Source organism: Pezoporus wallicus, unplaced genomic scaffold (assembly GCF_028554395.1).
Source record: "Pezoporus wallicus isolate ANWC-B61680 ecotype Strahan unplaced genomic scaffold, APGP_CSIRO_Pwel_v1 contig_8013, whole genome shotgun sequence".
NCBI lineage: Eukaryota > Metazoa > Chordata > Aves > Psittaciformes > Psittacidae > Pezoporus > Pezoporus wallicus.
In genome coordinates, this window is record NW_026636761.1 from 398,654 (window position 1) to 466,302 (window position 67,649).

The 67,649-nt window shown below is 54.5% G+C and overlaps 5 protein-coding genes and 1 long non-coding RNA gene across 9 annotated transcripts in view; 3 read left to right on the forward strand and 3 right to left on the reverse strand.

The window, feature by feature from the left end:
- Positions 1-579: 579 nt before the first annotated feature.
- Positions 580-2,806, forward strand: NTMT1 (N-terminal Xaa-Pro-Lys N-methyltransferase 1). Of its 2 annotated transcripts, none has more exons than XM_057401503.1 (4): positions 580-703; positions 1,457-1,652; positions 1,887-2,139; positions 2,515-2,806. In XM_057401503.1, exons 2-4 carry the CDS (start codon positions 1,491-1,493, stop codon positions 2,769-2,771), a joined length of 672 nt encoding a protein of 223 aa, XP_057257486.1. In that variant the 5' UTR covers positions 580-703; positions 1,457-1,490; the 3' UTR covers positions 2,772-2,806. The 2 variants fall into 2 exon arrangements, with proteins under 2 accessions (XP_057257486.1, XP_057257487.1); XM_057401504.1 differs by having other exon boundaries at positions 613-703; positions 1,451-1,652.
- A 2,000-nt stretch (positions 2,807-4,806) lies between these two features.
- ASB6 (ankyrin repeat and SOCS box containing 6) lies at positions 4,807-7,981 on the reverse strand. 2 transcript variants are annotated; one of them, XM_057401496.1, is made up of 7 exons: positions 7,758-7,977; positions 7,173-7,354; positions 6,745-6,851; positions 6,272-6,380; positions 5,714-5,800; positions 5,078-5,539; positions 4,807-4,921 (listed from the first exon to the last, which is right to left on the reverse strand). In XM_057401496.1, the coding sequence occupies exons 1-7, from the start codon at positions 7,868-7,870 to the stop codon at positions 4,863-4,865; spliced, it is 1,119 nt and encodes a 372-aa protein (XP_057257479.1). In that variant the 5' UTR covers positions 7,871-7,977; the 3' UTR covers positions 4,807-4,862. The 2 variants fall into 2 exon arrangements, with proteins under 2 accessions (XP_057257479.1, XP_057257480.1); XM_057401497.1 differs by having other exon boundaries at positions 4,813-5,539; positions 7,758-7,981.
- Positions 7,982-14,707: 6,726 nt separating this feature from the next.
- On the forward strand, positions 14,708-37,173 carry PRRX2 (paired related homeobox 2). The gene is made up of 4 exons (XM_057401506.1): positions 14,708-15,007; positions 35,426-35,610; positions 35,722-35,900; positions 36,462-37,173. Exons 1-4 carry the CDS (start codon positions 14,764-14,766, stop codon positions 36,595-36,597), a joined length of 744 nt encoding a protein of 247 aa, XP_057257489.1. The 5' UTR covers positions 14,708-14,763; the 3' UTR covers positions 36,598-37,173.
- Positions 17,375-19,465, reverse strand: LOC130595104 (uncharacterized). Of its 2 annotated transcripts, none has more exons than XR_008971227.1 (3): positions 19,417-19,465; positions 17,887-17,948; positions 17,375-17,760 (listed from the first exon to the last, which is right to left on the reverse strand). It is a non-coding gene; the product is annotated as an uncharacterized LOC130595104 (long non-coding RNA). The 2 variants fall into 2 exon arrangements; XR_008971226.1 differs by lacking the exon at positions 19,417-19,465 and adding an exon at positions 18,160-18,236.
- Positions 37,174-43,988: 6,815 nt separating the features above from the next.
- On the reverse strand, positions 43,989-50,350 carry PTGES (prostaglandin E synthase). Its single transcript, XM_057401454.1, has 4 exons — positions 50,280-50,350; positions 49,732-49,910; positions 48,067-48,149; positions 43,989-45,495 (listed from the first exon to the last, which is right to left on the reverse strand). The coding sequence occupies exons 2-4, from the start codon at positions 49,837-49,839 to the stop codon at positions 45,246-45,248; spliced, it is 441 nt and encodes a 146-aa protein (XP_057257437.1). The 5' UTR covers positions 49,840-49,910; positions 50,280-50,350; the 3' UTR covers positions 43,989-45,245.
- A 15,523-nt stretch (positions 50,351-65,873) lies between these two features.
- Positions 65,874-67,649, forward strand: part of TOR1B (torsin family 1 member B) — an 8,246-nt gene continuing 6,470 nt past the window's right edge. The window contains exon 1 of the mRNA XM_057401508.1: positions 65,874-66,262. Coding sequence (XP_057257491.1) covers positions 66,076-66,262 — 187 coding nt within the window. The 5' untranslated portion in view covers positions 65,874-66,075. The remainder of the gene's footprint in view (positions 66,263-67,649) is intronic.

Sequence of the window (67,649 nt, forward strand, 5' to 3'; positions counted from 1 at the left end):
TCACCCGTGTCCTCTGGGGTACCGAAGGGAGGCGATGGGGTGGGATGGTGCCCGCGGGGAGGCGGGGTCCCAGGGGTGATGCTCTCAGCTGCATCCCGGCCTGCGGAGGTGCAGCACAGGGAGGACCAGTGCTGAGCCTGCCGGGCATCACCTCCGCACGCTGGCCCGGCTGGACGGGGCAGGGACACTCAGGGTCCCCGCCTGGGAGCGGTGCCCCGCGATGGGGACGGGGTAAGGTTGGGGACCGGGGGGGGAGCAGGTGCCCGGTGGTCTCTGCCCGTGTCCGTGGGTACCTGCGCGCTGCCCGGGGCACGGCCACGTTCCGGGCTCACAGCGGGGAGGAGGGAGCCAGGACCCGGCCTCTGGGCCTGGGAGAGTCAAACCCAGAGCCAAGGAAGGGGTGGCGGTGGGCGGGGGTGAATGCAGGTCCTAACCTGTGAGGTCAGACAGCAGCGAAGCCAAAACCTTCCAGCTCAGCCTCCTGTCACCTCTGAGCCGTGGGGCAGCAGCAGCTCCCGCCCCACAACTGCCCCAGGAAGATGCCTGGGGGGGCCAGGGGAGCTCTTACCCTAGGGCTGTGGTCAGCCTTGCTTATGTGCACCGGGACTAAAGGGGTGATTTGGGTCTTTTCTTCCCCCAGATCACTACAGGCCAGCTCCTGCCACCACTGAGCCAAACTGGATTTCAAGCTGTGATCCCTCAGGTGAGATGCTGCGTCCCCCTGCTCCGTCCCCCGGCTGCTGAAGACCACAAAAACTGCTTAAGCTGGCACAGGAAAGGTTTTGTGTCTGATGGGGTATCTGCCAGCAAATTCAAGCCAGGAACACTGGAAACTGGGTGTTCCAAGTCCTTGAATTTACCCTTTGGCCATCTTCAATCTAGATTGCCAGCACAGTTTATCAAATCCACAGTGGTTTGAGTTGTGAGATGCCTGGCAGGGGGCGATTTATTGCTTGTATTGCTGATTATACCTTGACTTCATTGTATTGCAAATACCTAACTTATGGTGAGATTTACAGTCCCCGGGTAGGTGCTCAGGAGAACTTTGAGCAACTCCAGGTGTAATTGGAGGTGACTGATGTGGGTGTGAGCTGTACTCTCTAAAACATTAAGACAGAGGGGAAAAAAGAGGTAGAATAGGTGAAAAGCGTGGGTCAGCCTTAAAAACAATAGTGATATAATTGTGTGTGTTGTTGAGGAAGGCTCCAGGATGCCTGGTCCAGCTGAGGCAGCCCTGCCCAGGGAGGGGATTCAGGCTTGGTGGTCCTCCAGAAAACATCAGGATTTAGATCTTTGTTCCTTCTCGTCCCAGCTGGAGGTTTTGGGGGTTTACAGCAGCCCTGGGGAAGGGGTGATCAGTACAAACTGGGGTACTTAGAGCTGACAGCCACCTCCCTGCTTGTGCCTGGGGCTCTGTTGGGCCTGACCGGTGGTTTCTCCCGTCTTGGAGGAGCAGTGAGTCCCACGCGGGCACGTGCCCCTCGGCCACCATGACCAGTGAGGTGGTGGAGAATGAGCTGGAGTTCTACTCCAAGGCCAAGAAGTACTGGAAGGCCGTGCCGGCCACGGTGGATGGCATGCTGGGGGGCTACGGCCACATCTCCAGCATCGACATCAACAGCTCCAGGAAGTTCCTGCAGCGGTTTCTGCGGGTAGGTGGCACCATCTGTCATGTTCCCATCATGTTCCCAAAGCCCCATCCTTCTCCCAGCACAGAGCTCGGCTCTTCCCACCCAATCGCTCCATGGGATCCTCCATTGCATGCGTGCTGGGAGAGCTTTGCTTGCAATGGGTCCCCCATACCCTAAGCCCCATCCCTTACGGTTGCCCCATGTTTCTGTGTGTACCTTGTGGTGGGATTCAGCCCCTCGTGGTGGTTGTTCCAGGATGGCCCCAACCGGACAGGGACAACCCGTGCTCTGGACTGCGGGGCAGGGATCGGCCGGATCACCAAGCGGTTGCTGCTGCCCCTCTTCAAGACAGTGGACATGGTGGATGTGACAGAGGACTTCCTCACCAAGGCCAAGAGCTACCTGGGAGAGGAGGGCAGGCGGGTGCGCAACTACTTCTGCTGCGGCCTCCAGGACTTCAGCCCCGAGCCAAACAGCTACGATGTCATCTGGATCCAGTGGGTCATTGGTGAGGGTCTCTTCACAACTTGCCCCCAGGGTGCCCCATGCACTGGGGAGAGCAGCTCAGGGTCTGCATGAAGGATGAGCGTCACAAGTAGGGGAGGCTGGGTTGGGGACCTCCCCTTCCATCCTTACCCCGTGGAGGACGCTGTACTGAGGGCTCTGTTCCTCCAAGCCCTCAAAGGGCAGAGGTGTGGGTTGGATGGAGTTGGATAAGTGGGGCAGAAGTTGGGCACCCCCAAGCTAAAGCGTTCACTTGCAATTGACTTCCGTATTTTGCTGCTTGGATAAGGAGGGATCCCAGCCACAACCTCCGGTCTTCCTCCCTCCTCCTCCTGCCCCACTCACCCTGTGCCCTCTAACCGCTGCTCTACCCCTCCAGGCCATCTCACCGACAGCCACCTCTCCGACTTCCTGAAGCGGTGCCGTGCCGGCCTGCGGCCCAACGGCATCGTGGTCATCAAGGACAACATGGCTCAGGAGGGAGTCATCATGGACGATGTGGACAGCAGCGTGTGCCGGGACCTGGATGTGGTCAGGAAGATCATCCGCCGAGCTGGGCTGCACCTCCTGGCCGAGGAGCGCCAGGAGAACTTCCCTGATGAGATCTACCACGTCTACACCTTCGCCATGAGATGAAGGCAGCGGGAGGAGGTCTCTCCAGGGCCAGCACAGTGCGGTTCCTGCCAGGGCCAGGAGGGGTGAGGACCGTGCCTTCACCGCAGGGCGGCGAATGGCTGCGAGGGTGCCGTGACTCCCTCTCTGTGGGGCTGGTGGCGAGGACGGGGCTTTGTCTTCCACGTTGCTGCTGTTTGTGAAGAGGTGTTTGCCAAATACACTTCCCTGCTGTTGCACTCCTGCACACGTGGGCTTTGTGGGACACAGCGCCTTGGCTTGATGCCGCCTTCAGGGGCTCTGGAGGGGAGCAGGAGGGCATCCCCTGCCAAGAGGTGTGCTCCTGGGCACCAGCACATTGCTGACACCGCAGCTGCACAGGACTCCTGCTGAGGAGCAGGAGCACAGAGCACCTCTGTGACATTCTGGGCTCTGTTCCTTGCCTGGGTGTTTGGCTGTTTGCTGCTGGTGAACTTGCTGCTACTGACAGCAACAAGCTGGGAACGGCAAGTGGGAGGAATCCCTGCCATTGCCCTGCAGTGGGCTGGGGAGGCAACACCAGGTTCTGGGGCTTGGCAGGGGCCTCTCCTTTAAACCCATGAACAGGTCTCCCCAAAACGGGAGGTGGAGGGAATCCTGGCTCCTCCCATTCTCCTCCAGTAATGGGTAACCCAGCTGCAGCCCTGGGAGAGCACTGGTGTGCTCCAGGCATGAACAGGGACCCCGCTCTGTGCTGCTGCTGCGGGCTCACAGTGATGCCCAGCACTTTCAGCCCCAATGCTGCAACACTGGAGCTGCTCCCCCAACACCTCCCAGTGTCACCCATCTCCTCCTTGGCCATCATTTTCCCCAAGTCTGGCCATCAGCTTGTGCCCACCAAACCCAGCACACCTCAGCCAACACTGGCACAAGACAGTGATCCCAGCAGAGGCCCCAGTTGCAACCTGTCCATCACACACAATCCCCCCTCTTCCACCCCATCTCCTGCAGGAGAAACAACCCCCTTGTTGCTATTACAGAAGGCCTCATTTAATTGCTCATTTCCCATTCCAGACACCAGGGGAGTACTTGATGACATTATTATTTTCTTTAAACATCAATTCATCAAGATGCAGAGCTCCAGTTCCACAGGGTGGGAGAAGGGAAAACACAAGAGAGCAATGGGAGGAGACAGCCCTGCCACAGCCAAACTGCTGGTGGATCCCAGATCCACCTGTTACAAACTGAACCTGCTCAGAATAGGGATTTTCCTCTTTTCATCCCCTTCTGCATTTCATTTGTCCTCCATGACAAAAACCAAAACAACAAACGGGGGCTCAGCTCCAGAGCCAGTCTTTGGCATGGCACGAGGAAGCCGATGCCTGGAAAGGGAAGGCAGACAAACGTGGCAAGGCTGGGACATGGGGCTCCCAGAGTGTGCAGGCTTCAGCAGCGGGTTGGCAAGAAGACCCCGAGTCTTGCTGCAAGTAGGCACTGGAGACCCGAGGTCCTCGGAGCAGTGAGTGAGGGAAAGAGCTGAGGAACAAGGAGGGAGGCCAAGGCACTCAGCAGTCAGCCACCCATTCCTCATCCTTGCACAAGGGAGCACACCACAAAGCAGGGAAACATCCAGTTGTCTGTGTGTTTTGGAGCCCAGCACCTCCAAGATGCCCTTGGTGGATGGTCCTCTGTGCTGGGAGGATGAGGTGCGGAAACTCGAGAGGGTGTAGAGCCACACCAAGAAGCCAGGTTTGCCTCCACCATGACTGCTCCCACCACCACGATCAGAGGGAGGAGACCAGGAGCACCTCTTCCCCCAGCACCCCAAAGCATCTCAATGTCACCCACCCTGGACCTGGCAGGGCTGGAAGGCCAGGGGCCAGGCTATTTCTGCCCAGCCACACTGCCCCAACCACCCCACTGCTCCTCCCCACCAGCCCTTCCTTTAAAACCCACACAAACCAGCCCTCTGCCCCAGGGTCCAGGGAGCCACAGGGCTCTGCCCACTTCCCCATGACATGCTCCAGGGCAACGGGGCCTCCACAGATGTGCATGTGGCATTATGCCCAAACCATGGACAGAGAAAACTGTCCCAGGGCAGAGATTTGGTGGCACACGGAGAGGTGCAAGTCAGGCTCAGAGGTCCTCCTGCCCGGCAGCAGTGTGGTCAATGAGGAGGTACCACTTCAGCCTGTCTGGAAGAGGTAGAGCCTTGATTTTAACATCTACTGGCCATGGTTTAAGGCGCTGCCGGATGAACACCCTGCAGAGATGCTTCAGTGCCTGCGGGGAGCGCTCCAGCTGCTTCAGAGAGCAGAAGAGAGTCCGGATCTTCTCCCCGTGGTACCTACAGGTGCTGGTGTTGACCTCAAAGTTGCTGGGCAGCTGGATGGCTTGTGAACTGGCCATCATGAGCTCCAGCAGAGTCTGGCCCTTCTGGATGAGGTCTGTAAAGAAGCTGTCGTCTTCGGAGACGCTGAGGTGCGAGCAGAGGCACTCGAAGATGATGTGGAAGCCGGACCAGCACGAGGGACCATGGAGGGAGCAGTTGTAGGCAGCACCCGACTCCAGCAAGAAACGCAGCAGCGGGAAGTGGCTCTTGAAGCTTTTGAAGCAGAGGTGGGTGAGGGACTCTGGGGCCGGGCACTCGCTGGGGTTGGCACCGTGGGCCAGCAGCAGCTGTGTGACACGGAAGCAGAAGCGGCTGATCACCTGCGCCTCCTCGCTGCTGCTGCACACCATCTCTCCCAGCAGGAAGATAACGTAGGTGAAGACGGTGTCACCATCTCTGGTGGTGGCCCTGACATCTGCACCTGGAGGAAGGGACAGAGGAGGTAACCGGTGCTGCAGACCACGAGGCAAGGACAGCACTAACTCTGGCACTGCTGGGCTTTGCTCTAGCTCAAGCAGGAACATAAAGGACAAAGAATCAGCCAGAAGTAGCCCTGGAGAGGTTGTGGGCGGAGAGAGAAAAAGGTTGTTCTCACCTCCTTCCAGCAGGAGACGGATGCTCTCAGTGTTGTGGATCTGGACACCATCGCTGCTGGCCAGGGCATGCAACAGCGCTGTCTTTCCTGCAATGGAGCAGGCAGTCAGACGAAAACGGGGTGACAGCCCAAAAGGCAGGAAGGAAAACAATCCACCCCACCAACCAGACAGCTGAACATGGGAGAGACAACGCTTCTCCTTCTGGCAGGCTTCCACTGATCCCATGATGGTGCACAGCTGTGGGGACAGGCCACACTTGCAGGACTGGTAGTGGCCCCAGAGGGCATGTACGCCACATGAGCTCCACAGGGCTATGGAGGCACAATCCCTTCCCTTCTGCCATGGCCTGCGCGGAGCTGGTCTCAGCCCCCTTCTGCACCTGACACAGGCAGCAGCAAGGAGGAAACACACAGCACCAGGGAGGGTCTGCAGCCTGCACCCAACTTCCAAACCATCCTTGCAGCAGAAAGACGGAAGGGCCCAGACCCCCTGTCCCACTCCAGCCCACCCATGAGGCTGCCTGCTGGGGCTGGGGGGGCTGCATGGGGCACACAAACCATTTTTGTCAGCTGTGTTGACATCGGCCCCCAGCTGAAGCAGCCGCTGCAGACACGGCAACCGCTCCGGCTCCTCGCTGGCCAGGTCGAGGGGGCTGCTCTCATGGATCTGCACAGAGCAAGAGGGAAATCAAATCACTACAAGTATTAAAGACCATTTGTGAGTGACTCCTGCTGGGGCTCCATCACGGCCAACATAAGAGCATATCTGAACCCACGCCCCACAACCAAAGGGAGCCTTTCCCTGGTGCACAGGTTTCTCTCCTCCCACCCATTGCTCTACGGCAGAAGCAGGTTTGCTCAGCCAAAGGCAACTTGAGCTTCTGTCACAGCATCAGCGTGCTACAGGCCAGGTTGCCAAGGGGAAGGGGCATGCAGTGAGGCCCAGCAGGTGGGCAGCAAGGAGGGCTGTCCCCACAAGCCAGCCCCTTGCACCTAAGTCTCAAGGAAACTCAGCGTGGCCATGCCCATACCCGGTCTCTCCGGTTGATGTCAGCCCCGTGGTGCACCAAGAGCTCCACCATATCAGGCTGGTTACGGAGCACGGCGATGTGCAGGGAGGTGTAGTAGGTGACTGGATCTGAGGACAAAACACAGGGTCAGAGAGAACAAAGGGCTCCCCAGAACAGCCCAGACATGGGCCAGAAGTGGAAGGGGACAACTGGGAAGGGCCCTGAGGACACAGCGATGCCCACAGAAACAGGGCTGTCACAGCTCCCTGGGGGTCCTGCTTTGCAATGGCTCCATCTCTGGCAAAAGCCCCCCATCCCTGTGGCTGGGTCTGCACAAAGGCTGCCACAAGGCCCACCCATGGCATCCCAGCAAGGAGCGGGGGTCTGGGCCGGCAGCACCCTCTCTGTCAACCCCAGCTATCAGCACTGCCCCTTCCCACCATTCTCACCTTCAAAGCTGAGGTCTGCTCCAAACTCCAGGAGGATTTCTGCAGCGGGAACGAGCCCCAGCTCGGTGACCTTCAGCAGGGCATAGCTCACACCTTCCTGATAGAACGGGGAGTGCGTCTCCCTCTCCAAGACTCGTCTCACAGCTGAGAGCTGGCTCCGGTCGCTGCCCAGACAGGCAGGGCTTGAGACACAAAAACAGCCACTTACTCAATCATGGATGTCTCATGGGGGTCAAAGTAGCACCAGGGAAGAAGAGGCCCTGAGAGGTTTCCCCTCTCGCCTCATAACCACCACTTCTGAGCTGTTGGCTGTGGGATTGTGCAACAGCATCAGGGTCACAGCTAAACCCGGTTAGGTTTTATTGCCAGGGGTCAGGCAGAAGGGGCCGCTCTTGGGAGTACATGTACTGCCCAGGTTAGCTCTGCTCCCCCCCCCATTCCAAACAACAGCAGCAAAAGGAGGGTCTGTGTGACGGGACTGGGGTTTGCTCCCAGCCAGGGCCATACCTGACCTCAGTCACATCACTGAGCTCCAGCTGCCACCCCCCCAAAACACCAAGGGGGTGTTTGACCCCATCCAGTTACCTCTCAAGAGCGCTCTGCCTCTCCGCATCCTGTATCACCAGCAGCCCCAAGAGCTCGTCCACCAGGGGCTGGTACTCGAAGATGATCCTGCGGAAGCCGTGCAGGAAAGGCATCGTCCTTTGCTCCACGCACAGACCACGCAGGGGCCTCCAGCATGGCAGTGGTGTCCCCCCCCTCTCACGCACGTCTCCGGCAGCGCTGCCTGGTTTCCAAAGGTCCCTTCCTTCCCTTTAAAACAAACCAGCACTTCCAGCAGTTCTGCAGTCACAAAACAACCCAGCCTCCCTCCCTCCCTCCTCCTGTGAGCACCAACCACCGCGGCCACCTCCTCCCACACAGCCAAATTATCTCCTGCACACAGAGCTGCAGACCGCAGTTATCCGGGCGCAGGAACACCCAGCACCGGGCACAGCCCAGGCTCGGGGCAAACCCCGGCTGCAGACACCGGCCCTGCCCCAAGTGCCAAGGGAAGGGTGACCAGAGCAGCGAGGAGCCCCCGAGCGCTGCAGCCAGCACCCTCCGCCTGCCCTCGGCGATGGTTAAAGCTGGATCAACCCGACCCACACAAACCCGGGGGGGGGGGGAACCCGAGGAGCCCCCAAACCCCACTGCACCCACGGGAGCGAGCGCGAAGGCCCTGAACCCCCCAGCGGCCGATAACGCCCCGAAGAGCCCCCGCGGGGACCTCACAAGAGAGGACCCGGAGCTCGCTCACTCACCTGCCCCGAGCCGCCGCCGGAAGCGGAAGCCTCCGGTTGTACCGGAAGGGGCGGGGCTGCGGCGCGACCGGCAGGGGGCAGCACAGGGCCGGGAGCGGGAGGTGCTGGTGCGAGCGGTGCCACCCCCCCCCCGCCCCGGTGCGCGCCCCCGTGAGCGCGCAGCTGGGTTCAGGTGCGCACGGGGCCGTTTGCGCGCTCAGCGGGTACCCCCCGCACCCGCACAAGCGCGCAGACACCGAGTGCACCGGCACGGCCCCGCCGGGCAGCCCAGATGTGCACAGCTGCTGCCGCACGCCCGCACGCGCAGGGGCACACACACACACTCATTGCTGCATCCCCCTTTCCAGCCCCTATGATGGCTCCGGCTCTGCAACCCCTGATGTGGTCGTGCAGCCCCATGCATCAACGCAGTTCCCTTCCCTACAGCACCCACAGCGCGGCTACTCGCCCCGACCCGCGGCGGGCTGGGGGGGTCTGGGGAGGTGGCATCCAGTGGGTGCTGCCCCCCGGGGCTGCCCGCAGCACAGCCAGCCCCTGCCCTGCTGGAACAGCTCCTGCAGGAAGCGTTACCCCGGGATTTAGCAGCAGCAGCAGCATGGTTTTGTACTGCTGCCCTGGTGGAACTGCGGGCGCGGGGAGCTCGGCAGAGCCGGCGCTGACTGAAGCTGCCTTGGGTTTCCTATTTACGTATTTATGTTATTCTGATGGAGCTCTTCCAGATTCCAGGAGGCAGCCGTGGCCCGGGGGCACAGGGGGCCAGGAGGCCGTCCCGCTTGGGCATTTTTCTGACATGCTGTCACAGTTCCCCCCTGTTTCCCACCCTTCCCTTCCCCACACAAAGTGGGGGACTCACCCCCTGTCTGCAGCCCCCTGGGGGTTCCAGCCCCTTTGCAGAGTGGGTGCTGGTTCCTGGTGACACAGGGACTTGGCGCTGTGTGGACTCCTCCAAACAGCTCCCCCCGTGGATAGGGTTGGGGGGGCATCATCCCCGTGCCGTCCTGAGTGAGGGTGGGAATGACTCCATCCAAGCACCCTGGCCGGGCTTGGAGGGGAAAAGCAGGAGGAAGAGTAATGGGGAGTGAGAATTTCTCCCTCCACTTTATGCCCTATGAGTTGGCTTCAAACCAGCCCAACCTGGGGAACCCCATGGCAGCTGAGGCTCTCAATGCGATCCTAATGCCACCTCAGTGCCACCGGTGGATGGGTAAACCCAGACCTGGACTCTCCATGGTGCCAGTAAAGCCCAAGCACTCCACACTCCAGTAAACCCTCTGCAGTCAGGATGGCAGCACCAGGCGCTGTCACTGTCCCTGGCTGCATGGCACCCGTGGGGACCATGCCACGGTTAAGCCCTCCACCAGACACTCCTCTAGGGGTAAATCCCCTCTGCACTCCCCACCATTAGCTGGTAAAGGAGGACTGGTAAGTGTGGGTCACCCCATTGCTACCTCTGTCCCCCACAGTGTCGGACCCCAGGCTGCCCTAAAGGGTTCTGCCAGCCCAACCATTTCCTCTAAGCCACATGGAGGCTCTACTCCCACCCCTATAACCCCCCGCTAGGCTTTGGGGTTGCAGTGGGGGCCAAACCCTGCTCCAAACCAGCTTGGGGAGATACCAAGCCCAGAGACCCAAGTGCTGACACCTTTCCCTGGCCATCAGCACACCAGAGCCCTTCCCTGGAGCATCCCTGCCGTGGTCCTGCCATGCCCATGCCATGAACCACAGCCTCCAGGGAGGTGACTTCCCCATCCCCACGTTTCTTGCGTGAAACAAATCCATTTTGCGAACAGGGATGTCTCTGGTGCGGTCTTTTGGGACGTTCGAGTACCCAGCTACAACAGCGTCAGGATCTGCCCTCTTCCTCCCCATCGCCTTGGCGGGGCGGGCTAGGAAGAATGCGAGTTGGCTATCCATCAGGGAGACAGAGCAAGAGCCAGCCGAAGAAAGAGGGGCATTTTAGGAGGAAAGCCAGGGAAATTTGATCATTAAGAAATCCTCCTGGCTGTCTGGGGGAATTTAATTAAATTGCTGGAAAGGGCTGCACGCACATCTGGATCCAATATGTGCAGCTTTGATTTTTTTCTTTCTTTCTTTCTTTCTTTTTTTTTTTTTTCTTAGTTCACTCTTTTCCCATCTCGCTGTTGAAGGAGGGGAGGGGGGGGGGAATAAAAGGGAAATAGCAGAGCCACGGAGCATTGGTTCATCTGGGACTGGGATTCCTGGCAGGGAAAGAAAGAGGGAGAGAAAGAAAGAGCAAAAGAAAGAGGCAGAAGCAAAGGGAATAAGAAAGCTGGGAGAAAAACCCTTCTCCAAGGGCCTGGCTGTGTGTTTTATAATGCCACCGACCGCAGAGACAAGGAGCTAGGAGGGAACGGGGGGAGCTGTGAGAGCTGGAGGGGAGCGGAGGAGAGGAGCTAGCCCAGGGCATGCTGCGCCTTTGGGGTCTGGCAGCGATGGAGGGGGAAAGAGGAATTGCTCAGTAGATAGAGAAATACCATTCCTGCTGGGAGCCACAGGCCCGGCTCGGGGCCCTTAGGGATGGGGCAGGATGGGGATCTCTGGCCCCCAGCCCTGCCAGGGCATGGCGCTGGGCACAGCTCCCATTGGAACAGATGGGGCAGGCAGCCCTGCTTTCCAGAGCCAGGTAGGGACTGATCCCCAGCCATTCGCTCCAAGAGCCAGTCACCAGGTCCTGGCCTGGTACCCCCAAGGCCCACTGTCTCCCATACTCCATACTATTTCCTCTACTCCAAACATCATTATGGTGGAGCAAAGAGCATCTCCGTTCCACCCCCTTCCACCCATGGAGGATATGAGTCAGACAGCCCAGTTTCTCCACAATATAATAACCAAAGGGCAACAGTTGGGGAATACGAAGAACGAGCGCATGGGTACTGAAGGGAGCAGCACCAGCCCAAGCAGTGCTCCAAGGATGCTGCCCCATCACACCCCAACTACCGCCGCATTTTGGGAGTGAGGAGGAGGTCTGGGGATGGCAGAGCGCATCCGGATCCATGGTGAGCACGGTGGAAGCTTGAGATGTTATCACAGCCTGAGAGAAATGTCAGGAAACCCCTAGGAGGGCACAGAGTGACATTCCCAAAATAGATCCCTTTTCTCCCTTAAAAGAGAGGAAGATGAAGGACTGACAAACAGAAACACATTCATCCCAAGGGCTGCAAACCTGGAAGGCTCTGGCCACATGAATCCCTGAGGAGCTTGGCACAGCCTTGCCAGCTCTGGTCCATCAGCCCATCAGCTCCAAAGCCGGACTCAGCAAAACCCAGGCACATGGCATCAAGCAAAACATCCCTGTTTGGCTTCACCTCCAAACCATCCCTGCTTTGCCCTTCCCAGCTCCAGGATCCAGTTTTAATCACCTTAAAGATACGGTTTTTACCCTAAAAAAAACACCCCAAAAAGAGCTTGCACAAGAGGGTGAGGAAACACCAGGAGGGGGGGGTTCAAACAACCGGGTCTCGCTTCGGATGCCTTGTGTGGCTGGGGGAGTTAAAAAGGAATGATGCTGAAAAGAAGAAGGGGGAGGGGGGGGGGGGGGGGGGGAAAGGGCAAATCCTGCAGCTAAAAAGGAAATTGCATTAATACAGATTGTTTTATTTAAAAAAAGCAAAGCCTGACCTCTACTTCAAAAAAGTCATTAGACATTCCCCTTCTGAAAGGCCGACAGGGGATATTACTGAAAGGCCAGTTAATTTCTCAATGACTTACTGTTCTTGCTCTGCTCATGGAAATGTGTAAAGAGTCGGAGGGTAATTTAAGGCACCCTGCAGAAAGGTGTGTAAATCTTTGCATGTCTAAAGAAACTTTACCAGACCGCGAGGATTGGGAAAAAAGGAACGTGCTTGCCCCTCTTTTCTTTTTCTTTTTTTTTTTAACTTTCCTTTGGAACTCGGATCCCCTTTGATCATAAAAAAGGTCATATTTCACCCAAAAAAATATCAGCAATCACAGGGCCCGAGGAAGTGCGAACCCAAGGGGGTTTCACCGACGATTATTCCCTCCATTTAATTATTTAATGCCATGAACCGAAGGAAAGCCGTCTCCCCTGGAAAAGCCAGACAGTTCAAGAATAAGGTCTGGCCCTGAACAAGGAGGAGGAAGAGGGTTATAAATGGGGCTGGGGCTGCTCCATCCACCCTCCTGCCCTCACCCCTTCATAGGCCAAGACCAGCCACCCCTTGCCCCCCCCCCCCCCCCCCAAATAATCACAGCAAGATGTTCCCAGCCTTGGGGTGAAGGGGAAATGCTGGGGAAGGAATGGGGGCTTCTCACTGCTCCAGGCCCCTGTTAATGCTGAGTGGCCAGTGGGTATCACCAATGGGTCACTGTCCTCCAAGGGGATGTCTCCATCCCCCAGGTTGGTCCATGAGGTGTTCCTGGACATGGCACCATCGCCATCCTGGGAAGGGTCTGTACCTGCAGCCATGGTGACGAAAAGTAGGATCAAGTGGGTACCTCGTGAAGGAAGGGTGGCATGAGGCTGTGCTGGGTCACCCAGGGTCTGGGGGTCCTGAGGGTAATGAAGGCATCTCCCACCCAAGAGCAGGGAGAACCAGGAGGGCTGATGGCCATATATCCAATCTATGCAATATAATATATGATACATGTCATCTATATCCTAATAAACCCATTGAGTGCATAACCACCGTGCACAGCATCACCCTGGCACCACCCACCACCGGGGACCCATCCAGCGGGGTGCTGGGCAGAAGTAAAACACCCGTCCATGGGGAGCAGCCCTAGGGACGCAGGAGCAGAACATGGTGTGACAACCAGCCCGTGATTTACACAGCCAAGGCGGCAGGACCAGACAGCGGAGCTGACTCCTAAAGTGCCACCAGGGCCAATAAATGGGGCCAATAGGGCCAATAAACGGACCCCAGAAAAGCAGGCGAGGGGAAGGGAGGTTGGGCTGGCTTGTTTGCACACTCGAGGAGCCCCCCGCGGAGTCGGAGAGAGCCAAAATCTGCCTTCAGCTACACCCTTTCCAAGCTGGAGAGCTCTGGGAAGCTGCTTCCCCGTCAGGAAGATCAGATTTGGCAGCACTGGCTGGCTTCAGAACCCGCACGCCTCCGACTTGAAGGGGAAGAGAGCGCAAGAAAAGCTTTCGACAAATGTTAAAATAACTCAGGCAGGGGTTTGCCTCCCTCGGCCGCGCTGGAGCGGGGATGATGTTTATGAGCTCAGAGCTGGGCTGCAGCGAGCGGCCCATCTCGCTCCGAGATGTGGGCTTGAACCCTGCGGGCGCGCAGCCCCGTCCAGATGTGCCTGCAGCGCCGGGCAGCAGAGCGCGGCTGGAGCCGGGGAGGGGGGAATCAGAACCGTTCACCTCTCATTTCTGCTCATGCCCCCAGCCCTCGCTGGACACCAGTAACAAGCCCCCCTCCCTCCCACCCTCTGCATGTATCTCTCTCTCTATATATATAAATATCATTTTTAAAGAGGAAAACTCCCTTTTCCCTCTCCCGGTGGCTGGTTTTCATTAGGGAGGTTTCTTTCTAACCCCAAGGGAAGCAGCCTATGAGTTTTTAACTGTGGTGCAGGACGTAATTATCTCATTAAGGCGAGAGAGCCAGGCTTTTCCCAGGAGAGGTGACCCTGCTCAGGGGTTGATGGCGACCGGTTAAGGGGGGGGGGGGTTGGAGGTGGAGGGGGACCGTGTCCCCCCGCTAACCTGTGGGTCACCTCTCCCTCCAGCCCCATTTGGGAATGGGTTTCCCCAGCTCCTCTCTCCCCCATCCCTCCTCAAGCAGCGCAGCCACTTACACTTGTTGATAGAAGCACTTAAAGCAGAACTTTGGGGGGGGGGGAAATGATGTGGATGGGGTAAGGGGGGGGGGAAGCGGGTCTCCCTCCCTGTGTCCCCCCCCTCCCCTTTCCTCGGCTTGGCTGCCGGCGGTGCTCGGCCCCTGGCAGGGGGCAGGTCGCCGTGCCGGGGCGGGGGGGGGGGGGCGAGGGGCCGCCCCGCTCTGCTCGGAGCAGGGGCGTTTGTTTGAACAGCTCCAGAGCAAAGAGCAGGGGAAGAAAGTTTGGGCTGGGAGCGTGGTTTTTTCCCCAGACGTCAGCACAAGGCGGAACAGGGGCTGGGGAGGGAGCCGGGCTCCCAGGGCAGCCGCGATTTATTTTTTTCCCCCCATTTTTAAAAGAAAAAAAATTTTTTTTCTTCCTTTTTTTTTTTTTTTGGGGGGGGGGGGGGGGGGGGGAGGGGAAGGGGGCCGGGAGCGGCCCGGCACCTCGGGGTGGGCTGCGGGCTGGGGGTGGGAGCCATGGACTCGGCGCCAGCCTTCGCCATGGACAAGCCGTTCGCCCCCAGCGCCGTGCGCGGCCCGGAGCCGCCCGAAAACGCTCAAAGCCGGAAAAACTTCAGCGTGAGCCATCTCCTCGACCTGGAGGAGGTAGCGGCCGGTATGAACGGGACCCCTCCGGCCGGTCCCCCGCCCGCCGGTGGCGGTAAGGCCGTGCCGGAGCCGTCGGGAGGCAGCAGCGGCAGCGAGGCAGCGCCCCAGGACGGTGAGTGCCGGCGCCCCGGGATGGGCCCCCCCACTCCCGGGTTGGGGCAGCTTTAGGGATGGGGTGTCCCCGCCGTCGGCCCGCGGATAAAAGGGGTCGGTTTCCCCCCGCGGCGGGGTTGGGGGCACCGGGTGGGGAAGAGGGGTGACCAGCGTCGGGGCGAGGTGTGGGGATGACGACACCGCGACGGCTGGGCCAGAGGGACCCCGCGCCGGGGGACGGGGACATCGCACTGGGAGACAGGGATCCCGAACCGCGGAGCGGGACCCTGCACCGGCCGCCTCCCCGCTAGCGCCGGAGATGCCGGGTACGGGCCGGTCCCGGGCGGCCGGTGCCTCCCGGGGCTGCGCGGCCTGCGGGGTCCCCCCTTTCTCCGGGGTTCCTCGCCTCGGTTTCCAGGCCTGGGGAGCGAAGGCTGCCCGGTTGGGCCACGGGAACCGGGACGCAGAGAGCCCGCTCCCGGTGGCCGCCGCAGAGCGGCTCCCATCTGGTAGCAAAGGCAGCAACGGGCCGACGGGGACGGAACTGTGATGGGAAAGGGGATGGGGATCGACCCGGGATCCGGCTTCGTGGCGCTCGGTCCTGGCAAGAGGCACGTTTTTAACGGGAGAGCCCTCCTGCCCGCATCCCTGCGCGCCGCTCCGCCGGCCCCGGCGCATCCCTCCCTGCTCCGGTGCCCGGGGCTGCTGCGAGGAGGATTCGCCTCGTCCCTGCGGCAAAGCAGGGAAAGGAGAAGGCGAGCGGAGGCAGAGCGTGGGGTGGAGGTGCCCACCCCGAGGGCACCGTTGGGTGACATCCCCCAAACCTGCCTCCCGGCTGGGTTTTGGTACCCCAAAGCTTGTTTTCTGCAGCCCCTTGAAGCACAGCTCGGTCAGGCTGCACAGTCTACCCGGGAATCAGTGCTGCCCAGACCTGCGGTGAGGGGCTCCCAGTTGGAACCCCACGTGCACAGGGTGCTCCCTCTGTCCCTTCCCGTGACACACAGATCTAAAGCGTCTTTCTTGCACCCACTGTACAACCTCTGCACAACCACTTTCCTGCACCGAGAAAACTCCTGAGCCCCAACCTGCCCCTGCTTGGGATGCTGAGGGCTGAGCGAGGCTGGGTGTTGCGTTCGGGATGGTAGCTGGTATTTTGGGCGTTATTTTCCATCCTCCCTCCTCTTCTCATGAATTCTGTTTGTACTTCTCATACTGCCTTTGGGACTGCGGGGAGGTTTTCACCCGCCGATGGGACCATACGGGGGACAGTCTGTTGTGTGGGATCAGTGCAGCTTTTGGAAACGCAGCCCAGCCCGACACAACCAGCTCAGCTCACAAGGGTGTTTTGCAAAGCGGCAGAGAAACTGCCACCCTGCAGAGCTCCTCCCGCACCCCAGAGAGGCTCAGTGGGTACCAGGGATGATAAATACCAGAGAGGAGAGGCAAGGGGGATGTCTGATCCCCCAAGCCCTTTTTTCATCCCAAAAGCTCATTCCACCTCGGGCAGAGGCCCTATGGGGTTTGTCTAGTTGATCCCAGCACTGCTGGACCATGGGGGATATTTCCCATTGGCACCTGTTTCGACGAGGTTGCAGGGATGAAGACACCATCAGCATGTGGGATGCTCCAACAACCTGTCCAGGAGTGGAAGCATTTCTCCCTCTGATCCCACCTGGAATGAGAAATACCCGAGGGCTGAGAGCAGCAGGCAAGAAGAGAACAAGGAAACAAGAAAACCCACGTGCATGCACACATTGACTTGTGAGACCCGTTACCCACTGCCACGGGCTTAATTGGGGTGCAGTTTCCTAAATTGAAATGGGAAGACTCCAAATACCAAGCAAATGCCCTGTCTGTGAGTATCAGCCTTTCGCTACACATCTGCGATGCTTTCGGCATCAGCGTGATGACAGCAGAGGAACTTTTACTGGAAATGTTATCTTTTATTGGCATCCTAAAGTAAAACAGCCTCTCAGCGTTTTCTCTCATCCTCCTCTACCATTGTGGGCTTTTCCTGCCAGATGCAAGTTCGGAGCCCCGCAGGTCGGTGGCAGGGGGTTTATTACCAATGCAAACGGACCCTGGTACCCGAGTGTGTCTCTGCAGGATGTGGCTCTGCTGTTATCAGGGTCATCGCACCGCTGGATTGGAGGAAGAGCAGCCCCGAAGCTGCCGGCACGCCCTGCATCAGGCAAGGCTCGCTGTGACCCAGGGGCACAGGGATGCTTTAGGCTGTGCCCAGCAGACTGCGACCTCCACAAACCCCTCTCTCTTTCCCCAGGCAGCTGCAGCAGGAGGAGGCTTCTGTTCCCAAAGCTGGCAGAGCCAGAGAAGCTTGGGGCAGGGGGTTATTCTTTGCATCCCTATCCCAGAGCCCTGCTTTCTATCTCCATCTCCCCATCTCTCTTCGCAAGGCTGGCACATCCCTTCCCACTGGCACTGAGGACCAGAGCCGTTCCCATCTCCTTCTCCATCCAAGGGAGCTGCTCAGTCCTTGCCTCGGCCCCATCCCCAGCCTGGCCCTGAGGGCACCCGGCACATCCCGATGTGAGGATACAAATACCCATGCAACACGTTGCTCTCGTGAGACCCAGAAATTAAGAGACAGAAATCACACCAGTGAGGCAAGAGCGTGGAAATGCCAACAGGGGGGCAAAGGCTCGTCCCCACGCTCATCTTCATCCTGCCCTGGAGCGGTGCAGCAGCCTCCCATTGAAAACCTTCGGCACAACTTCTGAGGTCTTGAAAGCTTGTTCACCTCCTTTCATTAGACTAACAAATAATGTGTAACGCGAAACATCTGTTAACAACAGCCCTTAATGTTCTCAAGATGATAAAGCAGGAGGGTAATTTTAGCCAGCAGGCCTTGACTGATGGCTTTTCAAACAATGAACTTACTTTTGGTGCCGCCTGGGGATGGGAGAGGGAGCCGGGCGCTGGCTCCGGCAACAGCTTCGGGGCTGTAAAGTCAGAAAGAGCCACTTTTGTCACAGCTGGGCTCAGAGGAAGGGCTGCAGACCTTCCAAAGGGATCCTCCGGCATGGGGCAGGCAGGCATTGCCCTTGCCCGTTCGGTGGGAGCAGGCAGTGGCATGGGGACATGTGGTGGCCCCTGGACATCCCATTTGCAGAGCTCTTCAAATTGAAAGGGCTCTTGGGGCCCTTTCCTCACCCCCAGGGCAGCCGGGACCCTCCGACCTGTGCTGAGGCTGAGCAGAGCAGTGATGAAGTGATAGGAGAGCTGCACCCAGCGGGCAGAGGGGATTAAGATGGTGTTACAGCAAATTGGTTTTAATGACATAAATGAGGGCAGTTGGAAAGGGAGAAGGGAGGGGCAGGGACCTGGTAACAGAGTGGAAAAGAGGAAGGGACTTGCTTTTGGCGTCAAGCAGCGTCTGATTGCCCCAAACAGTCCTGAGCTGCTCCCAGGGCTCAGGAACCTTCCCCAAGGCAGCGGCATCCCAGTCAATGCCCCCATGGTGGCCCAGGGGCTGTGCTGGTCCCAGGGCTCACAGGACACAATTCATCTGCGGCTCTCTGCCTTCCCGAATGCCACTCATCCCTCTGAGACAAGGGGCACAGCTCAGGGATGCCTTGGCCCCTTCGGCTGCATGGGCAGGAGGCAGCCCTGTAGCACCACAACTGCTGAAACAGGGCCGGGACGTGCCCATAGGGATCTGCCTTCCCTGGGACATCCGTGCACGTACATGGTTTGGCTGCAATTAAACCCGATGTCATTAATCCGTGGCCAACCCCCTGTGCTTGCCTCAGGGTAATACAGACCCTTGGAACCAGCAAGGCTGAGGCCCCCCTGCCCTGTAACTCCAGACCCATCAGACCCCTCTCTCCCACAGCCCCAAAAGTGCTGGAACCCCCCCAAGTCCTTTTGCTGGGAGGCTTTCCATGGTTTGTGGATGATAGCTCAGGGGGGGGACAGGGATGTTGGGACCCCAAATCACCTCCTGTGGTAGGGAAGTCTCTTTGAGAAGTGTCTGATGGACACGGCTGCAGCTGTCCAAGGAGAGGCTCTCGCACTTTTGTCCCCCAAAGAAGGGGACAGGAGGGGTCCCTGCTGCTCAGGGGGCCACCGTGACCTGCTTGCCCTGGCTGAGGGATGAGGTTGGGATGCAGAGTGGGACACGACCCGCTGGTGCTCAGCAAGGCTGGGGTGCAGGTCTTACAGCACCCATGGCCCCTTGCCACATCCCCAAAACAGGCGTCCCTGTCCCTGTCATCCTCCCAGGCTGTCAGGGCCCTTGTTGGGGACAGTCCCTGTGTGGCAGAGCTGGGAGGTGGCATCTGAAGCAAGGGGGAAGCAAACCATGTCAGTCCTTGTAAGGCCAGCATGGATGGCACCGGGATGAGAGCCACCTTGCACAGCCATGACACTCAGTGACGAGACATCACCTTCACCATCCCCAGCACCTACCTGGGGACATCTCCTTGCCTGGAGGGCTTTGAGGGCTGCAGAGCCCAAGACAAGGGGTTTATTTCCATAGAAGGACGATGCTCACGGGGCTGCTGGAGCAGGATGGTCTCCAGGAGAGAGAACAGCACCGCTGGACCTTGTGCCCAAGACCAGCACTTGCCCAGTGCCTGACACTGGCAGGTCCCCAGCGCAGCATCCATCAGCAGGGATTGAGTAAACGCCAATTAATCCGGGCGGGAGCGCTCCGCCCCGGCCCGCCTCCCACCCTCACATTTGTTTGCGCTTAGTGCGAGGCTGGCGACAGGCGAGGGATGGATGAGGAGCCTGACGTGTCCCGGCTCGCTCAGACGGTTTCCAGCCGCTCGCAGGGAGCCCAGTGTATCCCAGTCAGGAGAAAACGGGGATATGGGGACAGAACCGCCCCCCTCCACCTCTCTAGGCTGCTGCAGGGAGCAAGGGACAGCCCCAACCTGCAGCATGATCCCTGCAGCCAGGCTGTCTGCTTCCTTACTGGGGACACCCCCTCCTATGGCTCTTGCCCTGGGACACTGGTCCCATGTCCCATGGATGAGGGGAAACTGATTCCGCAGGTGTCACCCATCCAAAAACCATGACAGGGAGGACGTTTGGGAGTGATGCTTTTCCCATAGCGCAGGCAGGACAAGAGGATGGGTCAGGTCACAGCCCTGCCAAAAGCAGATGGAGCAGCACAAAAAGCCCTGCCAGGCACAGGCAGGGAAGCTCAGGTCTCCTGAGGCTTCTGCCATGGGGCACATCCTGATACCACTGCTCTGTGCTTCCCTGTGCCTTCCAGCCCCAAAGGGTGACAGCAGCTCACCATCCCGCTCCTCTGCATGATGACACCCGCTCCCCATCCCATTTCTCCTGCAGCGACACCCGTGCAGCATCCCGCTCCTCCCCATGCACTAGGAGGATGTTCTGCCCCTGGGATGCAGCCGGGCTCTTACTGGTGGCATCTGGGCTCCAATTTTGGGGAGATTTGTCCCCATATGGGGTGAACACCCCCACCCGGGCTCCAGGCTCCCCCCACGGCAGCCTGGGGAGGGCTTTGGGTTGGAGCTGGAGCTTGTGCAGCCCCGGGAAGCAGCGCTGTTAGCGCAGAGCCCTCCCCAGGGGCGCAGGGAAACACATACCAGCACGTCCTGTGCAGCGTGCGCAGGGCTCTGCGGGGTCCCCACACGTGCTTGATCTGTGCTGGGAGCTGCTGCCAAGGGGTGAAGAGAATGAAAACCCCAAACCAGGGCCTGGGGAGATGGGACCCTGAGAGCCGGAGCAGCCTTGGCTGGGACAGAAGGGCAGGAAAACCACTTTTCCCCCCACTTCCCGTTGCTGGGATTTTCCTCCCCTCAGCACACCCAGTGAGCTGGGTTTTGGTAGGCGTTGCTGCGGGGAACGCTCATTCCCACCCCTGTTTCCAGCAGGGAAAGGTGCAGGAACATGGAGCAGAGTCTCAAGAGCCGCTGCTCAGCATGGTCTGAAGGGGACAGCGCAGGGGTCCCACCTGCAGTGGGGACACAGAGGTTTGCCCCACTCCCTTGTGAGCCCCAGCAGCACCCACTGATGTGTTCTAAGCCCCAGCAGCGCCTCAAATACCCCATGGCACAGCCATTGCCCAGCCCAATAGGGTGCCAGGGCATGGGGACACCTTGCTGTCCCCCCTGGGCTGTTATGTCTAGCTCGACCAGGAACAGCTCAGTGCAAGACTATTTCCCCTCTCCTTTTGGGCTGTTATTTCAGGGAACGGGGCTGATTCACAGGAAAAATATGAAATTTCGACTCCGTGCAGCCAAGATGGGGCCAATTTCAACGAATCAGCATTTTAAGAGAGCCTGGGCGTGTGTCTGTAGCTGGGAGGCTGATGAAATGATTTGGGGCTTTGAGGCTGTCTCATTAGAAACCCTCCTCTCTCCCAGGGAGCGGGATCACCTCTTCTCCCAGGGCTGATTTCCTCCGGCCCCAGGGAATTATCCCCCTCGAGCTGTAAAATCACTGAGCAGGAGGGATGAGGTTTGAAGCAGGATGGGACCTGGGTGCTTTGGGGATGGCAGAGCCTCGGGATCCCCAGGCTGGCAGCTTGTCCCCTCCCTGCCACTGGAAGGAGGTACCCTCCCAGGATGGGATCCCTGAACCATGGAGCAGGCTCAGAGCATCCTTTAAGATGCTGGGCAGTGGGTTGTGGCTGGGACTAGGCAAGGATTTAGACCAGGATTAATGCAGTTCTGTTCTTTATTCCTGGCTGGAAAAGGCAATGGGAAGAGGGTGAAAGCCTGATGGGCAGAGGCAGTTATCCCCTGCCTGGTCCTGGTGCCTGCAGAGGACCAGTGATGCTCAGCCGGGTCAGGGAGGATGGGGAAAGCAAGCCCTCTTTGGGTTGGGCTGATCTGGGGTTTCGAGGTGTTTTTCTCATGCAGAACTGGGCTGGTTTTCACTGGATGCCCCCGGATTTCTGGGAATTAAAAGAAAAACCCCACCCTCACCCTTGAGGCATTCCCAGCGTTCGTGTTCGCCCAAGGGACACGTGCCTGTGGGGAATGTTTTCCAGCCTTCCCATAGCGTAATGAAATGGCTCCATCCATACTCAGCATCCCTCGCTGGATGTGTGCTTCCCTTGGGAAAACCATCCGCAGCACTGGGATCTGCTGGGAACATCTCTGGGGGCATGGGGGGATCTGGTTCCAGCCCCTTACCATGGGCATCCCGTGGTGGCAGCTCTGGCTGCACAGCCCCTAGCAAGGAGTTGTGGGGTAAAAGGGATACTGATGTTGGATGAGTCGGGGGGAAATCATCCCAGCTTGGTGGGGAGTGACACCTCTTTGGGGATATAAGGGGGACAGATGGAGTCCCCTTTGTCACCCCCATTCCCTGCAGCTCTGCTGGGACTGCCCCATCCAGGGTGCAAAGGGCAGTTGGGGGGGGGGGGGGGTGTTAATTGAGCAGGAGGTGTAATGAGGCCATAGAGCTGCTCCTTCACCCCGGGGCTGGAGGGAGAACAGTGCAAAGCAGGGCTTGGTGGGGGGGAAGCTCAGGTCCCGGGGGGCAACTCAGGTCCCAAGGGGTTGTGGGTCAGGCAGGGAGCCTTCAGAGAGCAGCAGCGCCAGCCGCCGGCCCCCTCCCCTTCCCTCCTCATCCCCCTTTGGAGCGCATATAATAAAGCAGCTTTTCAGCTGCGGCTGCAGTGATAGATCAGGAAGAATTGTATGAGTCTATTAAAGTCTGTGTGTCTCTGAATGGAGACTGTGGCTAAGCCAGGCGCCAGGCTCGCGCATTGAACCAGATGTGGAGAGGCGCCATCCTTTCCAGCCACTGAATCCGAGAGGCTGCAGGCTTCACACGCAAGGAAACTGGAGTGCACATGGCAGGGGAGCCGGGGGAGCAGCGGGGAGCACATGGCAGCGCTGGCGGGAGCGGGGCAATGGGGAGGGGGCACAGCCCCGGCCCTCCTCACAGCGATGGGAACCGAGCTGCGGGGAGCAGCCCCGGTACAGGGCTGAGCTGAGGGGTTGGTGCAGCGGGACATTGGTGGGCTGCACGGCGAGGTGTTGGTGGGGAGGTCGGGATGCACCCCGAGCTGTACAGGGCTGTGCAGGGGGTGCACGGAGGTTGTATTGTACCCCGAGTCGTGCAGGGGTTCTGCGTTGTACCACAGCTCATGTAGCGTGTTGCTTGGATGGGGATTGCTTTGCGCCCCAAGTTGTAGAGGGCAATGCGATGTGTGTATGGGGGGGGTTATCTTGCACCCCAAGCTGTAGAGAGCATTGCAGAAGGACAGTGTGGCATTGTATGCGCAGTCATGCGGGGGAATTGTGTTATACCTCAGGTTGTGTTGCACCCTGAGCCATGCAGAGCATTGCAGGGTCTGGGGGCTGTTGCATTGCTGCTGGGGGGTGTTGGGGATAGCAGTAGCAGTGATGCTGCAGGGGTGATACAGGGGATCCAGCACATATCAAATACCCTGGTCCAGCAGCAGCAGAGTCAAGGAGGGCAGGACAATGGGCACCTATCTCCAAACCCACTGGTGCTGTGGTGCTGCTCCTGCCTCTCCTGATGTGGGTCCAGGAGACAGAAGGGAAAGGAAAGGACAAAAAAGGAAGGAGGACAGAAGGATGCCATGGATGGCAGCTCCGGGTGGTGGTTGCTGCATGAACTGGGACCCCATGTCCCCAGCAAAGGTGTGAGGCAGAGTCCATCCATGCAGTGCTCTTGAGGGGGCACGGGGGATGTGGGGACGGCCACTGGCGCGGTGCTGCTCGGGGCTATGCTGGGCTCGGGGCGGTGGCCACGCTCCTTCCTCACCGGTTTCACTTTCTCGGCCACATGGCTGTAATTTGGGGTTGTAAATACCTCAGGGGAGTTTCTAAATGAAAAAAAAAAATCACTGTTTTCGTTTAAATTAAAAGACACTGAAACATTTCTATTACTATTAGAGGTTTATAAAACCTAAAACAAATGTCGGAACTAAACTACCAGGCATCGTCCACTCTGCGAAGCCCTTTGGATGCTCAGCACAACCCGTTACCCATCGGGGTTAAGTTTTAATGGGATTTGCATGGAAGTGCCCTGACCCACAGCCTAGGACCCCAGCCACTGGTGCCAGCATGTCCCCAGCTTTGCTCCTGTCTGGGTTTGGGGCCTTGGTTAGTTGGGTGCTGGGGTCAGTGTGGCAACATGGTGCTTGGGCTCCCTGGGAACCTGGAGGGGATGAAGGCTTGAGGTGATGAGGATGAAGGTCTCAGCTCTATTGGGCTTTGCAGAATGGGACCCAAGCAGCTGCGCCCACCCTGGCATCACCAAGGTGTCCCCTGGTGTCCTCGCCATGGCTGGCATCTGTCCCCAGCAACCTGCCTGACACTCTATCCCTAATGTCCCCTGCCATCCCCACCATCCCTGCCACTCATGCTCTGCTTTAACCTGGAAACAGTTAACCAGGCTGGGTTTAACAGAAAAGGGGGGGGGGAAGGTACGAGCCAATTATTAAAATGAATGTTTTACAATAAATTTGGCGAGAGGCCACCGACCTCAAATGAGAACCAGACCGGAGGACAGCGATGCTGCGCGCTGGCGAGGCTTTCTGGGACGTCTGTGCATGCAGGCGCCCACGAGGGTCCTCCTTGGAGCCGTGGTGGGATGGGGTCCTGGATGGGGGCTTGTGTCCATCCCATGTCCTGCCCAAACGTGGCAGTGTCCCTGGTCCAGGGATGTTCTCATAGGAGGTGCTGGTACTCGCTGATAAAATGGGTGCATCTTGGCCTGGGTGTGGAAATCACCCAACTGGCCTCAAAAAAAGAGAGGGGAGTTGGGTTGGTAGCAGGAGGGGATGCCATGGGGATTCCCACTGCTCCCCTTGATCCCTTCCCATCCCGCTTGGCAATGACCCTGATGTGGTGGGGCCTGTGCTTTAACCTGGTGGGCTGGTGTTTGGTTTCAGTGCCTGATGCCAATGGGGCTGGTTTACTGTGGGCTTTTACTTTTTCAGTTTCAAGAAACCACCTTTATTCTGTTGGTCTGGGGGACAGGAAGGCTGGGATCACGGTGCCAGGGGTCCCTGGCTGGAAGCCTCAGATTCCTGCTCTGCAGCTCTGCCTGATGAGTTTCATAGGTTAAACACCATGCAAAAGTCTGAGACACAAACCATCCCATCCCCTTCCCATCCTATGGTGAAACCCACATTGCATTAAAGCTGAGGTTTTGGTGGAGCTTTGCAATCACAGGCGGGTGCTGCTCTCAGGGCCGGCTCTTGCACAAGTCTCATTAGTGTTAATTAATTACACATACCCTGTGTAAGCTGTCATGTCAGGCAGCCGTGTGCGAGCGATGTTGGCACCTCTGTGGCTGCATCATGGATGCATCAAGCAGTGCCTACAAGGTTCGCAGGATGGGGAGAGAAGCATTTGCCATGCTCAGCCCTGATACAGGACAGTGGGGTCTGCGTCCTGGCATCATCCAGCCAGGCACCATCCATTCCAGCACCCTACTTGCTGTGTGGAGCCAACACTGTCCCCTCTGCCTGTACCCGCTCTCTGTGGTACCCAGAGCTGACCCCAAATCCAGCATTTGAGCAGTGGATCCCGGGCTGGCCGTTTCCCTGTGCTGCGGAAGCCCCTTCACACATCTGTTAACCATCACCAGCGCTGCCACTCTCCACACTCAGCTATTTTAATGCACGGCATAACCGGTGCTGGCAGAGCTGGGAGGCTGTATCCTCGCTGGGTACAACGGGAGCTTCATCCCTGGGGGCACCCGGGGTGCTGCAGCCGTGCGAGGCGCAGGACAGCCCAAGCGCTGGTCTCGTTCCACCCCTGCCAGGTCTCCTGGCTGGAAGATGAAAGCAAACCCCCTGTGAATGCCTCCTTGCTGTGGAGGCTCCCGGCCGCCGGCGGCTGGGGCAGAGCCAGTGCCTTTTGTTGGTCCCCAGGCCTCCACCGCGGGGCTGGCGGATTCCAGGGAGAGCAGAACCGACATTCCTGTTTCCCCGCTGGTCCGTTCAAACCCACTGCGATGCCTCTGCCCCAGGCTTGGCTGCGCTGTGAGGGCTTCAGCTCGCCTGGCTAAGCAGCTCCCGACATCCCGGCCCCACCGCCACGAGCATCGCTTTGGTCTGACACGGCCTCTCTGAGCATCCCTGGGCTAAGCCGGGAGCTGCGGCCCAACACGCACCACATCCTTATGTCTATTCTCCATATCCATGTCTATCCTCCGTATTCCGTATGTTTATCCTCCATATTCCATATGTCTATTCTCCGCATCTATATGTCTATCCTCCATATCCACATCTCTGTCCTCCATATCCATGCTTATCCTGTCCCTCTTTGGCATTTGCAGGGGACATCCCAGGCTGGCACCATTGCGGATGAGTTTTTGGAGGCTCTGTGTGACCCCAGCCCCATTTAGGCAAAAGGGGGACCCCAGAGGGAAGTGAATGCCCTTGAGCTGCCTGTTCAAGGGAAGATGCCAGACTTTGGCCAGACCCCAACCCCACAAAGCCAACCGGGGTGCTCAGCCGTGCCACCATCCCCAGCAGACTCATGCAGACAACAGACCATTCCTGGAAGGCTTTTCTCCTCGCCCTGCCATCCCTCTGGGGGGAAATCAGGGTATCCAGTGGCGACCAGCATCCCAGTGTGTGCCCCACTCGGCTCCTCTGCGTCTCCATCCCCGCAGAGACCTGACACAATGGAGGCGGCGGCGGTGGTGCTGGAGCCGGGACAGCCCATTGTGTCAGGCTGCGGTCGCAGCCTCCTTGGAGTGCATGGGATGCTCTTGGCAGCTCCTGAAAGCCCCTTTCTCCAGGCTGGGGTCACCCGATGCACGGGCACGGCCTGGGAGGGAATTTTTCACTCACACATCACCGAGCCCAAGGGATGCGCTCAGCACCCCGGGTCCTGGGCTGGATGCCCTGGGCCGGTGCCACCCGTCAGCGGGTGCAGCCAGGCAGTCTGAGCCTTGCGGCCCTGCACAATGGCTCCAGCCCCGGCTCCTGGGGTGCACAGGAGCCGGGAAGCTGGGAAAGCACAGCAAGAGGCTCCGCTGAGCCCCGTACCGGGTGCCAGCACCGCTGCGCAGCGTTAAAGGCTGTTTGTGGAGCAGTTGTTTCAGGCGATGCTGATGATGCCAGGCACAGGTCTGGATCCCCCCACTGGGTCAGGGCTGGGGACAGGATGCTGGGGTGCATCCCGGAGCTGGTGAGCCCAGCAGCAGGATCTGCCCGTGTCCCATTCTCCAAAGGTCTATCCACAGGCAGGCAGTTCCCACCCAGATAAAAGGTGGGTGATGGCACCGTCTCCCCCAGTCCTCTGGGAGGGCAGAGGGGAAATTCTGGAGCATCCTGGCCAAAGATGTTCCCCAGCCCCTTCCCGAGGCCTGACAGCATCCCATCAACCCTGCCTCCTCCTTCAGGGAATGTGGCTGCAATTAATTCATTGAACGCTTCCGCTGACGCAGGGGCTGGACGTGCCAAAACACTGTTCCCAGGGCCTGGCCTCAGCACTGTGCTGGGCTGAGCACGAGCCTCCAGACAGGGCAGGAGCCTCTGGCCTGGTAGGAAGGGCTATGAAGTGTTTGGGGAGTGATGTCAAAGCCTTGGGGCTTTACCTGTGGCTGCAGCCCCTTTGGTTTCACCAGCTTTCAACCTACAGAGCATCCTCTCTAAATCACAGCACACGACTCAGCCAGCCCGGTCCTTGCCTGGCTTCTCCAGCATCTTGTTCCCTTCTCTTCATTCCCTTCTTCCTTCATCCCCTCTCTTCTTCCTCTCCTCACCGTGACATCCTGACCTTGTTCCTTTTGTGCGCTTGGGTTTTGCAGCTTATAAATCACTGCTGCCCTTGCTGGAGAGCCGGCTCTGAATCCACTCGCAGCTCTCACCAGTGAATTTGGTGGCTGCTGCTGGGCTGGGACCACTCTGAGAGAAGCAGCATCTCATGACATAGGGCCCCTCCTCCCCAGTTTCCTTCTGGTGCCAAAACCCAGTGAAACATCATGTTCCCACACATTTGCTGCACTAAAGATAGGGATGAGGTGAAAAAATGCTTCAGTGCCACCATTGGGTTGCATACACAGCTCAGATACATCCCTGCTGGGATGCAGGGATGCTGCTGGCTCAGCCAGCTCTCCAGAACCTTTCAGGCTTTCAGTTGGATGTGCCGTGATGGGTGCTCAGACATCACACACTATCCCTGGCACCGCTGACGGGCAGCAATTGCAGCTTCTGGAGATGCAAAGGGAAAAGCCTCCAGGGTTCAGGGATGCGGGGTGTGCACGGAGCACCCCGAGGCTCACAGCACCCTCAGGCAGTATCCTTATGGAAATGGGGTGTCCGCATGGCTGGGGGCAGCGAGCTGCGGTGCTGGGTGGCTTCTGGCTGGTGCGGCTGCAGCTCTATAACCATAAACCAGGCTGCTGCTGCCTGTCAGTGAGCGCAGGATAAAGCCCTCCCGGGACAGCTTTGGCCTCTTTCTTGGTGCAGGCTTTCTCTGCTCCGTTTTAACAGAGCCGCTTTTCCCCCAGCAGAACTGGCAGCCTGTAAAACCGTGTCAGCGTTTCGGTTTTCTCACAATTAATGAGGTGAAACATCCTCGGAAACACCGCGCTCTGATGTTTCCCCGGTAGCTCAGCCTTGCCCCTCTCGTACATTTTTCATGCACGCCACTCGAGCTGAGAAAGTTTCCTTTGGACTCAGCACATTTGGACACCCCCCCCCCCCTCCGGCATTCCCGGGGTCTTTGCAAGGCCGGGGTTGGGCTGGAACAGGAGCTGGAAGCAGCAGTGGGTTGGGAAGGGGAGGTCAGACCCTGCTCCCATAGTGGGACAGCCCATAGAGGGGGTGGAACCCCCATTCCTCAGGGATCCCCTGTCTCCTGTGCCCACAGGTTGTTCCCAGATGGGTTTGGACCCTACAGCATCATGCTGAGCAAAGCCAGCACCGACACCCCGTGTGCAAGGTCTGGTGGCCCCACATGGCTTCTCCCCTGGGTAGTGGGGTGAAATCACCCAGAAAACAGAGCTACACCAATACAGCTTTGGCCCTGAGCTGTGTTGGTCCCATGCACCCAGGCTGGGTGCAGGGAAAGCACTGCAGTTGGGTGTCCCAGCGCACACGGAGCGCTGCTTCCCAGCTGCTTCTCACCCCTCTCTGGGCTTCCCAAGATGATCTGAGGGGATTAAGGACCTGTAGTACTGCAGGCAGTTCCCCCCATCACTCCTGCATCAAACCCCGTGCTGCCTGCACCCATGAGCCCCCAGCTCCCCTTTGGCCAGCAGAGCATCCCTCCCCGTTGCAGAGCCCCAGTGAGGGCAGGCAGAACCCCCCAGGGCTCCCAGGCTGTCCCCAACCACATCCCAAGGCAGCGCAGTGCTGCTGGGAAGGGGTTTCAGCTGCACTCGGCTTCCCATGCACCCCCGTGTCACCCCTCCGGGTTGGGTGTCTCTGCTGAGGGTTATGGGATAAAAGGAGCCTGAGGGGGGCAGACACCGCAGAGGGGCAATTCCCAGCCCTGAGCTCTTTGCCCCGGCTCCGCTCGCCACAATCCAAAGGGAAACGCTTCCTCCCTGTTGCATGATTTAGGGGAACAAGTTAAACAATTGCACATGAAGCTCTGGCGGACGTCATCGCCGGAGCTCTCCTCGCTTCCCCCCGAGTATGTGAAGGGATGAAGGGAGCCCACATGTTTACCGAGAGAGACCATGGGAGAAATGAAAGACATTGTTTTTCCAAAGGATTTCTTGGCTGTAAAAGGCCTCCACCACCCTGCGGCTTCCCTGATGAAGGCCCAGCGTTAATTTGTTAAATCCACATCAAGTGCCCGGAGAACCCGTTGTTTGTTTTTGCTAATTCAGCCGCCCGAGATCAAATTGGGGTTTTATTTGTTAAGGATAAACCTTAATTAATAAAAGCTATTTATTTGGTTAGAGCCGGCCGCAGCCTGAGGGTCAGATACGCCACGATCATTATTTCAAGTAAAACAAACCCAAAACGTCTCTCAACAGTTTGAAAAACGTAGGAACTTAGAGGGCTGAATTTATTTGTCTTAGGAAGAATTTACAGCTAATTCCCTCCAGGCTATTTCAACCCTTAAATTATACCCAAGAAGCAAAAAAAACAGGGGGGAGTGGGGGAAAAAAATGCCATTCCAAGAGGAGAAGGGAAGTAAATGGCACAGATTTGATCATTTGGCTGGGGGGAGGTGTGTGTGTGTGTGAAAAATTTAAAGCTTAAAAAGGTCTTTGGCAAACTGCTCACAAGTAAATGGAACGTGTGAAATAATTTAATGGCAGAAAACGGGTTGGGGCTCCGGGGTCTGCGGCGCAATGGAAAATGAAACACGTTGGAGGAGATGGAGGCTGGGTTTTTGGGCAGGAGGAGGTTGAACTGGCTGGCATGGTCCCTGAAAAAAGGGGGTATTTGTACCCCAAAGCTAAGTGGTGGTGCTGGGGACAGCACAACCCCTCCCAGGATGTGGTGGTGCGTTTGCAGCATCATTCAGGGGAGAGATACGCTTGTAATGGGACACGGGGACCGTCCTGATGCTGAGTGAACACAATGCCCTGGGATGAGCGTTTTGCAAAGGAACCCCACAAAGTACATGTCCAGAGGGGAGCGATAGGCTGGTGACGGAGCCCACCACCAGAAGCCATCCCAAGGGATGAGCTGCGCTGCCAGAGCATCCCTGGGAATGCTGCGGCTGGGGTTTAAGGGGTGGTTGGGTCTGGTTCACAGCTGCACGGAGGCCATTTATCGCTCGCTAATGGAGGTCGTAAGTCAAAGCCGAAGCCTCGGTGGAAACGTAGTGAAAATTAGCTCTTTACAGCACTCGGCGGCTGCTGCGCGGGGCCCCCCTTGGCAAGCCCAGCGCCCCGGCCCCGGCAGCTGGAACCGGGTGAGTCACCTATGGGAAACCAATGGAAGCACACAGGGAAAAGGCAGGAGTGGGACTGGTCAGTGCTCGGCTGAACCAGCACAACGCTGACTCAGCATTGCCTTCACTAATGGGGCAGGAGCCAGCTCCCCCGGCAGGGCAGCTCACCGTCACGGGCCAAGCTTGCCCGAGCCTTCTCCCACATGGAGAAGGTTTTGGGGTGACTCCCAGAACCCCATGGCATCCATAGGACTGACACAGCCCTCAGGCAGGCAGCGCTGAGGTTGGGTATTGCAGAGGGAAAGTTGGAGGTTACCCAGGCTGCACTGAGCACCCCAAAACTCATCCACAAAGGACTCGTGTCTTTTCTAATGCACTGAGGCAAATGAAGGCTTTTTTAGTGAAGCCCACGGGGCTTGTCTGCTCTGCACAAAGCCCTTCCTCCCCCGTGTCATCATCGGTTATTCGGTAACGTTATCCCCCTGTTTGCCCCCATCTCCTGCATTTTTTTTCCCCTTTTAGCGGAAATTGTAATCAGTGGAAGATAAATACAGCGAAGGCAAAGGTGGCTGCGGGGTGGCTCAGGAGTCTCCTCTGACCCTGGGGTTGGACAATCAAACTGATGCCTCCAGCCATGCCCCAAACGAACCCCCAAATTACAACTGATGAAGGCAAGGGCTTGGCTTTCTCTCTAACCTCCCCCAAGTGCTGTTTTGGGGTAAAAGACAGACATTGGGAAGCTGTTTTTAACTCTGTGCAATTACAAACTCTCATACCTGGAAGCCCATCGGGGTGGGAACCAGTTTCTGATTCCTCCATCGAGGTGTCAGTACGTCCGGTTAAATCCAGTTCCCATGGATGGGTGGCAGTGGGTCTGAGGGGATCCAACCCATCCTCTTCCCTGTTCCTTCTCTGATTCCACAGCTTAGCGATGCTCATTTTTGGAAGGCTGATTTGGGGTTATTAAAGCATCTCCGATAGAAGGGATCCAGCCCGACTTTGTACTCTATAAACCTGTCAGACACACGCCGCCAGCAATTAGGGCAGCATTTATCTGGTCCCACAAGCCTGCGATGCCTGAGCTAATGGGGAAAAGATGTTGATCCATTACCAAGGCTCATCCCTGAGAAGAGCAGAGGACCCAGGCAGGCACCTCAGACATGGAGCTGCCTCCCTGCAGTATGGAAATGAGGTGGAAAATAGGGGAGAAAATGAACATTGCAGAGAATTGAGCTGGAAAGAGAAGGTTTCTGAGGGGGAGATTGGGGAGCTCTGAGCTGAAACCAAGTTCATTGTGCTTTAGGGGAGGTGTGAGCTGGTGGGGAAGGGATTTGGGCCACCAGCATCCTCCTAGAAGCTCCCTAGGGCATCTCGCAGGGTTTTGTGGCACAGAAGAAGGTCCCTTCATTAAAACCAGTAATAGGGGTGAACAAAGCACCCCAACTCAGGCACAGCTCAGGGTTTGCAACTCTCCAGCTACCCCAGAACTGCCAGCACCCACACACAACCTGGTCCAACTTTGGTCTTAAATCTCCATCCCAGCAGCCTACCAGCTCCATATGGGAATCGCGCAACACTGCCCAGCTCCTGTGGCCATTTAGCTCTTTACTTCATAGGTTTGGAGAGATGGAAACCAGCCAGAAATGGGGCCAGATCCTATGGAGCTTGTCTGAGAATTAAGAAACCTTTCCTCTTCCTCCTTGCTGGCAGCCAAATTCGAGTAGGTGGGAGCAGCCATCACTTATGGAAGAGTCCTACAGCCAGATTTTAAATTGGGGTTGAAACCAAAGGGACTTATAAATGTTATTTATACATTTATTAGGGTTCTGTTGAAATCCCTGCCAGTTCAATGGGGGGGCAATGCCGTTGGCAACGGCACTTTTTGAACCGAGCCCCTGCCTATAATTGCCCCAGAACTCCTACAGGGTGGCCATAAACACACCAGGAAACATCTCTCACCCCGTTACATCCTGTAGCTCCTTCCCAGCTTGACGCTTCCCATTTTGGTCCTAGGCTCCTGGAAAACTCCGGGACAACCATGACTGAGCTTCGTGTATTTTAATCCAGCGGCTCGTTAGCTTGCTGAAGGAAAACAGGACCAAAAAAGGAGTTTAACTAAAAGGGGCAACTGGAAAGCAGAGACTGGCAGAACATTTGAAGCTGCAGGAACAAGGGCTGGAGGGAATCTAGAGAATTTCATTTGTGAGCAGCAGCAAAGGGCATCCTGCGGTTTCCTGGCAGGGAAAGGGTCTCAAACCCACAGGTATTTTGGGCACAGCACCATCCATCATGTCTTTGCCCAGCCCAAGAAGGACATGTCCCAGATACAAGAGCACGGGCTGTTTCCAGCCCAAGCGATGGTCAACCAAAGCCCAGGTACTCCTAGAACATAACAAAAGACCCACAGAAATGCTGATGGCTGCACCAAAGCCCTGGGAGGTGGACAGAGCTCCTTTTCCTCCCCTTCCGGACAGATGGGGAATAGGGCTGCTGGTGGTACCCAGCTCCCACCTCCGCATCCCTGCATCTCCTTCCAGCCCAATGCTTCACCCCTTAACAGGTCAGGGATGGAGGCACCCAGTGCTCCCAGGCCCTGGCACTGGTTCTCACTATAGCAAAGTGCCAGAGAAGCCATCTGCTCTTTCCAGGAGGCCACTGCCAGCAATGGAAATAAATTTAACTCTTCCTCCTCTGTTGCATCCCCTGGTGAGGCCTCCATTGGGCACCAGGATGTTGGTGATGGCATCAGACAGCAGCACCGCTTTCAGAGGACAACCTGCTAGCAGATGTTACAGTTCCTCTGATCCTCACGGCTCATCTCAGGATAGGACAGTCCTTGCAAGTGGTATATTCAGGCATGAAGGGACCTTAGGAACTCGATGGAGAACTTGTTGGTGAAGGTTTCATGTCTTGAATTATTCAGAATTAAGGTCCAAGTGGGTTTTCCGGCCTTAAAGGTCTTGGAATTCAGTTTCCTCCTGCTCACCATCTTGGTGATATCCTACAATCATAGAACCATAGATTAGTTCGGGTTGGAAAGGACCTTAAGATCATCCAGTTCCAGCCCCCCTGCCATGGGCAGGGACCCCTCACACTAAACCATGGCACCCAAGGCTCTGTCCAACCTGGCCTTGAACACTGCCAGGGATGGAGCATTCACAACCTCCCTGGGCAACCCATTCCAGTGCCTCACCACCCTAACAGGAAAGAATTTCTTCCTTATATCCAGTTTAAACTTCCCCTGTTTAAGTTTTAACCCGTTACCCCTTGTCCTGTCACTACAGTCCCTAATGAAGAGTCCCTCCCCAGCATCCCTATAGGCCCCCTTCAGATACTGGAAGGCTGCTATGAGGTCTCCACGCAGCCTTCTCTTCTCCAGGCTGAACAGCCCCAACTTTCTCAGCCTGTCTTCATATGGGAGGTGCTCCAGTCCCTGATCATCCTCGTGGCCTCCTCTGGACTTGTTCCAACAGTTCCATGTCCTTTTTGTGTTGAGGACACCAGAACTGCACACAATAAAGCAGGAGAGTTAACAAAATCTGCTGGAAGGGACATTACTTCCTTAAGAATAATATGAAAATGTTGGTCATCTACTTAATAAGTACCAAGATGGCTTATTAGCAAGTATTTATTTCTTGAGCATATTCAGGGAGCAGTAATTCCTGCCATCACGGCCTCTGCAATGATACAGAGCAGAAAACCCCAATATAACCCTGCTATGAATCAGAATGTCATAAAATTATTAACATTGCAAATAATTCCCAAATACTTTCCCAGCAGTAGGTACATATTGGATCCAGATGCTTTATTAGCAGAAAGAATAATTAAGTAGTACCTCCACGAGGAAGAGCAGCAGCGAGACGCGTTCCCTGCGCAGCCTTTGCAGGCAGCCGATTTGCTGTCTCACAAAGAGACTTCATAAACTTGCCTAAACCTGATGATATTAGTGACAAAGAGGAGATTAATCGCAGCCTGGCTGAAAGCCCAAGATCAATACTGAGAAACCAAACTACATCCTCAGCTTCGTGTTTCCATGAGCCAGCAAAGCCAGAAATAAACACTGCGGAGGCTGAGCTCCGCGAGGCGCAGTGGTGTTCCTGCCTAGCTCTGAAGACCAGGGCTGGGTGAACAGATGCTTGGCTGCAGTCCTGTGTCACCCTCGGGACAAGGCACAGCCAGGGCTGTGCTGGAGGTGGGAGCCAAGACCCACATCTCAGAGATGTTCCGGTGATGAATTTCAATCCCTGTCCATGAAAGCTTGCCCTAAACCCTTACAAGAGCCAAGCTTAAGACACCCTGTGGATGTTCTCATTATGGGAGGGGTTGTGAGATGCAGTCCCAGAGGTTTGGCTCAAGTGGTACCCCAGAATCCATTGAAACTGGAAGTCAAAATCAGGTCCAGGTGATCTTAGCCAGGTATAAAACCACCCCAGGTCTTCGCAAGCGTTGGGTTTAACCCCAAGCTCTAGCAGGTTCAGCAACAGGATTTGACTCTCATGGAGACCACAGGGTTGGTAGGCTGCTCCCTGCAGGGAGCACAGCTGGCACAGAGCAGGGCAGCTCAGACCCCCAAGTCTCCACGTGGAATCTCGCATGGGTCTGGCTCTCATGTGGCCTCTCTTGTGCTTTCCCCACAGGAGAAAGCCTGAGCCCGAGCCGCGGGGCAGCCAAGAGGAAGAAGAAGCAGAGGAGGAACCGCACCACCTTCAACAGCAGCCAGCTGCAGGCTCTGGAGAGGGTCTTCGAGAGGACGCACTACCCCGATGCCTTCGTGCGGGAGGAGCTGGCGAGAAGGGTCAACCTCAGTGAGGCGAGAGTCCAGGTGAGCACAGATCTCATTTCCTTCCGCACATGACCATGAGCGGTAGGACCAATGCCTGGGACATCCCTGCTTTGACCGGGTCTCCTCTGACCACCTTCCCCCTCCGCGCAGGTCTGGTTTCAGAACCGAAGGGCCAAGTTCCGCCGTAACGAGAGGGCGATGCTGGCCAACAGATCAGCGTCGCTCCTCAAATCCTACAGCCAAGAAGCAGCCATCGAGCAGCCCATGGCGCCACGGCCCACTGCACTGACCCCAGAGTATCTGTCCTGGACCAGCTCCTCTCCATACAGGTAGGTGCAGGCACTGAAGGGTCTGGGGAGGAGATGGCTATGGGATAGGCTGCCTAGGGACCACCCCACCACCATGGGAGCACAGCTCTGTGCTGCCACTGAGGGTGTAGGAGTTTTACGGGGCTAAAAGGAGCTCATCTGGTTTTGCTTTGGAAACCCATTTCAGCCTCATCCAAGCATCCCCTGCCCAGTGTAAGCAGGCTTCCCTGCCTCCATGCATTTTGAGGCTGGAATAGGGGCCCTAGTCCTCTCAAGGAATTCAACTTGGCCTCATGGTGACCCTTCCCATATCCCTGCACGGGTGGTGGTAAGGGTCCCTTCTGGTTCCCAGCTCTCCGCATCCAGCCATCCCATCCGAAAGCTCAAGGCAGGGCCTCCTGGTGCATAGTTTGAGGGGTTCCCACATGCATCCAGCCACATAAAAATGCTGCAGCCTTGACTGCTCTTGTGGGAGATGTCTAAGAGGGAACAGCCACTCTGGCCTGGGAAGCCAGCAGCACCGGCGGGGCATGCGGACTCCTCGCGGCCATGCCTCATTCCTCCCCTGCTCCCTCTCCGCAGCACTGTGCCCTCCTACAGCTCCAGCGGGACCGCGACACCCACCCAAGGGGTGAACATGGCCAACAGCATCGCCAGCCTGCGCCTCAAAGCCAAAGAGTTCAGCCTCCATCAGAACCAGGTGCCGACCGTGAACTGACCAGGGCAAAGCCCACCCCGTGGCCTCATCCAGGATACAGCGTGGAGCTCCTGTGCCGGTCCAGGACGAACCCAACCCACACGCCACTTGTCCAACGTCTCAGCACCTCTTCTCTCCTCTTCTCTTCCCTTTTGAAGGTAGAGTCAGTCCCAGGCCGAAGTGGCACATAATTATAGCCACATATGGAGCAAACTTGGTTAGAAACTTGCTTTCCGCACACCCTTATAATAAAGGCTATATATACACACACACATACCCCCCACGCGCTCTTCGAGGACAAACAGACTTGCCAAGGGAACAAGAATTTGCTTCCAAACATGGAAGGATCTTGGACTATTGGATTTGACCAATTTGGGTATCTTGCCCAGAGAGCCAAAGAGTTATTGGGTCTTGTCCTCCCGCAGGGACAGTGTGCAGTGGTGGGAGGATCATGAACCCCCCTTTCCGCCAGGCTGCGACTCGTGATGCTCAACCACACATGCCGAAGCTGACCCGCGCATTTGCCTCTTTGTGCTTGGGAAAGACTTTGGGGAAGCCAACAGCTCGTCCCTGCTGCAGCCAGCCCTTTGCATCGTGCTGCCTATATCGATGGCGTCAGGCTTTGCCCCTTCAAAGAGGGGTGTGAAGGACTCACTGGGTGCTGCGGGGAGCACTGCGGTCCCCATGCAGGCGGTGCTGCCCTCGGTGGGCTTGCCAGCAGTGCTGCAGAGCCCCAGGTCATTGAACCATCCCAGGGAAAAGAGAAAATTGGAAAAAGCTGTTGGGTTTCAGCTGAGTAGGCGGCTCCCGGCGCTCCGTGCCAACGGCAAAGCAGGCTTCGCCTTCCGGAGGCACAGCCTCGCACATGTGTGCGGGGGTCTGGGGCTGGCGACTCCATGGGGGTGAGCTCCTTTGGTTTTCCACAAAGGAAATGGTTTCCTCCTCATCCCACCCCGCTGCGCAGCATCATGAGGTTGCAAGCTGGGATGTGCAGGGGGATGGACACAGGGTGGGCAACCTTACCCCAGTCCTTCACCATCGGGACTGAGCTGCAGAGAGATGCACCCTTCACCTTCCCCTGTTGATACCACAGCAATGGGGGATGAGCCAGAGAGATGGAGGTTTTACCCTGTGGACAAAGCCCTCTAGGAAGCAGAGCACTCGTTCCTCACCCGCTGCAAGGAGCCATCAGCCAAGCACAGGAACACCACCAGCTCAGACGGGTGGGCCCGGATGGAGAAGGCACCAGCTCTCCTTGCCTAGAAGGTCTTAGTCCTGCTGGGGACTGTAGCAGTAGATCTGAGGATGAATACAGCAATTTCTAAGGTGCTTCCTCCAGATACACATCCTCTGGTGTGTGACACCAAGGCTGAAAGCATCCCAGCTATACATGGGCCCATGTGAATCCCTGCTGCTTCCAGAAGCATCCCCTCCCTGTCCCACTGGGGCTCTCACAGCAGCCACACATGGTACCCAACAGCTACACCCCAGGCAGGGGACTCACTCAGCACTCAGAGCTGGAGACCTGATGGGAGAACCAGGAGAGGAGCACATCTCCTCTGGCTGGGGGTGAACCAGCCCCTCCATCCTGCCCCCAGCCCCAGCTTTCTCTGACCAATGCAGCCCCCTGGCTGGGAGCAGTCACCTCCTCTCTTATCCATGGAGCAAAGTCACCCTGGTCCCCCCACTCCTATTTCCAGTGCTGGTGTCCCCCATTTGCCATACCAGAAGGGGAGCACACAGCTTCCCAGACCACAGCAAGACACCACACAGACCTGACAAAAGCCAAGGAGGCAAGACAGATCCACTGCAGATCGAGTTATTCACCATGAGAAACTCTGCTTGGGGCAGGAAGAGGGGTCCGGGCTGGGGGGTTCCTATTCCCATGGAAAGCACAGGGCTCTTTTTTCGGTTGTACAAGATGAAACCACAGGGATATAAATGTCACTGCCTCTTTGAGAGCATTAATGAAAATAAACCCATCTAATAGTTTGCAGATGCCGTTTCTGTAAACCTAAAAAAAGCAGGGAATAAATATTTCTTCACTAAATATCTATATGTATATATATATTTGAAAACACTCACTCCGAAGCTGATGGCCCCTCTCTCGCCGTGCTCTTGGCAGCTTATCACAGCTTGTCAATCAATGCTGAAGGCTCACCAAGACAAGATACAAACTGCACCCACAGAGGGGTAGCAGGACAGAGGGATTATTGTAATGCAGCCTCCCTCTTGCCCTTTCCTATTTGTACATTTCAGTTCCTTGGAACAAGATCCACGGTGGATTTCCCTTTTTTTTTTTTTCTCCTCTCCTGCATGTCTCTGTTTTGGAAATTTTTGTAAGGTTTTTGTAAAAACAACTCTTGTGAAATAATGGAGGAATAAATATTTTACTGAGTAGAGACGGGTCTGTGCGCTCGATGGGAACGTGGCTCTTTCCTCGCTGGATTCTGTGGTTTCCCCCCTGCCCTGGGCAAGCAGGGGAACCGATGGTGGCATCTCGCAGCATCTCCCCAAGACCTGGATTTCATCCCAGGCTCCTAAACAGCAAGTGGTCCCCACTGCCTGGGAGAAGGGCAGGATCAAGGTGGGAAGTGTGTTGAAGCACCACGGAGCTGGGACAGGGTAGAGGGACCATACCGATCTGCCAGGTTTCCCTCTGGCTTGGGGTCCCTTGAAGTGATGCCTGGAGATGATGGAAACTCAAGGGGCACAGAAAACAGCCTAAAAAGGTCCCTGAATTACAGCTAATTGCAGGGCCTTGCCAGATGCAAGTTACTTCATTCCAGGATAATGACTAGTGAGGAGGGGCTATCAAGGAAGAGGGCTTGATTTGCTTCTCCTCTTCAAAATCCCACTAGGACTAGCAGGCCCTATAGGATCTGACCCAGGCTGCTCGCAAATTCCCTCTGCAGGGGAGCTCCACACAGGGACCAGAGAAGCATGGGGGTTCCTAGGGCTTTTTTCCCCTCAGGTTTACAGAAATCAGGCTAAGAGGCAGCAGGGAGAAGGGTCAGAATCTGCACAGACAACTAGCTAAAAGGTAAGAAACAAAAGGGTAGGAATAAACCATCAGCTGTCAGATTGCAGAGTACAAAGGCCCTCCAGTGCAGAGCAGGCACAGAGCACCCAAAAGCAGGGGGAAGCAGCCACTTACTTATTCATTAAATGACTTATAGATCATCAAGGTCACTTGCCCAGCCTCCTGCTTAGCCCCAGGCAGAGAACATCACCCAAGCAGCATCCTCGTGTCCTCAGCATGTGGCCAATGCAGAGCATCCTTTGGAGGGCATCCAGCCCTGATTCAAAAGACCCTTGGAAGCAAAGAGCTTGTAGCTCCCAGGGCAGATTCTTCCAATGACTCATTACTGCATTACTGTTAACTGCTGGAAATATGTCACTTATTTCCTGCCTGAACTGTCCCAGATTCAGTTCAGGTCCCACTCAAGCAGGTTTCAACCCATGGTCCATCAGCTCCCAGAAGGCAGACAGGCATGGAGAGCTGCAGCTCATGTGGCAGGGTCTGCACTCCACAGGTAGGGATGCACTGGGTGGAATGCTGCCAATCAAAAGGAGCTCAAAGGCACTCTGCTACCTCTCCTCCTCTTCCAGCATGGGAGGATTTTTCCTCCTAGGAAGCAGCCTGTCATGGACACATCCATCACCAGGACCCGTTCCCGCAGGGGAGCTGAGCTCCCTCCACACACCACAACTTCAAAGTTGCAAGAACACTATTTGCAGATTGCATTTCCTTCCTGGTTTGCCTTTCCCAAAGAGCAAGGCTCAGGTGATGGGAGGACCTCCCTGTACCCCGTTTCCCTGTTTCTTACCCTGTGCCTGACACTCTTGCACAGCTTTCCAACTGCTGAAAAGTTGAAGCTTGTCCCTGCCATACTTAAATGAGAACAACTTTGTATTACCATCAGCGCCAGCTGCCACGGCAGCGAGACAAAACAGAGCTCACATTTTCCAGCTCGCAGGGACGCCAGCCTGGTTATCCCCATCCAGAATGAATTACACAGACGTAGAGGTTACAGCATCCTCCTCTCCCGCTATCCTTGTGCGGAGCCCTTCTCCCTCTGGTGGCAACGGGAAGGTCCAGAGACCCTGCTGACACCACCTCCGAGCTGCAGAAACACGTAGGTGACAGCAGCACCTCATTTCTCAGCAGCTGAGCCCTTCCTGCGCCGAGGGATGTGTCAGTCACCCCGAACTCTGTGCTCCGTTCGGAAGGAGAGCAGCTTCTCTCTGCAGCTGATATTTTGCTGCTTCTTTCCAAATCCCCAAAGGAAGCAACCTCACACAGCAGAGAAGCTTTTGAGAAGCTGGATGGCAGCCACCCGCAGGGGGTGCGATGCTCTGTGATGATCTGGGAAGCGGGAAGAAGCAAGGCTTTCCTTTGTAGTGGGGGTTACAAAGCCAAGGAAGAGTTATTGCATGCAAGGAGGAATGACTGCATGTGGACACGCAGCATGGCCAGGAGTGGGGCAGAGAATCTCGCCTGCGGCTGATGGGTGCAAGAGCAGACATAAGCCCCCTCCTCAACCCGCTCCCCAGGGGATGGTACCCAGCATCCCTCCATCCATCCCTCCGTCCCAATCGCCTTAAGACCGCGGGTCCTGCCCTCACGGGGGCTGGGTCTCGGTGGCTCGGGGTCCGGGGGTGCCCCCGCCGCCGGTTCTCGCAGCCACACGAGGGTGCTGCAGCCCCGCGCAGAGAGCGCGGCCCGCGGTAGCCCGGCGGGGCCGGGGTGCGGAGCGAACCCCCCCATCGCGCTGCTGTGCCCTCTCCACACGGGGCCAGGGACAGCCCCCCCATCCCCATCCGGTTCCTTCTTCCCTGCTGGGGCTGACACCCACATCGCAAACGGGACACCTCACAGCTCGCATCCAGAGCCGGGTAACTGGCATGGAGTTTTCCTTGCAGCACCTTCACCCTCTCATATCCCTGTTCCTCTGTGGTTATCTTTTCCAGGGGACTAACCTCTGGGACGTCCATACCTGCAGAGCTGGCTCTTCCTACTCTCCCTGTAAGCCAGGGGAATCCACTGAACAAAGGAATTTGGGTGGCAAAACCCTACAGCACCAGGCAGAAGATCCCCACGTCTGCTAGAGGAAACGGGAGATGTTGGGAGGGTAGAGAAGGCAAAGGTGTGCTGTGACCTGTGGCACAGGATTGCTGCCCAAGGAGAGATCTTGGTGCCAGACCCCACCAGGGAAACGCCTGGATGATCAGGATGTGGGAAGCGGCACAGACAGGTAAGGAAGAGGTAAGCCCAAAGCTCAGGGGTAGGAGGGATCCTGGTGCCGAATTGGCTGGAAGCGTATGGAAAGGGAAGCAGCTTGTGCTGGGGCTCCTCTTGCTTTTCCCCCACCTCCAGACACCTTGGGCCCAGCAGAGCAGAAGGATGACACATCCTGACAGCGTGAATCATAGTCAAATACCAAGCTCTGTTGTTCTGCAGTCCCAGGTGGGTTTCACAGCGGTGCCAATTCAGCTTTGAAACCCAAGCTGCTGGCACACACAACACACATGCCAGAAGAGACTGGTAGATGTAACCACCATCCCCGCTCTCCTGGAGCGGCAGGAGGCCCTGGGCACATGTTTCCCATGCTGGAGCAGGGATGTGGGAGCTCTGGGGTATTCTTTGGGAAAAGGCAGGAGGTGCTTTAGCTCATCACTTGCCCTGCATGCAGCAAACACCATCCACTGCGCCCAAGGGAGAGCCGATGGTTCCAAACACCCCAGTCCTGGGAGAGCCCTCATGGGGCCTGGGGTGAGCAGGCAGCCAAGAGCCGGGCTCCATCCTGCCTCCCCCAGACCTCAACAGCACTTCAAGCTCATGGCTGGGCCTCTCTGAAGTTTGCCTTGTGGGCTTCCCATGTTTGTTTTGTTGGAAGCAGGAGAGTTCACGTTCCCAAGCTTCCCTCACGCTGCAAGGTTTATTTTTTTACATATAAAAAAAAAAAGAAGAAAGCAGAGCTCTGCATGGAACCTCAGCATCAGCCCCAGGCACCAAACAGGCAGTTTAGAAGAGGCTGAAGTTGCTGGCAGCTTTGGGGGAGGTTCTGCAGCCCCATTTCTTCCTTTTCATGCCAGAAACTCCATCCCAGCTCCATCTCTAACCACAGCAGCATGTATTGGAGAGAGTCCATCTTATAAACCACCGCCTTTCTTATTTGAAAGTAAAAAGCATGAGGGAAAGAAAAAACCTACCAAGTGGAGCCGTTTCACCCCTCTCAACCACCTAATGCAGACACCAAAGGGGCAGCACCTCCCCAGCACCAACAGTCTAAGAAAATAGGGGAAAACCAGGGAAACAATGCATTGGCTTGCCAGCAACCGACCGGCAAAAAGAGGGGGCTGCTGAGCATGAAAAAACACAGGCAGCTCCTTTGCAAGTCTTAAGCACAGGAACGAGAGCAACCACATCTTACCTGGCCTTCTCCAGCCCTCCAGGATTTAAGCGCCAGCTTGGCTCCAAAGGCAAGAAGCACCCAGCTGAGTGCAGGTGGGATGTGAAGGAAGCTTGCTGGGACAAGGCATCTCATATCATTAAATGCTTTGGGGGGAAGCTGGGATGGAGGAGATTTGGGTGAACACCAAGCTTTGTAGCAACTTGCTTGCTCTAGGGATGAAAACCAAACAAGGCTGCTTCATAAGCCTCCAGCTCTGCTGAATTTAAAGGATCAGCACAAATAATGCACACCTGGGAAAGAGCTTTCTCTGGGGGGCAGGTGGGTCCAGAGGAAAGGGAGGTCTCTTTAGAAGTCCCAGGGTACTCAAGGCTCTGCAATGGGATTTAGCAAAGCGCTTTGCAGCTGTGGAGCCATCCTGCTGGGCTGGACCCAGCTGTTACCCAGCTGCATCTGCTGCTCCCGAAGGAAGGATGTATCAGAGCACAATGATTTGTTTTTATTGGGAATATTTGCTTCCTGCCACCAGGATGCAAGTGCAAGAGAAACGTACAGGGGGTTGAGACCTTGTGCACCCTGTGAGGCAGAAAAGGCTTGTTAAGAGGGGTACGTGTTACCCAGCATCTGCTGAGGCTGTGTAAATGAGACGTAGCCAAGAGCAAAGTCCTGCCCACATGGGGAGGGCTCTGTGTCCCCCATGGGGATCAAGAGTTACTGGTGCAGGAGGTGCTGCCTAAGCTGGGCAAGAGCTCAGAGCATCAGGCTGAGCTGGTGTTTCACCCCGTGCTTTGTACATGCAGGCACTCAGTAAGAGCATCTCCGTGGAGTTAAGTGAACAGCTTTAGTGCTCAGAACAGGTGGAAGGGCAATTTATTTTCTGCTCATTCTGGTTTCCCCCCCTGTGTTCTCAGTAAATCTCCGCATTGCCCTCAGAGGCAGGAGGCACTGAACAGCAGAGGCTTCCTCCTGCCTTGCCCTCCATAGGGCAAGGTGGGCTGCCTTTGCCTGGACCAGCAGCAGAGGAGCTCACGAGGGTTTCTCACCCTGCAATACCATGGTGCCAGCCTCTCCTCTCCAACATGAGAACTTTCAGGTAACACCACAGAGCAGAGGTACTCTCCCGCTGGGTGGTTCAAAGCCACTCTGCTCCTTTCCAGAGCTGCTTCCTGCAAACACCAGCTAATGCAGGCTGTGCACAGCGGGGCGGCAGTGGACAGCAGGAAACAGCTGAAAGAAAACACCCCCGAAGCGGTCACGGCACATTCCCCAAATAGCAGTGGCCATTCTGCGGCCAGAGAAAGGCTACGAACAGAGGGAGAGAAGTTCCCTCTGCTGCCCTGGGAGCGTTTTCAGGCATCAGAGGCATGTGAATGCGGATACTGCCCTTGGGAGAAAGCTCTGCCTGCGAACTGCAAACCCCCTGCTTGGTGTGAGCATCTCAGTCTTTCCCGAAGTCCCAGAGCTTTGTTTCTGGCTCTCTGCGGGGTGATTCCTGCCGGCTGCCCCAGGCACATCCTCCTGCATCTTGCCACGGTGAGACCGAAGTGGGAAAGCCACGGCTGCTGCTGGCTGGGAGCTGCTGAACACCGGCTGTGGGGTATCCTGGCTGGGACAGGCAGGCTCCTGCCTGCACTGAGGCTCCCTGGCAGGGGGCCGAGTCCTGTGGTGCGAGGCGAGGCAGGGCTGGGAGCACTGAATGCTTCGGTGGCTTCACGTTACCCCTGAGGTTTCAACTTCCATGTTACACTGCCTGGCAGGCACCTACCCCTCTCCTACAGGATCCCCGTCCCCACAAACCTGCATGGATGGGCAGGAGGAAGGCGGCTGTTTTCTATCTTCCCTCTGCTGACCAAGAGGTTTCATGGGACCCTCATGGTTTTCACTTCCTGATTGATGGGGTGCTCGTAATCAAGGGGAAAGGGCACATCTGCCCCTTCTCAGTTCTGAATGAGGTTGGGCCAGAAAACCTTCTTTCTGCCAATGAACTCCTTCCTCAAGGGGTAGTGCGGGTGCTTTCCCCTCCCACCCTTAGCAGGAGCAAGAGAAAGGTGCCTCTGCATCCCCTTCCTGCTCCACAGGGAGAGGTGCCCCTTCTCTTTGGTGACTTCCCTGCCCAATTTCAACAGCATGGGGATATACCATGTGCCCACACACACAGACACATGCACACTCACACACACACCACCCAGTCCAGCTGGGGAAACCAGCAAGAGTACAGAATAAAGGGGTCTGGATGGTTGGTCCCGCTGGGTATTACCAGTATGGGGTGGCGGCAAGGAGGATCTGCAGAGCCATGGAGAAGCAGGGCAGTTGTGCCACCCCATAGGCCACAGAGCGTGTGGGGGCCTTCAGCTGCAGGAGGTAGGCGATGGTGTGGATGATGCGTCCCACACAGAAGATGAGGAAGTGGATCCTGGCCACTGCGGGAGTGGGATCCAGCAGGGAGTAGATGGCTCCAAGGAAGAGGAAGGGAAATATGTTCTCCATGTCATTTTGGTGGGCCCTGAAAGGGGAGATAAAGTTAGTCCTTCCCACCAGGCTTTCCTGCTATCTCCCCTTTACATAATAAAAGGTGGTTCCCCTACTGTGGTTTCTCCAGAGGAGGAGCTCACAGGATGGGAGGGGTCATGGCTTCATTCCTCTCCCTAAGTCCATTCAAAAGGGACTGAGGAAGAGCACCCTGAGCACTCCCTGCACTGTCTCAGGAGCATTTCCTTAACTGGATCATAGCCAGTTTGGAGGGACCACAGTGGCCATGTGATAGCACGTTGGTACTTGTGGGTCCAAACCCTGTGCTCCATCTGAACACACACCTGCCTGGGTGTCACAACATCAGGATCTGATCATTCATGTAGGTTGTGTCGCTTCTCCTCCAGGTACCATCCTTAAAAATCAATCCACGAAGCAGCAGCCTGTCCTCATCCTCCCACCACCTCTGCCTCTCCCTCTTCCGTTGCAATGCAAGACCTGTTTTCTGCAGCACAGGGCCCCATGGAGGGGTCTTATAGGTCATGCTTTGGTTGATGGGGATGGATCTGGGCTGAAGAGTGACCCAGTCACAAAGCTCAGTTGCCTTTTCTCTGATATCTCTGAAGGCCTGAGAGGCAGAGATGAAGCCCTGATAAGAGCTGCCCTTGCTTCCCCATTCCTGTGCCCAGGCATGTTTTTGCGTGTCCACAAGGCCAAGATAAAATCGTAAGCAATTTCTTCCCTGAAACAAAGGCCATGATGCCAAGGTGCTGCACAAGGTGAGAGGTGACCCAAAAGTTTTAGGGCACTCTGTCACAGCTCATTAGGGCAGACACAGCCTGGGATAGACCTGGCTGAAAACCGGCTTTGGAAAAGAGAGAGTTGTGTTTTAAGCCCCTTCTCCTGCCCCTGGTGTCAGATCTATGGAGCAGCTGTTCCTGTGTCCACAGTATGGATGAATTGGCCTAGAAAAGACACTAAAGTGAGTCCTGCTGCTGTAGCAGCTGTGCCAGGAGGACTCGGTGCACATGGACTGATCAGAACCTGGACACGGAGGAGACGTATTCCCTGCCAAGTGGACAGTGGAGGGGAGGAGCAGGGAGCCCTCTGCTTCTCTTGGCCAGACAGTCCCTGGGCAGAGCCAGCCTCTTCCCAGACACAAGGACAGGCTCTCCTGCTCACAACCCCATTCACTTCCCGGCCCAGGGTCCCGCTTGCCTTCCCAAGCCAGCATCACCTCTGTGGGTACCACCACAAACTGCTCCCTCAGCCCAGCCAGGACCATGGTGATGAGCACAATTTCCTTTGGTATCAGCCATGCTGGGAGGGGGCAACTGATGGACACCCACTGCCCCGGCCAAACCAGCCCCAAGGGCTCCAAGGTTCAGCAGGGATGGAAGGACAAATGGAAGAACAGGGAGGAGAAAGGAGAGCAAAGAGCTCAGATGCAGCCAGGGGCCTCTCTGCGAGGCAAGGGGGAAACCTCCCTCCCAGCTGCCACTCGCTCTCCCCTGCTCTGCCCCTGCCCAGAAGCCTGGCCATGGCTCTGCTCCCACACCAGTAATGCCTGAGGAGAAAATCCAGCATCACCCTTGTTCAGGGGAAACCCCTTGGGTTTAATCTGCATTCCCTGGGGCTGAGCACTTGAACTGTGCAGTCAGATCCCAGACTGCTCCAGGTCTTTGCTGCAGCTCTGGTTATTTATTTTTTTATGGAAGTTTGTCTTTTTCTGACTAATCAAAAGGGGACCGTTGTTATTATTATTATTATTATTATTACCACCATTATTTTCTTTTTCCTAGCTAGGAAGCAGCTTGTTTGCCGTCCTCCTTCCTCTGGAAGCCTGGGGATTAGGGGGCACTTGGATGTTTTTAAAGCAAATCTTGCAGGTGGTGAGAGGTGAGTGGTGCAGTCCCCAACCCGGAGCAGAGGTGGCAGCCAAGGGCTAAGTGATGGCAGGACACAGCTGCAGCCCCTTTCCTGCAGGTCACCTGAGATCCAGCCCAACATTTGGGGTATCTCCTTCTGGGTAAGGGGGATGGCAAACCAAAGCCTGGGGCTTTATGACCCCATGATTTTCCTCTGAGGAAGTGAAAGGCCTCACAAAAGAGGGGGAAGATTCAGAGCTTGCCCAGTTAGGGAGGAGAGCTTACTACAATCATTCCGTACTCTTCCTAAATCCCCCCAAAAGGGCAGTCACATACAGCCTTGGGACCAGTCACACAGTTCCCTTTCCAAGGTGTGCGGGGATCTGGAGGGATTTGAGGTCCTGTTGGAGCAAGACAGAAGGAGCTTTTGGGCATGGGTACTGGAAAAGACCTCGGGCTTGCAGGACTTTGAGCATCTAGGAATGAGCTTGTGTCAGAATCGCCTGTTGAACCCAAACCTGGCTCCTTCCATGTGTCCTTGCTCCCAGTGCACACCATGCTCCCATTAAAGATTAAACTGCTCTAATGTGCAGGGTCCTAGGGCTGAGCTCCAGGCATCCAACCCATCGAGGTAATGACTTAATTAATGAGCCTGTTAGCTTCCCACTGCTGCTCTGCCAGCAGCTGCCAGGGGTGTCCCTGCGGCACAGGGAATGCCAGCACTGCCGAGGACTCACCTGCGGCACCGCTCCACGTCGGGGTCCTCACGGTAGTACTGCAGCCCCCCATTGCGCAGCGCATCCTCCGGGTTAGCAAATGCCTGCAAGAGAGAGTCCCCATTATATATACTTTACAAGAGAGAGTCCCCATTATATATACTTTAACAAGAGAGAGTCCCCATTATATATACTTTAACAAGAGAGAGTCCCCATTATATATACTTTACAAGAGAGACTCCCCATTATATATACTTTAACAAGAGAGAGTCCCCATTATATATACTTTAACAAGAGAGAGTCCCCATTATATATACTTTACAAGAGAGACTCCCCATTATATATACTTTAATATTTCCACAGGTGGAACTTCACAGGTAGAAGCTTCACCCCTCATCTTTAAGACCTGTGGGGATTTCTTCCTGCAGCAGTTTTTTACTAGCCTTCTCAGACATAAGAGCAACTGCACTTCCATGTGCACAGACCTGGGGGTTAAGCCCTGAACATCCCAAAGGGCTTTCCTTATCCTCTGGAAAAGGCAACTGTGCCCACCAAGCAGGTCCCAAAGTGGGGGCTTCAAGGGAGCTTTGGCTTCATCCCGCTCGTCTTCTCCCCATTAAGCCCAGAGGCTTTGCCAACTGCTGGCACAGTGTGCAGGCACTGACTGCAGCACCCAAAGCATCACCAGGGCTGACAGAATAGTTCACCCTACCAAGAAAGAACATTCCCTGGCTGACTCTTTGGCAGTGATACCGCGACTGAAACAGGCCCCAGGGAAAGTGGATCCTACGCTAATCAAGTTACAAACAAAAATGACTTATACGAGCTCCCCACCTATGCTCAGAAGCTGTTCTTCAAGGACCTAGTTACAAAGACAGCTTCACGTTGCAGCTTGGGAAGGACCCTGGTGCTTTCTTTAATCATGTTACAAACCCAGACTGTCCTGGGGCTGCATCGGTTAGAAACACAAGGGGAGAACCTAAACCCTCAGTTACAGTGATGCTACTGCACAGGGATATCTCTGTATTTTATCTAACAACAGAATCCTCTCCTTCCTGCTCTACTCATGCAGTCACAAACTCCTCAAATGCTGTAAAATAGATTTTACAAACAAGTTCAATCTGGGTGCAGGTAATAAAAACCCCAGTTAACGCTGTAACCTGACAGCAGCTACAGCTCCCATTCCTCCCTGTATTTCCCCCCGTGTCCAAGAACCATTTCCTTCAGCTATTGTTTTTATTCCCCACGACTTTCTGCTCTCCTGGAGCATTCACGCAGCCTCCAAAAGCTCAAAAGCTTTCTGCTACATTGCATGATTTCTTCTTCAACCTTTTCTTCCCCTCTCTTTTCTTCCAGACATGGCAAATGAACTGTAAGCAGTGTCTGCAGAAGCAGCTCACCTGCATGGCACTATATAGCTGAAGTTATTATTTAGATTGGGATTCAGAAATTATAAACATCAAGCTCCAGATGGTAGAAGCAAACAATGAAGAGCCAAAAAGAAGCAAGATATTTATCTGCTGCGGCTATGAAACGTGGTTTGCTTTCAATTTAAGTCAAAGAAAACTCAGCTTGCTTCAGAAAAACTGTGTCGGCCTTTGTAGGAATAGAAGAAGAAAGAAAAGCTACAGAAACCCAAGGAAAAAGGCAGAAAGAGGGAAGAAGGAAAAGGAACCTGGATCTTACCTTCTTTCTGAGTCTCACTTGTCCCGTGATGATGGCAACGACGTACATTTTTAAGATCAGGATTGTGCTGTAGAAGGTAAAGGACACGAACACTTTGTTTTCCATCATTCTGGAAATGCCGCTCGCTCGCCTGCAGCACTCACAGCTGGTGGGGATCTCGCTTGGGCTGTGGGAGGGCTCTGCGGGAGAGGGGCAGGAACAACCGCATTTAACACAAGTCACCACCGCTCCTTCGGCTGAAGCCCCTGCACACCCCTCCCGGCTGATGTGGCAGAGCTGCGTCTGCTCCTCGCACCCTGCTGCAACCAGATCCACAGGGATGTGATGCCCCAAGCCGGGATACAGCCCCCTCCACTGTGTGGGCCACAGCTTGAGCTCTTGGCTCCCTAAACCGGCCCACCACGATCGCCCTGTTCCACCTCCCCTCCTGTTTGTGTGCAGTGGGACGGAGCTGCGCAGAGCATCACCCAGCCAGGCACTGCTCGCCCTCGACACGAGCTGATCAGACCTGGGAAGAAGGAGGAGTCATGAAGAAGGTAGGCACCTACCTCAGCCACATCCAGCCCTGCGCTCCCTCTGTCCCAGATCCTATAGCCCACCCATCAGTGACAGCACTCCCTGTACTCCCCAGTCCCGCCCAGAGCAAGCTGAGCGCTCCCTTGGCAGCCAGCCCTCCCCTACACAGCCACCTGCAAGAGGGATGGGGCACAGAGGACAGCGCCATCCCTTGTCCCACCAGTGCCCATCACCGTAGGGCCTGGGCTGCCCCTGCACCCCCCCGGCTGGGAGTGACCAGCTGGAAGCACAACCATACAGGTCCACAAAGCCCCAAACCTTCGACCAGCAGCCTCTCCAGCCCCAAACACTGCTGAGGAAAGAGTGGGATGTAAACCCCTGCAAGCCCCCTGCTCTTCCAATGCAAACCTTTAACTCTTTCTTCCCCAGCCCTTTTTTAATGTCTTAACTGCCACTGAGCAAAACCAATCCTGACCTTTCCAAGAAGGACCAGGATAACCCAAGAGGAGCATCGCACTCAGCCCAGGACGAGCCCCGGTCCTGTCATTACAGACCCTGTTGCACAAGAACAGGTTTGTCCTCAGCAATGGGGTGCTGGTGGCACCCACTCCCCAGGGAGAACAGGCTACAGGAGCCTTTGTCCTGAGGCGCTGGTGTGAACTTAAGGCAGCCCCATGCTCTGGGCACAGCAGCCCTTGGCTCGGGTGATCCAGGAGGAAGGTTGATGCGAGCACAGGAAGGGTTATTTGGGCCGATCTGGAAGGATACCTGCTCCTGCTCAGGGAGCAGCTGAGGATGGAACCAGTCACCTCCCTATCTGGTCAGGGTTATCTCACCAACCCTGACCAGTGGCCGATGGATGCCACAGGCCAGCCCCTGCCTCTGTCTCCTTTCCATTTACCTCTGAATCTCTGCCACAGCTGTTGTGGCCTGATGCTGCAAACCCAAAGCTTATTGTAATGCACTGCCTCAGCCTTATGACACTGAGCGTGCAGAGAGCCTCTGAAAACCCCAAACACTGGGTTTCAAGTGAGAGGTACTTGCAGCTGGTCACCACCACCCTGCAGAACAAGTCCTGGCATAGCTCAGCTGTGAATGTCTCCACTGAGCTGCTTCCCCAGGGGTGGAATGGGGACACCAGGAACACAGCAGCCACATGGGTTCAAACACCATGGTAAGAGCAGGAGTGTTCACCCTGGACCCCAGCCGTGTGCTGCCACCAACCCCACACACATCTCCCTGGAGTTCAGCATGATTTTATAAACATAATGCTAAGAATAAGCTAAAAATAATGCTACGAATAAGCATAATGCTAAGAATATGCAGTCAATGGCAGTCACATCCCAAACACTGCTCCCTCTTCCATCTCCCCTCTCCATTGCTGATAGGGAGCAAACCCATAGCAGAGAAGCCCGGGGGGTGATGCAAGGGCCTGACCAGCCCTGCAGCAGGGATGAGACTTTCTGCAGCAGCCCCTTCCCCAGCTCTCCTGGATGCCAGGGCAGGCAGCCAGACCCTTCATCACCCCTCCATGGAGCCGTTCCAGTTGTTACCGGCTGAGGATCCAGCCCATGAGCACTTCACCAGCGAGACCTTTTTCCTTCGTGTACCTTCTTCCCCTCCGGAGGCAGGCAGCATGTCTCACTGAGCAGCAGGAATATGCACAAGCTCAGTACCACCTGCGGACAAGCCAGGACAAATCCTGCTGGCCAGACAGACTTTCATTATCCAAACACTGTCAGGAAGCCCTGGACACTTTCCATCAGCAACCAGCACAGATTTAAATGGCAAGGAGTGATCAAGAAGCACAGTTTGTTCAGGCATGAGCCCACGGGGTACATTAGGTATGGGTGTTGCATGTGCTGGGCAGGCTCTGTGGGGTATGAAACCCATGTGGTTATGCATTTCAGACCCTTCCATCATTACACAGAGCTGAACTCCAATGGGGAGGCCAGTGTCTGTCAGCAAAGAATCTACATGGATGGGGATGGGGGGCGGAAGCTGCTTGTAAAGGCAGGTATAATGCTCCTAGGATCCCAGCTCCCGCTTGCTTTCTCAAGCTTAGGGGTCTCACGCTAGGTAGGACACATCCACAGTCACTTCCTGGCTTTCCTGCCCTAAGACAATGCAGCTGCCAGGATCAAGTTCAACCATCCCATTAATTGAGTAGAAGCAACCTGTTAATATTGTTTGATCCTCCATGGATCACATCCTGCTGGGACAGAGCTGTTGCTTGAAGGAGACCGGCTCCTAAGGGCAATACACCTTTAAACTACAAGCCATATCCTCAGGCTTTTGGCACAGGAGGTCTCTACCCAGGACAAGACTCACCCAAACCCAACACTGCAAGCAAAAGCACTGCATTTTGGGGAGAAATGGTTAAGAATCAGGGTCAGATTTGAAAGATGCTGACCCCAGGAGCTGGGGGGGAGAGGATGGAGGGGTTTGCTGGAAATGGAAGTGGGATGCAGCAGGCAGAAGGAATGAAAGGGAGATGCTCGAGAAAAGAACTTTTAAACAGAAGCCTCTAATAACAACCCTGCTTTGGAGAGATTATGGAATAAAAATCACTCTCCGTTCCCACACGGGTTGGTATTTATTTGACCAGCCGAACTGCACTGCAGTGGTATACCTACACGCTATTGCTATGCTGGGGAATTTCCTAGGGGCAGCTATACGAGAGGGTTGGTTGTGTAATAAGTGTTTGCCAGTGGAGCACAGGCACGTATGCTAGGGTGGCACGGCCTGGGCTCCAACCTGATCTCAAAGGGCAGCACACGCTCTGGGCAATTACAGCTCCGAATTCCCAACATTTTCCCACGAGCAATTACATCCCACGGCACAGGCTGGGCAAAGAGCCTGGAGGGGACCGCTCCAGCCTGGAGGAGCCAGGCAGGCGGGTGGCACTTCTCCAGCGTGCTCCCTACGCGCTGGTGAAGAAGGTACAGAACCCAGCTGGGATTTTGCCTGCCCGTGGCTCCAAGCAGTGCTGAGCCATATTCCTGGCTTGCTCGGATGCTGCCGTGGGCGCTGGTGCCCTCCTTCCCAGCCATTTCTCCCCGCTGTTTCCAGCACAGAGCCTCAAAGCCTGCAGACATGCCCTGCCCCAGTGATCACTTGCCCTGGGAAATCTAACTGCCCACGGGAGGTTGTGCTGCGTTGGCTCGTCAAGCACAGCCACGTTTTCAAGTAAAGGCATGAGCAGGTTAGCTATTTATTAAAGAGAAAGGTGCTCCACCTGCGTTCACTCCTTAGCCTGCAAGAAAAGTCACATCACTGTGACGCACTTTCTGGCCCAGATGAATGAAATCCTGTTGCTTCACCTGCAGCTCCCCATCTCCTGAAACAAATGGGGTGCTTCAGCCTTTGGCAAACTCAGGCAGATTCTGTCTGGTTCGCATTTTAAAGTGACTGTGCTGGCTGGAGCCCTCTGAGAGGCCTCGGGCAGGAGGAATGTAGGATCAGGCTCTCCCAAATAGTCCTTCAGAAGACCAGATGCCTGCAGCAAGAGGAATCCAGCAGGAGAGGCCCCGGGGAAGGGGCAGGGGTGCAATGGCTCTGGGTCTCAGGCAGAGAAGAGGAGCAGAGGAAGCTGCTGTTCCTCAGCCAGCCCCTGACAGGGATCAGGCCCAGGGCCAAGTGAGAGGCGGTGGCACATCCTCCTGCCTCCTCCCTCCAGCTCCATCCACCCTTCCTGCCTGCTCCCAGGACGCTGCCCTGCTCTCAGCCACGATCCTGCCCCAAGATATCATACCCCATACCCACCCTGGCTGCAGGGGAGTCACCATGTCCCCTGCTGCTGTGAGAGCAAGGAGAAACTGCAAGAGAGGCCATCAGAGCATGTGGGAGGCAGACTATTTTCTCTTATTCTGAGCCTCACATGGATTCATGCCTGGGCTTTCTCTTAGAGGAAAGAATTCTTTGGCTATGCTGCTCTGTGCCTTCAGAGATGCAACCCTGCTGGGAGAGGGGCTGAGGGAAGTTATTTCTGCTCTCCCCTGCTTTCTCCTTCTGATCCAGCTGGCTTAAAGGGTGGTTTTAGGGCAAAGCTGCACCTGTCAGTGGTGCCATGGGGCAAAGGTGGGAGACAGCGGTCAGGGCTTAGAGTGTGGGGGAAGCCAGCATCTCTCCCAGCCACAACACATCAACTCGTGATGTCTTTCTCCTCCCAAGAACGAGATCCCTGTAAACAACAGGCAAAACCCACTTATGTTATTGCCCAAAAAGAGGGAGTTTCCCCTCCAGACTGGGAGAGAAGAGAAACAAATCTTGCTGCCAAAAAATTCAGAATTGGAAAACATTTCCTAGGCTTCACGCATTTGGAAAACTACAGAGTAAATACAGATTCCCTGGTGGAATAGTCTTGAGCAAAAACAAAGGTAAAGGGTGCTGCATGGTCCTGCTGTGTAATGGAGAAATGGGAATCAGGGCACGTTTTACAGCATGAAGAGCACTGGCTTACTAACAAGGCTTGACGACAAAGCAGATGCGGTCCCAGATTTCAGCCTTATGGAGACCTGGTGTTCAACAGCAGATGAGCAGCTTCAAGGAGAAAAGTAGGAAACAAATCAAGATGGCCCATCTCTTTTTCAGTGCCTGACCAAGGGCTGTGATCTTCTGCTATGCAGATCCGCAGGGCTCTGCTTGCAATGGGCTGTCCGGTTTAAGAACAGAGACTTCTTTAGCTCCTGGGCTGCTAACCCTGTCCTGAAACCTACGAAGACCAGCAAGCTTCAGAGCTCACCCATTCTAAAGCCTTTTAAGTCCTGTGTTTAACTGAAAGGCTTCAAGTTGTCACAGAGACACAGAAACACAGGACAAGAAGGAATGGAAAGGTCAGTGCTTCAGTACCTGTCCCTGACCCCAGAGGAGAGCGGCTACACCATCCTGGTGAGACCAGCTCTAAAGGAGAGCCTTTCTTCATGGCCTTGTCATAGAGCTTCACCCACCCCAAAGCTTTCCAAATCAAAGAGCTTATTTTTAACCCCCCCAGGTTCTCTGCATCCCCTCCATCATCCCTAGATTAAACAGCAGCATTTCCTCCCACCCTTCCTCATAGGTCATGATTTCTAAATCTCTTTATCACCCTGCTGATCTCCCAAACGCTCTCACTTCTCCAAGCAAGGTCCTCAGCAGGAGGGTGCCCGGGCTTCCTGTGGCGGCAGAACAGAGCCTCTGACTCAGGCAACAGTCAGAGCTTCTCGGCAGTTTCAGGTTTTTTGAGTCACTTGTCAGCCCACAGCTATGCTCCAGCTGCATGTTAAAACTTTCCCTTTCTTTTCCCTGCAAGGGCTGACGCACGCCACTTCTGTCGGGCTTGCTTCTGCATCTCGGGAGCCAGGAAGAAGGTGGTCCAGGTCTCAGCTCTGACATTTATCTATAAACACACCCCTCCCAATGCTAAAACACCCTCCCCATAATCAGTCTGGAAAGCAAGGAGTAATTTAGCTGCATTGTTTTACAGCTCCCATTGCCTGGAAGTCTTTTACTGTGCTGTTGTCTCAGTTATCCTCTTGCCCACAGCGATGGGAGCACTCACAGAGCCTAAGCCAGGCTGCAGTCACATCCTGGGGCAGCGGAACTGGGGATAAGGAGAAGGGAATGAAGCTCATAGGCTCTTGCCTGGACATCAGAGCAGGGATTACATACCTTGTGCAATGCAACATCTACTGCACTTGAGACTTAAACCAGTGCATGGCTCCCAAACCCACAGTGAGCAAATGGAAAGGAATATAGGACCATGCAACCTCCCAGAGAGTGATCCCCTGACTTTATCAAGACTGGAATTTGGCTTGAATGATGCACGAAAGTAAAGGAACCTCTCCATGGTACTCTTGGGCTAACTACCCTCAGATTTCTTCCCTGCCTGAATGATCCATTAGCCGGACTCTAGGAAGCTTTGATTGCTCTCCTGATTTTAGGGTATATCCTCGTGTCCACGATGTGTGCCCAGAAATCCGCTCCACCCTGTGTTTATGCAACCCCCCTGAGGAGATATGTGCTCATTACAAATATTTATAAAGCAGCAGAATGCATCTCTCTAGCACACCACGTTTCTGTTAACAGTGCCACCAACTCAGCCAAAACTGAACAAGAAGTGGTCCCCCTTTAGCAGGAGAGAAGCTGGATCCAGGTGGAAAGGGCATAGGGAGAGGAGGCTGTGGGATGCTCTGGCCACATTAGCAGGGCTAGAGGTGTCCCACAAGGAGAGTTTGGGAACAAAAAGGTGTAGAGAGCTGTGCTGCACAGAACCACACTGGGGGATGTTTGTGTGTGTGCTTGCTGGTAGAAGCGAGCTGCTGCTCTTGCACAGGAGTAGGGATTCGGGCTGTACCAGCCATTGGGCACACTGTGGACTCAAGGTAGCACATGCCTCTGTGGTAGCTAGAAATGAACTGAGGTTTTCTGGCCTCATACACCCTGGTTCAGCTAGTCTTCAGAGCATGGAGATTAACTTAAGCTCTGAATCACAAGATTTAATTCTCTTTCTTGCTAATTTGTTGTCATACATGACGGTAATGCTTGATTATTACATGCGTCAAGTCACTGTCCAAACTGTTAAATTACTTCCTGGGGCAACAAGCTCTGTAATGAAACATGATTTAAATTAAGATTATGATGATAATAATAATAATAATAACAATAACCTTTTTATGGGATCTCCTTCTCCTCTTGTTCATGTCACAGTGAGACATGCAGGGGTGTAGGAAGAACAGTTCTTGCTCAGCTTTGACTAGCATATTCCTCCTTCAATACAAGCCTGTAAAATCACCTCTTACTCAGCTTTACCACAGTCCCCTTTGCTTTCATCTCTCTTCAAAGGAGATTCCTCCATGCTTTTGATTATCCCAGTCATACTTCCTTATTTCCCTCCAACACTGAAGCGAGCAGATGACCAGCACATGACTGCCAACTCCTTTCACCCCTTGCACTCCAAATGTCCTTCAGCTTCCTAATCGTTCATTTTCCTTTTAAATGCCACAAGTCCTCACTGAGGGGTCCAGGATGACTCCACACTGAGTTATTTAGTCCTCTGGAGGGGCTACTCCCAAACTGAAGGAATTCCAGCTATGTTCTTAGAGAAGACAGCCCTGGGACATGCACACTCTGCAGCTATCCAGGATAGATCTGGCTTGCTCATCTCTGTTCCTTCGGGGCCTTTCTGTATCCTCTCGCACGGTCTCCTCTCTGGCTGTGCTATTAGCATGGACTTCACATTGTTCTTTGTAGAGCACGTTTATTCTCCTGTTTTCAAGTCCTTCCAGCTCACTGTTGGCCACAGGGTTTCCAGCTCTCAAAAACACATTTTAACAATAGAAACTGAAATCTTGCATGCAATCCTTTATTTTAGCAAAGCACATTTTTCTTCCTCTTAGATAACATACCTCCTGAAAAAAAAAGAACCTAAAGTTTTCAGATCCCTTCCAGACCTTCTGTACTTATTTAACGTTGATGAATCTATACGGGAATGATGCTTTCCAGGTTGTTCAGAATAAGACGCAAGGCATAAATTAAGGGGTTCTCATAGGGCACTTCAGCTGGACACTGCAGAAGTGAAAGAATTAAATATCTCTCAGCTGCTCCTGCTTAAACAGAGGGAGACGTTTCTGAACACTGAGACCTAGTGACAGCTGTTCATTGATCTGTATTCCATGTGACACTTGTCTCTCTGCAGGAAGACACAGACATGCCTCCTCCAGTGCACAGTGGCTGAACAAGCCAGAGCAAGGGCACTGGGAAGGCCACTCCACGTGCTTGGTGATGCTCACCACAAAGGGATGAGCACAGAGCTGATGGCCAAAGCCTTTCTGTGAAACTGACCTGCCCAAGAGCTCTTCCATGTCTAACCTAGAGAACAACAAAAGGGGCTCCTATATGGTGTGATGGTTTTCCCCTCCACTGCAGCACACAAGTCACTTGAGGCAGTAAATGCCTGGTTGCAGTCACTCAAGTCCATGTTTCTAAGGTATAAGGAAGATCCTCCCCAAACTCTCAGCACACATAGGCAATATTAAGAGTTGCTCCTGGATTTGATTTTGTCTCTTTCAGTAACACAAACCAACCAGTGCAGAAAGAACCTGGAAAAACCCCAATATGACATCTTTATCAGCTGAACAGAGTGGTTGAGTGAATTCACTTTGCTTCAAGCTAGTGTGGAGTTAAAGTTATACCCACAGTAGAGGAGGGAGCATGGGAAGGGCAGAGCTCTACCCTGGGCATAAAGGAGAAACACAGGCTGTAGAGAACATGATCCTCCCTGGAAAATGGGCCTGAGACTGTCAGCTCCAAAAGGCTGCTGCAACAGGAGCACCTCAGGACCTACAAAGCCAGTTTTATCCAGCTGGCTGCTTAAGTCCACTACTGTTTAGCAGAAGTAGCTGCACAATAGCTTTCCATCTCAGGGTTTCATTCTGCATTGAGTTCCTGGTCTAAGAGATGCTACCCTGGGTGATTTCTTGGCAGTTGTTCTCAACACCAGAGGCAGCAGAAGCAGCACACAGGTCAGAGATGGACTGGAAAGCTCCTGACGGCAAGTCACCAAGGAGGAGGGATGCCTCGGCCGTCCCGTGATGACAGCCCGATGTCCATCCACAGAAACAGACAGACCTGGTGCAGTTTCCAGGGAGCCTCCTCACTGTGGTCTCCAGAGAAATCACCTCATTTCTCCCTGCTCAGGAGACCTCACTGGTGCTGCCAAGGTCTCCTGGCTGCTGGTACCTGTTCTCTGGTTACAGATCCCCTCTGAGGCTCTCCAACAAATACCAAGCCCAGCTGATAACCTCCACAGCCCTCCCCGGGGAGCCGGATCTGGTCTGTCTGAACAAACAGGGAAGCTATTACAGCAGCAAATCACTGCTCTCTCCTGGTGAACATACTTGATCTTCAACACCAACTGCTACAGCTGATTAAAACCAGGCAGAGGTCTTTACTCAAGCCTGAGTTGGAGACAGAGGAGCAGGAATAACAGAGGCACCAGGCCGAATAGCTGCTTTGCAAGACTAATTTTAGTGACCTGTATTTATGGCTCTTCCCTAGGAGATGGGGGAAGGAGGAGGGTGTTATAAACCCCAAGCCAAACACAGCCTCTGATTCTAGTCCAACCCAAAACCTATTGAGCACTTTTATATCCTCTTTCACCTAGGGGTCCCAAAGTGCTGGATGGTGATGTCTGCTTAGTAACGCCACTACCTTATGTACTTTGGATGATGTACAAACCACTGGCCACATCAGAGCCTATGGCTGGAGCAAGGGCACAGTGTTACTCATGCCCTGTAATTCTCTCCAGCCATTGTAAGCACAGTTTTCTTATTTCATCAAGTTTAAGTTTCATCCCTTTCACCCAGTTTTCATCCCTAAATTATTATTTGCCCCAGAATTCAAGTTTTAAGACAGAATATGGGCTAAAGTTTCCCTATTATTCCTTGTTCTCTCAAAGAGAGCTATTGCTACACACAGCACAGGCTCACGTGAGAGCTACTCCACTCCAGCTGCTTGCAAGCCAGCCTGGAGAACAAAACCAGGAAGCAGGTCCCAGACCCAGACTGGAGCCCAGTCAAAGCCAAACAGGAACAGCCTCTCCAGATTCAGATTCTGGGCTCAATTTTAGAAAGAAGGGGGAAAAAAAACCCAAAGGCAGGATTTAGGTGGGTAAAATCCAGCTCACGCAGCATCCCCATAGAATCATAGAATCATAGAATGGTTAGGGTTGGAAAGGACCTTAAGATCATCCAGTTCCAACCCCCCTGCCATGGGCAGGGACACCTCACACTAAACCATGGCACCCAAGGCCTTGTCCAACCTGGTCTTGAACACTGCCAGGGATGGAGCATTCACAACCTCCCTGGGCAACCCATTCCAGTGCCTCACCACCCTAACAGGAAAGAATTTCCTCCTTATATCCAATCTAAACTTCCCCTGTTTAAGTTTTAACCTGTTACCCCTTGTCCTTTCACTACAGTGGAGCCTACTGCACAAGGATTAATTCTCTTTCTTGCAAATCTGTAGTGCTTGATCATTACATGCATTGAGTCCACTGTGCAAACTGTTAGAATTAGATTACTTCCTGGGACAATAAGTTCCATAATGAAACAATTTAAATTAAGGTGATGATAGTGGCAATAATCCTTTTATGGAATCTCCTTCCTCTCTTGTTTGTGTCATGGAGAGACACGTGGGGGATTAGGATGATGTGACTTAGACAGTGTTGCTCAGAGCTGGGTGACAGCACCTTGGCTTGACCCCTGGAGTCCAAATACAGTCCCCAGATCTAATCACTAAACCACAGAGGATGTGTGCACCAGGAGTGTTTAGTTTACAAGTCAAAACAGAGTCTGGCTGCCAGCATGCAAGTGCAACCGGATAGCCCATCCACTAGCTCCATCACTACCACTTCATGCATTATGCATCTCGATCTTGCACAACACAGGCCTTGAAATCAAAACCCAAAGGCAATTAGGCAGGAGCAGAGCCAGCCCTGCAGCAGCCAGGGGTGAAAAGGAGGGGCTGGTAAAGGAATGGTCTTGCACCCTGCTCTGTTGTCCTCCGTTGCTGCCCCTCTGCTGTCCTCCTGCAGTGCTTCTCTGCTGCCAGCCCAGGTGAATTGGCATGGTCCATAGGTGGTGGCTGCTTATTTGCATCTGGCTTTGGGTGATACCAATAGACCTTGAGCTGCTGCATCCTCTTGCTCTGCAACAGCAGACAGCCAAGCCAGCACATCAAACACCCACCTGAGCCCCAGTGTTCTCCCCGCACCGGTATTTGTAAACCCTTAACAGCAATTTTCTCCAAGCTATTCCTTAACTTCACTCCTGGCACCAAAAGCTTACATGATCTTGGAGTGTGTCTATGCCAAGAAGGTCCAGTTTTGAAACGGTCACCTCTTAACATCACCCAGCTACAGATTAAAACACTGTTCTCCTCAAAGCCTGTCACTATGGCAGTCTTGGCATCCCCTGTTCATAAGGACAGAAACCTCTTATTTTGTCCAAAGCCAAAGGGCTGCCTCCCTCCATCCCTTCCCCCTCTGGAGCACACAGCAATCTGTGTGAAGGAGCAGAGCCAGTTTGGCTGCTGGGCACTTCAATAGTTCCTTGTGCTTGTTCTGAAGAAAGATCTCCATCCATCATTACCTGACAGAGCTGGTATGACTGAAACGTCAAAGGGGTTCCAGCACCAGGTCTCACACTACGAGGAGCAGGAAAGTGCCCTGCCAGCGTGTCACCTTGCACTGCTCCATAAAACATCACCTCCCAGGGAAGTTCCCACAGGAGGCAAGAAATGTGAGACAGCAGCTTCCCTCACCCACACCGATGCTGGAGATCAAGTATGGCTTTAAACACCTCCACTCCCCTACCTTTCACTCCTAACCCTACTGTATGACATGACCTGTGTAGCTCCACCTGCCGAAAACCACTTCATATCAGATTGAAACCCACATTTCTGTCCCTCTGCAGACTGTCAGCATTCACCACAGCCAAAGGGCATTGGCGGCATTGACCAGCCTTGCTTGATCCTCAGCTGCCGTACATTGCTCTGGGTAGATGCAGGACCAGGTAAAGCTCTGCTCTGGACCAGCACTGCTTCCAAACACTGCAAGGTCCTTAGGGCTGCTTATTCATTCTGCTTGTACAGCACACAAAGACTCTGGTCTTCTGCTGCAAAACAGGCTCAGGCAAAAGGGTTTTAAGGTTGGGCATCTGGATGGGAAACCCTTTCCTGTCATCATAGGGAGGAACCTCTCAATTGCCTTCTCTAGAGACAGCAACCAGAACAAAAACCCTACTGATACCTCAGAATTTTACAAGGGTTCAGGTGTGACCAAAGTGATTATTTCTCATGGGCAGATTTATGTCGACAGCTATGTGATGTTCCACTTCACCCAAATCCCAGGCTCGTCCATACCCTTCCGTGTTGGACTGTCCCTCTTCACACAGTACAGCAGCACACACTGACCCAAAGGACTCAGATTTTGTAATTTAGACGAGGACTTTCAAGTCTGCCCAAGGCAAATCATGGCTCAAGCTCTTGAGTAAAGATTCCAAAGACAGAACAGAATTGCTAAACCTTTTGCTCTGAACTATCATGTTAAGAAGAACTTTCATCCTCTGCAAACCTCAGCTTTCCTACCTGCAAGAGAAGGATGACAGTCTCTTGGCTCCCTGGGTGTTGCTAGGATTAGACAATGTTTGTTCAACATGAATGTAGAATTTGGTGTCTTGTGTTATTGCTACTGTCACATTACAGAAAGGTCAATGAACATATTCTAGTGAGTCAGAGCCTTTCCGCAGCATTAGTGTAGTCCTCAGAGCTTAGCCAGGCTCTGTATTTGGATAAAGCCCACCACAATCCCACCCTTGAAAGATCCCGATGTACGTCAGAGTGGCAGCTCTTTCCTGTCACTGCCTCATCTCTATGTTTAGGATAAGGAGCACTTGGAAGATGATGCTGAAATTTAAGCAGGGAAAGAAAACAAACGCAAACCACACGTACAGGGGAAAGGGAAAAAAAGGGGTAAAAATAAACCAAAGTTCACTCAGAAGTGACCGTGGGCACTAAAGAGTGTCCAAGAGAGTCAGCAGCAGGGAGAGAAGATACGTGTTTAGGTAGAAATTAAACTGAATGTAAGGAAAAATGAGTCTTCCACCTCTTCTCCAATTAGAAACATTCAGCGAGAACCTCTTGCCAGCCCTGCAGCCCGTGTAAAGCAGCAGTCATGTTCCCAAGCCTCTTTCATAAAGCACTTGGAAATATTGTTATTTATATAGCAATATATAAATATTGTTCTTATACAGTACAAAGTACAGACATTTTCTGGGAAAAGCATTGATTCATTTACCCCAAAAAATCATACCTAGAAACCTCTTGCACTCCATGAACTCATGGCAGGGCTGCAACACCGATTCCTAGCACCCTGTCCTGTGGCTGCAGACACGATGTGTCTTGGCTCAGCAGTGAAGTGTGAGGTATGCTGCCTCGTGATCAGAAAGCCACACTAACCAGCTGTATCCCGAATTCTCCAGCCTTTCTGTCACGGAGTTGCAAATCCAAAGTCCTCAGAATGCTGACTTGAACCCAAGAGTGTACAAATCAAACTGCGGGTGGGTGACAGAAGATTTCAACACACCAAAAGCAGAGCGAGGCCAGGCAAAGCTCTCATCTCTGACCTCCTTCTCTCCTCATGCATGGCCTGAATTACTCCTTCTCTGCATCTCTTATCTCTCCCTCTGCAGCACACCCACCCCATCTCCACTACTTCCCCTATCACAATGGCTTCAGCAATCCAAATTACTCACTGCAAACACCCCAGATTCTCCAGCTCATACCACTGCTCCCCAAATCCCTATTTTCCCTCTTTCTGTAAGCCCTCCCATGTCCTCACCTCTCCTACACCCTCACCTTCCCACCACACCACCTCCACTTCCACTTTTAGAGTTCTCCTCTACTACAAACTTCCAGTACCTTCAGGTTGTGGCAGCTGATTCAAGATGACCCACTGCTGGCTGATCTCCATCGCCCCTTAAGCTGGCCAGGAGAGCAGTGTGAATACACGACAGGATGCCAATTCCATGCCCAGCACACAGGAGGGTGTTGAGATGGAAGAACAATATGCTCATCAGCACAACAGGCAACAAGATGTTGCTCTGTGGACTGTGTATTGAAAGGTCTGTGTTCCACTTGGAGCTTTCAGACAGCTGTTCAAGGAAATTGCCATCAATGTCAGCTTCACCACTGCTATTAGACATCTCATCCATGTCTGGGCCAGCTTGAACCCATTTAACTTGTAAGGGATAATGAGATAACAGCATGACATGTTGCAGCTGAAGGTTATTTAAACACCCATCTGGTACCTGTTATGCAGCATACATCCTATTGTTGTATAGGAAATATATGCCACCTCCCTCCCACATGGGAAGGGGAAGATGTATAGATGTGTCCCATGCTACCTCTTCTTTTTTGCCTTGATAAAGTATTTCTTCTTCTCTGTGTTGTTTCTAGCATATCCCTTTGTATTTCCTATCTGTGTTTGGGGAGATGCACTCCCTTCTAGGCTGGTGGGACCTTGTGAAAGGACACAAGATCACAGTGAAAAATTTACTAGGGACATCTCATTGTCTCCTTCACACGTCGGTCAGAAGAGGCTCTACACTATCCAGGTTTGAAAGTGTGGACCATAAACTGTGAAACTGATTCACCCTTTGCAAGACACAACTTGGCACTTACACTTTATCCCAGAAATACTCAGGGGTGACAGTCCATTGCTGTGTTCAAGGGACCACACTCTGTTTCTACAGAGGAACGGTGAAATACCTGCTGAAGGCTGTGAGGTGAGCAATGCAACCTGCTTGCACCTTCCATTCAGATGTACAGACAAGAGGATCTGCAGATCCCAGCTAAAGAGCCTCTATTCTTTATTCAAGCTCTCCGTCTTCCTTTGTAGGATGACTTTGGCTGCCCTCAGTCCCCTGCTGACATTGCCTCTGAGGCTCTTGCGCTCCATGAACCCTCAGCAGCCATGCGGGCCGGGTTGTGTGGTGTCCCAAGAAGTGATGTTCCACAACACAAGTGGTCAGCTCTGCAGATGTGTACTCCTCTCTTCTGTTCTTCTCAGGCATGACTCAGTTTTCTATCCAAGTTGTTCTACCCTATAAATCCTGGACTAAAACCTTTGTCTGACACCCCATCTAGTGCTCAGCACAGACAAATGCAGAGGAGCGGTGCAGCAAGGAAACAGTTGACTGGAAAATTCCCAGCATTTCTTTAGTGGTATTAAACCCCCTTTGTCAAACTATCATTTGAGTTTTCCCCAGAGGGGTCTGACAGAGTCCAGGGAACACAGAAACCTGCCTATGCTGCTGCCAGTTCCTTCCTGTGGCCTCTATGTAGCCTAATGGAGAGGTTGCAATTGGAAAGCCCAGCAAGCTTTGTGCTCCTCTGGGGTTAGCTCCTTGGCAGCCAAATCTGGGGCTTTGAGACACCTCCGAGCCATATGGGAAAACTACCTTGGAATAAGCAGCCAAGAGTCTAAGTTGTGCCCGCCTCAAGACTCAGTGGCAGCTGACAGTGAGAGGACTCTCAAAACAGGGAACAATGAGGCTTCCAAGTGCTGGGTGATCAGCAGCACAGGGCACTTGTTTCACGAGAGATGTCAAATCTTGGGCATGTATTTTGAATGCTAAACAAAGCTGCTCAGTGTTCATCCAACGTGATTTAAAGAATAAAATGAGAATGACTTCAAAGTGCTTTTTCCATTTTTTTAAATAAAAAAAAAAACTGCTGAGAAAATGCAAGCTGTCTCAGGGTCTGTCTTTCCCCTTTGCAAACACTCCTTTTTGGTGGTGGTGGTATCATGAAGCTGTCAAGACAAACTATCTGCTCTGAGAACTTGGATTTAATGAAGCACCTTTCTGACATGCTCAGTCCTGTGAGCTGCAGAGTTCCAGGCACTGCTACAGAAATCTTTGGCCTCTGTGATGCTCAGTGCACAACCTACTTTAAACTAAGCCCAAGCCAAGCATCCCTATATTCTTGGTTAATTGCCAGACCAATTAGTACCTTGACTAAGATTAGGTTCCAATCCTGTTCTACTCAGAACTGGGATTATCCTGATGAAACTCTCACTCTACCCTTGCAGCAATACCCTGTCCACAATCCTGTCAGTTCTCAAGGAGTAGTGTGATAAGTCTGTTAACTCATTAACACCTCCAGCTTACAGGAGACTTGGCTTCCATCCTCTTGAGCAGCCTCAGGCCCCACGCTCTGGGAAGTTATTCTGCAGTTTCTGTTTTGCTTTCCTTTCCTGTCAAGCCAGGCTGGCTTTTAGTTCCCACCATGCAGCTCCTGAATGCTGCTGTGTTCTTTCTTCTTGTGCCCACTTTGACGCCAGCTTTGAACCCTCTCAGCACTTCAGTCTTCATGGGGAGCGCTCCTGTCACTTGGCAGCTCCTCTCCCTTCACTCCTGGCTGAAGTGCAGTCTCCTGCAGTGCTGCAATTTGAAGGACACACTGAACTTCTTGGGTAAGGCAGAGGCACCTTGAGCCAAGTGATGGTCTTTCCCAGGGTGGTGAGGGCTTCCCATTTAATGCCAGCCTCCTTTGGAGTGGCTGTGGGAAGATCAGAGCGACTGTCCACAGTGGTTTTAGAAGGCAAAGACTGTACTAACCTAATTCTGCTTATCCCACAGGTGGTCATGTACCCCGCTTCTCATGGCAGTACTGGAGCATTTTCCTTGCTGGTGTCGGTCTCTATTGCCAGAAGCAGGCTGTCCTGCTTTTGGCTGGGCTAGAGTTAATTTTCTTCCTGGTAGCTGGTACAGTGCTGTTTTTTGATTTAGGATGAGAATAAACTTGATAACACACTGATGTTTTAGCTGTTGCTAAGTACTGTTTATACAAAGTCAAGGACTTCTCATGCTGCCCTGCCAGCGGGAAGGCTGGAAGGGCACAAAAAGCTGGGAGGGAATACAGCAAGGACAGCTGACCTGAACAAGCCAAAGGGATATTCCAAACCACAGAACACCATAGAATCTTTTAGGTAGGAAAGTCCCCCTTTAAGGTCATGGAGTCCAGTCATTTACACTGCCAAGTACACTGCTAAATCATGTCCCTAAATGCAGCATAAGCCTGCTCAATTGATGGTACATAGGTTTGAACGATACCCAGCTTGGATCAAAGGCATCTCAAGCAGTGTTTTGTGGTTTCTCCATCATCCTCCCTATCTTTCTGTGCCTGTCTTGGCTTTGCGGAATTATCAGGCTTTCTTATACCAGGCAAGATGATCCTGCTGGTCATGTTCATTATATAAACTGGGTGAAAAGCTGGTTGAGAGCAGCTGCTCAGGAACTTCCTGGGCATCAGCTGGTGAGTGGTGAGCAACTGCATTGTGCATCACTTGTTTTGTATATTCTAATTCTTTAATTATTATCATTACTGTTGTTATTTTCTTCCTTTTCTGTCCTATTCAACTGTCTTTATCTCAACCCATGAGTTTCGATTCTCTCCCACACCCTGCTGCAGGAGGGACACCGAGAGGTGTGTGCTGCTTAGTTACCGGCTGGGGTTAAACCACGACACAGGCAAAATTCTGGGGGTGAGCTCAAGGCTAAGAGCTAATGAAATAATCCCACAGCTTCTTGAAACGGACACACAGTGATATCCCACACCCTGCTTGGTGGTTGCCTGTAATACATGTTAAATGAGTAGCAATTAGTGGTAAGTCTAGATTCAAACCATGCTGCTTCAATTCCCTGAGACAAGCAGGCTGACAGTCCTCAGTGACTGGGGAAGAAAGGGCTGTTTCACCCTGCCTGCAGGGAGCTGCTGCATGGTCTGAAAAAGAGCTTACAAAACCGTTTAACCATAAACTCTGATCTGGGCACTTGGAATCTCCCTTCCCTTTGTCATGG

Excerpts from the sequence above, each read along its gene's own strand:
- NTMT1 (XM_057401503.1), top strand. The coding sequence starts at position 1,491 with ATGACCAGTGAGGTGGTGGAGAATGAGCTGGAGTTCTACTCCAAGGCC. Across the intron at positions 1,653-1,886 it reads TCCTGCAGCGGTTTCTGCGG|GATGGCCCCAACCGGACAGG; the intron begins GTAGGTGGCACC and ends TGGTTGTTCCAG. Across the intron at positions 2,140-2,514 it reads CTGGATCCAGTGGGTCATTG|GCCATCTCACCGACAGCCAC; the intron begins GTGAGGGTCTCT and ends CTACCCCTCCAG.
- ASB6 (XM_057401497.1), bottom strand. The coding sequence starts at position 7,870 with ATGCCTTTCCTGCACGGCTTCCGCAGGATCATCTTCGAGTACCAGCCC. Across the intron at positions 6,381-6,744 it reads ACATCAACCGGAGAGACCGG|ATCCATGAGAGCAGCCCCCT; the intron begins GTATGGGCATGG and ends TGCTCTGTGCAG. Across the intron at positions 5,801-6,271 it reads CAACACAGCTGACAAAAATG|GAAAGACAGCGCTGTTGCAT; the intron begins GTTTGTGTGCCC and ends GCTCCATTGCAG.
- PRRX2 (XM_057401506.1), top strand. The coding sequence starts at position 14,764 with ATGGACTCGGCGCCAGCCTTCGCCATGGACAAGCCGTTCGCCCCCAGC. Across the intron at positions 35,611-35,721 it reads TCAGTGAGGCGAGAGTCCAG|GTCTGGTTTCAGAACCGAAG; the intron begins GTGAGCACAGAT and ends CCCTCCGCGCAG. Across the intron at positions 35,901-36,461 it reads ACCAGCTCCTCTCCATACAG|CACTGTGCCCTCCTACAGCT; the intron begins GTAGGTGCAGGC and ends CCCTCTCCGCAG.
- PTGES (XM_057401454.1), bottom strand. The coding sequence starts at position 49,839 with ATGATGGAAAACAAAGTGTTCGTGTCCTTTACCTTCTACAGCACAATC. Across the intron at positions 48,150-49,731 it reads AAGTGAGACTCAGAAAGAAG|GCATTTGCTAACCCGGAGGA; the intron begins GTAAGATCCAGG and ends TCTCTCTTGCAG. Across the intron at positions 45,496-48,066 it reads GACGTGGAGCGGTGCCGCAG|GGCCCACCAAAATGACATGG; the intron begins GTGAGTCCTCGG and ends CTCCCCTTTCAG.